Source organism: Muscardinus avellanarius (genome assembly GCF_963383645.1).
Source record: "Muscardinus avellanarius genome assembly, chromosome: 1".
Taxonomy (NCBI): Eukaryota; Metazoa; Chordata; class Mammalia; order Rodentia; family Gliridae; genus Muscardinus; species Muscardinus avellanarius.
Genome location: NC_137786.1, coordinates 221,928,836 through 222,000,924, shown reverse-complemented (window position 1 = coordinate 222,000,924; position 72,089 = coordinate 221,928,836). Strand labels below are relative to the sequence as shown.

At 35.2% G+C, this 72,089-nt stretch overlaps 3 protein-coding genes across 3 annotated transcripts; all 3 read right to left on the bottom strand.

Moving 5' to 3' along the window:
• Positions 1-10,912: 10,912 nt before the first annotated feature.
• On the bottom strand, positions 10,913-11,839 carry LOC308259737 (olfactory receptor 4P4-like; the record flags this gene model as incomplete). The annotated part of the gene is made up of 1 exon (XM_080690972.1): positions 10,913-11,839. One exon carries the CDS (start codon positions 11,837-11,839, stop codon positions 10,913-10,915), a length of 927 nt encoding a protein of 308 aa, XP_080547098.1.
• Positions 11,840-39,039: 27,200 nt separating this feature from the next.
• LOC308265832 (olfactory receptor 4C15-like) lies at positions 39,040-39,972 on the bottom strand (the record flags this gene model as incomplete). Its single annotated transcript, XM_080699763.1, has 1 exon — positions 39,040-39,972. Exon 1 carries the CDS (start codon positions 39,967-39,969, stop codon positions 39,040-39,042), a length of 930 nt encoding a protein of 309 aa, XP_080555889.1. The 5' UTR covers positions 39,970-39,972.
• A 15,951-nt stretch (positions 39,973-55,923) lies between these two features.
• Positions 55,924-56,859, bottom strand: LOC308265498 (olfactory receptor 4C15-like; the record flags this gene model as incomplete). The annotated part of the gene is made up of 1 exon (XM_080699280.1): positions 55,924-56,859. The coding sequence occupies one exon, from the start codon at positions 56,857-56,859 to the stop codon at positions 55,924-55,926; it is 936 nt and encodes a 311-aa protein (XP_080555406.1).
• Between the last annotated feature and the right edge of the window lie 15,230 nt (positions 56,860-72,089).

Sequence of the window (72,089 nt, the reverse complement as noted above, 5' to 3'; positions counted from 1 at the left end):
AGCCTTTTCAATGGTAGCAGACATAGGAAGCAACTTCACTTTCTTTGGAAAGTAAATAAATGAACCAAGGATATAATTTTTATGCAAGCAATTAATATTAATCATATATATAAATTTATACACAATTATCTCTAGAATATATTCTGTAAAAATTTATAATTCAGTACTTCAACATGACAAGTTCAGGATTGCAAAATTTCTTTAGCAAGAAAATATATATTGCATGCACATACATACTTACATAAATGAGTTGTATTTAGAAGACTATTTAAATTTTATACTATTGCATTGTGGTTGTATACAGTAGTGAGATTCAGAGTGATATATTCATATATGCACATGTCATTATTGAGTCTGTCTCTTTCCCCATGCATCCCATTTCCCTCTCCTCCTCCTTCCACAATCTACTTCCATTACTCTGTTAGTTATAAGACTATTTTTATAATAGTATGCTTGTAGTCTCTGAGCAGGTAACTGCATTCTTAGCACCTTAGATATGAGGAAGACCTACATTTGCTATTTATTTATTTAATTATTTATTTATTTATTTATTTAGTGTGTTAATGGGGAAATAATGAACCCAGGGACATCTGCCTCTGAGTTACATACACCCCAAGCCCTATGTTATTTTTTATTTTAAAACAGAGTTTATGTTGCAGAAGGCCTCCATTAGTTGCAAAGGCTGGTCACAAACCTACAGTCCTCCTGTCTCAGCCTCCCAATTACTTGAATTATACTTATTTGCCTCCATGCCCAGCCCAAGACCTACTTATAAAATATTCACTTTGACAGTATTTTTAATTTTTTATCATTTAGCTGCATTAAAAATAAATAGGAAAAATATGTTATTATTCCCAATCTCACAAGCATGTATGGTGAGGGACTAAGGGGACAGTGGGGTGGAGTGGAAAGGGAAGCACACCAAAAGATGTTGTACACAAATATGACTATAATGCATTAATAATTTATAGTTGCTTTAAAAGTTCTCATTTGAGTAAGTAGCTTCCAGATTGTTTTAGGAAAAGAGGGGAAATGAACATTCTAACCTTGGATAGTAGCTTATCCATTCATAATGCATTCATATCACTTTTAAAGCAAAAACATACCCCCAAAAAACTTACCTTAGAAAATTGTTACTCATATTGGCATATCACTGAGCCATCACCACTGTCATGGACAAGGGGTATAGAGGTACTTTTAGGGCAACATTACACTCCAGTAGCCTGTATGAGATGGTGGGTCCTCTAAAGAAGTCATTGTGGAACTCAGTACTCTGTAAATACATCATGTACCATTACACCACCACAACTATGAGTTCATGGTTTATCTTGCTTTTGTACATATTTTCTAAGTGTATTATTTGTATGAGCTCTTCAGCAAACATAAATGAAAAATATTGGCTACTATAAACTAATTTTCTGTGTATCTACATAGAAATCTTTATTTTTCTTTTTATATCTTCAAGGATAGGTAGAAATCCTAATGTAATTGTTTAGCACAGATAGTTTTATAAGTATATATATATATATATATATATATATATATATATATATGTGTGTGTGTGTGTGTGTGTGTGTGTGTGTGTGTGTGTTTGAATTATAGACACATTGAAATAAAGTAGAACCAGGGGGATTGAAAGATTTCCTACAGATGAAAAATCAATAATGCTCCACATGCTTCTGTATTTAATGACCACATCTGCATCCCACTATATGCTCAGCAATCTCATTCATTCCATAGAGCATTTCTTAAAACACTAAAAATAGATGTTATTTTGTTTAATTATCTCTTACAGCCCCATCTATCAATAGCCATACCTGCTGGTGTCCATCTCCATCAAGAATTACTGTTAATGCCTTTTATCTACATCCTTGCACTTCAGGCTACAGAGCACTCCTTGAAAAGACTTTGAACATCCTATCCTTCAGCAAGTACCCAGTATGAGTTGGATACTAGATGTGACATTAATCTAGTTGATTTTCTTCAGTATGACAAACAAAACAGCTGATACAAATCTTATTGGCTTCGATAAGCTATTATCCAAGGTTAGAATGTTCATTTCCCCTCTTTTTCTAAAACAATCTGGAGGCTACTTACTCAAATGAGAACTTTTAAAGCAACTATAAATTAATGTCTGATAATTCTGGAATCAGGATCTCCTTTGTATCACAAAGAAGCTTATGTTTTCAGCAGCAGGCCAGAAAGAAAGCTGAATCGGCTCCAGTTCTAGTCAACACTGGCTTTAATCTGCACAGTATTCTCACTGCCATTTTTTCTCCTTTGCTTCTTCTGAAGGCGAATCTAGTATGAATGATGAAAATATAAGAGTGTTGGGATGTTATTCCCCAGTGAGTCCCTTCCCTCCTGTGAGGAACATAACCAGATGTAATAAAGAACTTAATCTCCAATTTGCTTTTGATTATGGAGAAAAGAAGTGGCCTAATCTAGTAATTAAAGGTAGTAATTTTGGTAATGCATGACAAATTTTTGCTAGCCTGAAAAACAATCATCTAGAACCTGGATTTTTGCTCTCAATATTATTCTTTAATAAAAGGAGTAGGACTTCTTGAAGAAATGTCTATTTCTAGATCTGGGCTGAAAATGTTTTATATAAACTGGATCATGTTATATTGGTAAAAAAAAAATAAGGATATGCACACACACACAACACAAGCAGAGTGATGGGCATATGAGATGGGACACAGAGGTTAACTGAAAGAGCCTACAATGGCCAATGCTATAAAAATGTGAGTGACAAAATGAAGAATACGGTACAGTACATAAATGCAATCTAAAGTATAACATATACGTCAGAGTCCACACAGTTAAAATAATTCTGTAAATGCTAAGTAAATATGGCAGAATAGAGAGACTCCTCAAAAATTCAAATCCAAAGTATTTACATAAGTAATGTGCCCTCACTGAATCAGAGGATAATTATACTTCCTAAGTGTGGGTTGAACACAATGACTTATTCCAAAGTTGCTGAGGCTAGTCGCGAACCTGCGCTCTTCCTGTCTCAGACACCCAAGTACTGGGGCTTTAAGTTTGCACCAGGCCATACACGACTTCTTACCAAAGAGCACAGCACAGTATGAGAGAGAGAGAGAGAGAGAGAGAGAGAGAGAGAGAGAGAGAGAGAGAGAGAGAAAGAGAACTATAGAAGAATTTGTTCTCTAATACTTCAGGCAATAAGAAAAAACATAAAATATGTCATGTTGGTAGTGCATATAACCATTGATATGGCATGATGAAAATAACATTTTATATCTTTGGTATTTCTCCTCAAACCCTAAATCCATTATAATCTTAAATTCTTAAGTAAAATGTCAGACAAACATCACTTGAGGATTTTAGTTCAAACTGTCCTAAATGTATTTCTAAAAATTGCCAAGGTCATAAAACAGTATGAGAAATTGTCATTGTTAAGAATTCCTGAAAGCCAGGAGTGGTGGCACATACTTTTAATCCCAGCATTCGGGAGGCTAAATCAGGATTATCACGGTTCACAGCCAGCCTCAGATATTTAATGATGCCCTTTGCAACTCAGTGAGACCCTTTTTCAAAACAATGAATAAAAAATAGGGCTGGCCACATTTTCCTTTCATTTTTGCTTCCCAACTATGTTTCCAGAAGTGAGGGATTTGAGGGATTAAAATTGGGATATTGTCCTAGACCAACTGGTTGGTGTTAACCATAACACACAACTAAAATGTAAATTCTTACATTTAAAGTTTGAATCATAAAAGAATGAATTATTAAGCAGGATCACTACATTTTATCTTAGAAATTTATCTTAAAGACTCTATATGTGGTAAAGTTTGCTTTTCAGAAAATAGAAGAAAACAGAAATGTTATTAGAGATATTACAAATGACTGAAGATCATGAATTTCTATTCATTAGTGTATGTCAAGTACTAAATATAATATTAATGTTAAACAAGATTATTTAATGGATCAAGTGTTTCTGGCTCCTCTTCTCAAGTTGCCATATCTGGAGGGGAGAGTATAGACAACTGCAACATAGAATAGCTATAAATGATGCACATTTGTATAAATGGCTTAACATGTTTAATGTGTGGTTTAAAATATTTTGTACAATAGACATTTTATACAGTTTAATGAAGTATATGATTTTATATTTATATTATGAAACTCTAAGGGCAATTAAATGTTAACCGTTAAGTGATACACTATCTACATTCAGGCCCCAATATTTCTTTAATATTAAAAAATGAAGGAAATAAAACATGTAATGGGAGCTCTTAATAAGATATTGATTAAAGGGGCTAAAACTTACAAAGGGTTGTATTTGAAACTATGAGGAGCATAGTGTAGGTATGCAGTATTCTCTGCACTTTACAATTCTCATGCAAACTTAAGTCTGCTTTAAAGTATAAAATCTACTTTTAAAATGTTATGCTCACAACAGAAAGCCAAACTTTTCATTATCATTTCTATAATGTGTTACTTGAAATTCTGTACAAACTTCTGGTATGAACAGATATTTTATTAAAACACATATTGAAACCCTCAAGCCCCATAAAATTTACCCATGTGCTACACAAATTTAATTATGCAGTATGATATTTCTGTGTTTCCAATTGTCATAAATATTGAGAAGCACGAAATATTTACAATCATTAATTTGAGTGCTTGTGTAGATCACGAATAATTTCCATTAAGAGAATTTGCTACATTCCACACAAGAATATTTAATTCATTTAAATTTACATGTCCAAAGTGCTCTTACCATATTTGTTTTATTTTTAATAACACCAACTTCATTGACATTTTATTTTTAATAAATACAGAACGATATAATTTTGTACATAGTTTAAATCTTTAAATCTTTAAATCTTTGACCAAGGCCATAAATGCCATTTATGTTATTTTCAGCATTGTTGGTTATATTTTAATTTTCCTTATAATAAAGCATACTTTTATTATAAAATAAAACATTTATTATATACAGGGCGGCTTCACCATTTATTTCTCACAGTTCTGGAGACTAGGCAATTCAGGATAAGGTTCAAAAATATTTGGTTCTTGGTCAGGGCCCTTTTTTAGATTTGCAGGTATCAATGGTCTTGACATATCCTCACAGAGAGCAGAGAGGGAGGGAAATCAAGCTCTTGTGTCTGTGGATTTCATTTTTATGACTCAATTGCTGCCTTAAGCTTCTTCATTCTAAAGACATCACATTGGGGATTTGATTATCAGCATATGAATTGTGGAGGCCTTATGTTTAATCCATAGTAAAATTCTAATGAATAAGGTACATACTATGCAAGAACAGATGGGAAATAGAAGCAAAAAGATAGAAATTTTACCAATTAACACAAAGAAATGGTAGAGATTTTTTAAAAAAACAAACTATAGCCTGCCATGAGGCAAGGCCAGTACTGGGGCCTCTGAGGCCGGGATCAGAGCCTGCAGAGGGGTTAGGCCGGTGCCAGGGCCAGCGAGGCCGAGATCGGAGTCTGCCGTGAGGCAAGGCCAGTGCTGGGGCCTCTGAGGCCGGGATCGGAGCCTGCCATGAGGCAAGGCTGGTGCTGGGGCCTCCGAAGCTGGGATTGGAGCCTGCCAAGGGGTTAAGCCTGTGCCAGAGCCAGCGAGGCCAGGATCAGAGTCTGCCGTGAGGCAAGGCCAGTGCTGGGGCCTCTGAGGCCGGGATCAGAGCCTGCCGAGGGGTGAGGCCAGTGCGGGTTTCAGCAAGGCCAGTATCGGGGCCTGCCATGAGGCAAGGCCGGTGCTGGAGCCAGCAAGGTTGGGATCAGTATCCTTCGGGTGGCTAGGCCAGTGCTGGGACCGTCAAGAGTGTGAGCGAAATTTGCATTGCGGCATACACAGAGAAATATCACAGAAAATAAAAAACCAGATACCTTTCCTAATTTGCAAAAACTAGGAAGAAAGGGGTAATATGAGGAGGTCTAGTTGAATAAAGATCCCTATAGAGGAGCAATTAAGGTGACCAATTAGAGGAGATGGGATAGGGGAGGATGGAATCTCTTTAAAACTCATGATGTATATAAACAAATGTATCAAAGATAATCACCAATCAAGCATGGGATTGAGGGAGGGGGAGGGAATGGGATGAGGATTGGGTAAGGGCTAATTGGATGATGTGTGCTTGTATATTTTCACAAGTCTTGTATTCCAATGTGATGTATGATTACAATGCACCAATAAAAATATATATAAAAATGAGAAAATAAATAAATATTAAAACACAAAAAAATAAAAAAACTGTAAAAGTCTTTGATAGACTTAATAGTACACTAGATTTAGATGAAACTAAATCTCTGTTTTAATATATCTAGGCAGTAAACTCCAAAACTAAAAATCACAGAGAAAACAAAAAACTATAGCAGAATATCCCAAACCTTTTTCAATAACTACAAAAGGCCTAACAAGCATGTGTTAAAAATATAAAAAGGAGTGAGAACCTGAAAATATTTTGAAAGAATAATGACTGAAGTTTTCCAAACTAATTTCAGACACCAAATCATAGATTTAGGAAGTGTCATGATGCATATGCAGGCTGAAAAATAATTTTCAAGACAAGAGTAGCACTACAGACAGATTTATTTAGGGGATAACAGAAAATATATATTCAAAGAATGAATGTGGGACTTCTTTTGAGAGGAAGAGAGAAATATGGCAGCAGAGAGACCAGCAGGGACAGAGAGAAAGTCTGGCAAAATTTGGGGGAGGAAAGAGAGAAGACAATGGCTGTTTGTTTGTTTGTTTGTGGTACTCGGGATTGAACCCATGGTCATTCTACCTCTGAATTACACCTCCAGCCTTATTTTTTTTAAACAAGTTATCACTAAGTTAAGGAGGGCCTTGCTAAGTAGCTGAGGTTGGCCACGAACCTGTGATCCTCCTGTCTCAGCCTCCCAAATACTGGAATTACAAGAGTGCACCACCATGCTGAGCTCAGTGGCTCTGCTTTTATAGGAAACATTGTAAAGGGTGAGCAAATGGGGCAGGGAAATGGTGAGCATGGAGAGAGGATGAGCTTGATTTAATGGTGGATTAGATGGTTGCAGTCTATCTCTGAACACCCCTGTTGCATGGGGCTTTTACAGGGCACTGTTGATGCTGGTGAAGGGTGGAGGATGCTGGTTGCTATGCCTGCTCACTGCCAGCTGGCCTTGGCCTGAGCAAGCAATGCCATCTCTCCATTTATCTTTGTTTATCCCATTTCTTCTCTCCCCATGACAAGTGACACCCAGTTCCCCTTTATCAAAGATAATTAAATAATACAAACAATAGAATACAGGGGGGAAATGCCTTACTAAAACAAAAGCAAAAATAAGAATTACTTTTAAGTTCTCAGAAATCACATAAGCAAAATAAAATAAGAGCAGAGTGAAATAAAACTCTATACCTTGTAAGACTATCCTTCAACATTGAATGAATAAAATAAATGTTCAAACAGAAATAGAAATAATGTGTTGATAACGGAGTAGTCTTACACAATTGCTAAGGATTTTAGAGAAAAGGAAAATGACACACATCAGAAACTGATCTACATAGAGGAATAAGTGAAGATAAAATACAAGAGGAACCATTGACAGTTAAAGTTTAAATGGAATATCCCACCATTTTTTCTCATCCATTTGTTTCTGTTTAAATTTCTTTGTTGGACTCTCAGTATTGGAAGGAAGGGAAATAAGGAAGTGCAGGGAGGGCACCAAGTACTGTGTGAATATATGGCATTGTCAACATGGTCCACATTATGATGGGAGACTATAGTGCACCAATAAAAAATAAATACTTTTATTTATTATATATATACTATAGAAATATATAAAATTATATAAATATAATATATAATATATAAATATAAATACAATATATATAGAAAAAATTCCTTTGTTGGCATCCCTGAATTAATATGAGCAGTATTGGTATCTGTATCTGCCATGTAGTGAGATAGAGATGAGTGTGTGGGCTGAATTGGGCTGGAACGGAAGCAGGGATATCAGACAGAAGGTTAAAAACCTTGCAGGGCCTCACTTGGGTACCCTAACCATGGGAAAGGATAGAGACAACATAGGCTTACTAAGATCTGACACAAAAAGAGATATCCAAATGCATACACATTAGGAGGAAAGCTTTCCAAGCTGAAAAAACTTGCCTCATGAAAAACTCCACACCAATTTCGACTCCAGAAAGCAGACAGTGCCAGTCGTTTTTCTCTAGAACACAACCTGCTCCCTTATTTTTATCAAGGCCTTCTTCACATGGTACCTTCACTTCCCTAAATAAATCTCTTATATTTCCCCATTCATGCTTTCTGCACCAATTCTTCCCATATAGAGGAGCAAGAACTGAGTAGAAATTACCACCAGTAACAGATTCATGGAATTTTACTTGGAGCCCGAACTGAGACAGGTCTTTAGATTAAGTGCCAAGAGCATGAACTGGAGCCCATCAGAGTGGGTCTTAAATCTAAGTTTGTTTGTTTGTTTGTTGTTACTGTTTTGTTCTTTTTTTCTCTCTACTAGAGATGGAAAATAGGGGCATTCTTCCTCTGAGCTACACCCCCAGCTCTATTTTTAATTCTTTATTTTGAAATAGGGTCTCACTGAGCTGCAGAGGGCTTCACTAAGTAGCTGATGCTGCCTGCAAACCTCAATCCTCCTGCCTCAGCCTTCAAAATGCTGGGATTACAAGTGTGCACCACCATGCCTAGCTCTCAATCTAAGTTTTTGAGGGCTTCTAAGTTCTGTGGCCTTGTTCTTGCATCCACTGAGAAGAATCTGCAGCCTCACTCCCCAGGGACTGGCCTGGTATAAATGCAGGCTTGGACACTGAGTCTACAAGGGAGAGAGAGCCTGGGTCCATGGAGGCTGATATGGAGCCTGGGTCTACAGGGGTAATCCTAGAGTTTCAGTCCATGGAAAATATTTTTTCACTTCGGTTGACTAGGGTGGACCTGTAAACTAGCTCTGCTGGAAAAGGTGTGGACCCTGAATAAAAAATCTGGAGCCATGCAAACCATTCATCCTACAGCTTGAACCTGGACTTAACCTGAGATAGGCATGGAGCCTGGGTCTACTACAGCTGGGCTGTAGTCTTAGGACAGAATGATGCTGGCCTGGTTTCTAGAGCTATGTGGTTTGGTCTGGAGTTTGAGTCCACTGTGGCTAGTCTGTATGCTGAGGCTTTGAGTGGTGTCCTAGAAACTAATTCAATGGGAACTGACCTAGAACCTGGGTCCATTAGAGCAGTTCTGGGGCCTGAATTTGTGGGAGCTGGTACAGCATTGAGGTTTATTAAGATAAACCTGGCCTTGTATTTGCTTTTCATGTGGATGCAGGGGGCTGTCCCAGAGGATGAAACTCCAGAGACTTGCCTGATATTATGAAAGTTTACAACTTGTTGCCATGTTGGTTGCCTGGCTCCTGAGGTCAGGAGTGCTGTCCTGAAACAGAGATGGGCCTGAAGCCTGGGGCCAAAGATTCTGCCTGGTATCAGGGAGAGCTTGAAAATGCAGGTTTTGGACACCATCCTGAAGCATGTGTCTGCAGGGTTTGATTGGCCTGATAACTAGGGCTGTGGGAACCAGGCTAGGGACAAAGAAAGTCTATATCCTGGTGCTGTGGAACCAGCTTGGACCTAGAGCTACAAATCCTGACACGGGAGCAGGATTGGAAGCTCCACCAAGAGTGTCAGCCTGGAATTATATCTGAAAGGGTCTGCTTGGAGGCTGATTTTGGGGATGCTAGCCTGATGACTAAGATTTCTGGGACTGTCTATTACTTGGAGACAAGTTCACTCTGATGGTGTTGCTGCTCTAGAACCTGGGATTACTAGATTTGGGCTAGCACCGAGGCAGGACCTCAGAGTGTCCTCCAGGAAGGTTTATATCCTGGGGCTCTGAGGTTCAGTCTGGTGCCATGATAAGCTAGATGCTTAGCCCATAGGTTCTGGGACTAAAATCCAGGGCTATAAGAGACTGCATAGCATGAGCTGTTATGGAGCAGGCCTAGTTTTAGAGTTTAAGATAAAGTACAGTTCTCATTTTCCTCTTCTTCTTCCTCCAATGGGAAACTATCTTCTCCATAAATCAGGTTAGGCTCAGGGTGACATTGTAGAGATTACTGTCCTCCAGCCTCTTTTGAGGCCATCTTTTTTATGACTGCGCTATACCCAGGTGCTAAAAACTCTCATCTGGTTTCCTTAAGTCTTGTTAAGGGATATTTCTATGTGGCAGCTGTTCAAATTGATGTTTCTGTGCAATGAACAATGACAGAAATTTCTATTTTATATGTTTGCTGATGTCATTACCCCAACTTAAAACTTTTGATTACTAGAATGCATCACCTATAGTATACTAAGAATTACTCACAATTACAAGGTAAATAACAATTACAAGGTAAATAACATAATTACAAGGTAAATAACTTAATTACATGGCATTGCATTAATTTAGAAACTTAATTTGTTAAATACTTAAAATATACAATAGGTATATTTTTTCACATTTCTTTATTTTTTATTTGAAATGGAAACCACAAAAAAAAAGTGTTAGGACTTCTCTCTACCTGTGACAATTGTCTCAGTCAAGATAACTGCTTGCTAAGACAGAACACAATGACCAAACTATGGAGTCTTTCTAATTTGCTCTCATAACAGTACCATGATTCCATTATGCCTGGAATCATGAAGAAAATAAATTTTAGAATATCAGAACTGGAAGTGACCTGGATATCATCTGATTTGCTTCTCTTGTGTACATTCTTAGAAAAGTAAAGCAATAAAGAGTGACCAGGGGTCTTCTCTCTTCCAGGCTGTGTCTGTGGATGACAGCATGTCACCTTTCTGCACCTGCTGAACTTGGTGACATTGGCTTGTGGTAGCACAAGATCAGGCAGAGGGCTCCACACCAGAGGCTTCAATTCCCTTTCAACCATTTCTCTTGACACCACACTCTCCTCATGGCATTCTTCATGTCTGTGTTTCTCAGAGTGTAGATGAGGGGGTTGAACAAGGGGGCGATCATGGTGTAAAACAGAGCAAACACTTTGTCATCACTGACAGAATCAGCCATCGGGACATAGGTGAAGATGAGGGGCAAGAAGAACATGAGCACAACAGTCATGTGAGAGCCGCAGGTGGAGAGGGCTTTGTGGCGCCCCTCGGATGAGCGGGACCTCAAGGTGAACAGGATGATGATGTAAGAAATCACCAAGGCCACAAAGGTCAAAATGGACAACACCCCTGTGGTGGTAATGATCGTAATATTCAAGAGCCGTGTGTCAGTGCAGGCCAGCTTCAGCAAGGGAAATACATCACAGAAATAGTGGTCAATCTGGTTGGGGCCACAGAAGGGAAGTTCAATAATAATCAAAACTTGCATGAACGAATGGATAAAGGCTCCAACAACAGAGGCCATCACGAGAATATAGCACACCTGTCTGCTCATAGTGACCATATAATGAAGGGGTCTGCAGATGGCCACATAGCGATCATAGGCCATGACTACCAAGATAAAGATCTCAGTGGCACCAAAAAAGTGGGCATAAAACATCTGGGCCATGCAGCCACTGTAGGAGATCGTGTTCCACTCGGCCAATAGGTCTATGATCAATTTGGGGGCCACTGTGGAAGTAAAGCAAACATCCATGAAGGACAGGTAGCTGAGGAAAAAATACATGGGCTGCTCACTAAGATGGCTACCCCTGATGGTGAGAAGAACCACCAGGTTTCCTGAGATAATTGCAAGATAACAAAGTAAGAATAATACAGAGCAGGTGGTCTTTTCATCCTCGTTATTAAAAAGGCCCAAAAGGACAAATTCTGTGATGTTTTTATAGCCCATTGTTTCTATGAGTTTGATTATTTAGAGGGAGAAGATAATATATCTTAAATCATTGATCTATGTTCAAAATCATTCAAAAAGTATATATTGATCGTTTATTATGGTTCATTCAGTTTAATTAGTACTTTGGGTAGAACAATGGACAAAATACATAAAATACCTACTCACAAATATGGCGTAGTTCATTAAGGAAGACCCACAGTAACAATAATAGCACAAATATTTAATTAGTTATAATTGTGATGAACCCCAAACTCTCACGCTTACCAGCAAAGACAAGGTAAATACTTTAAAAATAAAACATACTTTTTCAGTTCACTTTTGAGATGAAATTTTAGTACTATAGCTTAAGAATACCTTTAATTCTCCAGTATGATTTAAAAGTTCGAAGTTGTTTATTCTTTAAAGGCATGAAGGCCACTATAATTCTCAGCCCTAATGAGAGACTAACATGGCTAAATTTTGAAAGTCTTATAGTATCTAGTGACACAATACTTGAATGAATTCATTATTTCAAATATCCAACCTCTGCATTAAAAATATCAGGAAGTAAATTTAGGACTTTTTCATTAACATTTTTGTTAATGGAGGGAAGAAAAGAACAGCAAGCAAATCTTTGGAGAAGATTGGTCCATTATTCAGGTTTCCAGCATGTCTGTGGCTTTCTAGAATCTACCTTAATTTCCAGTCTAATCCAAGAGTTCTCATCAGTTTCATCTTTTAGTCTTATCTTCTAGTTCTTCCTTTTATGATAGCACATTGGGTCACAGTAGGAACTCTAGGCAAAGAAGAAAACCAGAGATGAGCAAATAAGGCAACCTGACTGCAGGGGATGGGTGGGAAAAGAGGGAAATTCACTAATGTACGTGATGTATATTCATAAACATATAAAAGTCAATCACTAAGCCAAATGTGAGAGGGAGAGAAGGGGAAGATAATGGGGTGGGAACTGGGGAGGGGATAAAGAGTGATGTGTGCATGTATGTGTCTAGTATCTTGTACAAAATTAAGATATATGACTATGATGAACCAATAAAAAAAGACACAATTAAATTCAGATATTTTTCTTTATATCACATACTTGCAGAATCCATTTTTTTCTTACCAGTATCACCATATACTTTATGGAGCCAAGTTCTGAAATATGTCAATAAGGAAAGAAAACATTTATTTGGTATTATATTTTGTCTCTTACTTCTTTCTCAAACTAGCTGTAACCTGACCTGCCCTATGTCAATAAAACTCCTAAACTCAAAACTCAGTTTTATGAGAAATAAATCTTATTCATTAAAGAAAAATTGTCAGCACATTTGTAAAGAATTAGAATAGCAAAGGAACCTTAGACTTTGCACTGTGTGAGTTCCTATTTACAAAGTTTTAGAAAAGATTCATTTGAGACATTAGGAGATTTTGAATAGGATTTTAGAGATTTTATGGACTTGTTATTTGCCTTTCATCCATGAACCTCAAGTTAACATTTTCTGGTCAAATTTTGTTTTCTTTGGCCCTCTCTGGAAGGGTCATATAAGAAAAAGTCTAATTACAATGGATGTAAGAAGTGATGTGAATTTTTAAGTAAAAGCTTAAAAATATTTTAAAAATGAGTCATAAATGAAAATAGGACCTTCTTTCTGAATGTAGAATTTTATTGGAAAATAAAAATTAAAACAAGTAAAGATTATTTTTATGGTTTAAACTAGAGAAAATATAGTAAAAAAATGTTCTTCACACATTAATCAGTATTCAATAATTTAAAAGATTTTGGACACAGAGTTTAGTAAAAATTTAAAAGTGCATTCCAGGATTCAGGAATAATTAATATTCCTTATAGATAAACTTTACAAAGATAACAATCACAGGTTCAAGGCCAGCCTTTTCAACTTAGAAAGACCCTCAGCCACACAGCAAGGTCTTACTTCAAATTAAAATATGGAAAGGTTTTTGATAGTTTGTTTTGCTTTACAGAAGCTCTTCAGTTTAATGTAAAATCTCACATATTGATCCACTTTTTAGTTTCTTGTGCCCTGGGGTCTTGTTGAAAAAGTTTTTATCTGTGCCTATGTGTTGCCCTGTTGGACCTGTTGGACTCTTCGAAGACCCAACAGAATGGGGAAAAAATGTTACTATTTCTCTGATAGAAGACTATCTAGAATATACAGAGAACTCAAGAAACATAGCACTACAAAAACAAATAACCCAATCAAAAAATGGGGAAATGAACTAAATAGACCCTTCACAAAAAAGAAACACAATTACATCATTTACAGGGAAATGAATAGAACTGGAGGACATTTTTCTAAGTGAGATTATTCAGTCACAAAAATAAGAAATTGGATGCTCTCCAATGGAGAAAATGGAATATAGGAGAAATGCTAGATGAAGAAGGAGATACTATAGATGAGAAAATAAGGTGACCTAACTAAGGAGATGGGAGGGTGAAAGAGGAAAATTTTCTGCCAGGCATGGTGGCACAGGCTTATAATCTCAGCATCTGGGGGGCTGAGACTGGAGGATTGAGGTTTGCGGACAGCCTCAGCTATTTTGTGAGGCCCTCCGCAACTCAGTGAGACCCTGTTTCAAAATAAAAAATAAAAAATTGGGCAGGGGTTGTAGCTCATGGTCTATTTAGTTCAGTTCTATTTATTGAAGGACATTATGCAAAGTGAGGTTAGTCAGTCACAAAAAGTAAGAAATTCAATGCTCTTGCTAATATTTGGGTCTATTTAGTTCCTTTCCCCATTTTTTGATTGGGTTATTTGTTTTTGTAGTGCTATGTTTCTTGAGTTCTCTGTATATTCTAGATAGTCTTCTATCAGAGAAATAGTTGTCAACATTTTTTCCCCCATTCTGTTGGGTCTTTGAAGAGTCCAACAGGTCCAACAGGGCAACATGCCTCTAGGTTCCAGCCCCAGACAGACCCGCAAAAAAAAAAATTTCGAATGCACATGATGTATATCAACAAAGATATCAATGTCAATCTGTAAGCCAAACATGAGAAAGAGGGATGCAGAGGGAATGGGGAGGAATTGGGTAAGGGCTAATTGGGTGATGTGTGCATGTATGCCTCTACCGTCTTGTACTCCATTAAGATGTATGACTACAATCCACCAATAACATTTAAAAAATAAATTAAATGGCCAATAAATGCATGAAAAATCTCAACAAAGTACCCTGAGATTTCACCTAACTCCAACTAGAATGGCAATCATTAAAAGCACAAACAACAACAAATGCTGACAAGGATGTGGAGAAGTGGGAATCTAATACACTTTTGGTGGGATTGCAAATTAGTGCAACCACTTTGGAAAACAGCATGGAGTGTCCACAGAGGAATGGGAATGAACCTACCATATGATTCAGCAATACCATTTCTGGGTATCTACCCAAAAGAATGAAAACCAAACTACCAAACTAATGCATGCCTATCTATGTTCATAACTGCACAATTCACAATTGCCAAATTATGGAACCAGTCAAAATGTCCATCAGCAGATGAATGGATTACAAAACTATGGGATACATGCACAATGGAATTTGACTCAGCCATAAAGAAGAACAAAATTATATAATTTACAGGGAAATGGATGGAATTGGAGAACATTATGCAAAGTGAGGTTAGTCAGTCACAAAAAGTAAGAAATTCAATGCTTTTGCTAATATTTGGAAGCAAGAGAGAAATAGGGTCATAAAAGGCCTAAGAGGATATCAAAACACCTACAACCAAGGTATAGTAACAAAAACAGTATGGCATTAGTACAAAAATATAGACACGTGCTAATGGAATAGAATAGAAGAGAAGAGAAACAGATTTTATCTATCACACAGTGATAAACAGATTTTTGTCACTTAGGACCAGTTTATTTTTGACAAAGGAGCAAAAAAAGATATGCTGGAGAAAAGGAAAATAATTTTAAAAAATAGAGATAGAAAAACTGGATATTCATATGTAGAAGAATAAAACTAGACCACAGTCTATTACCCTGTACAAAAGTTATCTTGAAACACATCAAAGACCTAGAAACTAGATGGTCAACTTTACAAGTACTAGAAGAGGCATAAGACCAACTTCCAACATAGTTACAGATAGAAACTTTGTCAATAAAAACCCTAAAGCTCAGGAAATAAAGCAAAATCAATGAGTGGGAAAATATAAAAATGAAAATCTTCTGCACAGCAAAGGAAATCATCAAGAACATGAAGAGGTTATAGAATGAGAGAAAACCTTTGCCAGCTATTCTTCTGATAGAGGACACAATAAACAAATAACCTAATAAAATGGGCATTTGAACTGAATAGATAATTTTGCAAAAGAAGAAATACAAATGGCCAGTAAATATATAAAAATGTTCAATATCATGAGCAGTCAGGGAAATTATAAATTAAAACTACAATGAGATTCCATCTAAATCCAATTAGAATGGCAAGCAATAAGATTGCAAATGATAATAAATGCTAGTTAGGATGAGAGGAACTAGAAACTTATATACTGTTGTTGGGACTAAAAATTAGTAAAAATCACTATCAATATTGAGGTTTCTCAAAAGACTAGGAATGGATGCAGCTGCTATATTACTCCTGGGTATCTTTTCAAAATAATTAAGTCAAAATATTATAGTGATACATGCATACCCATTTTATAACAGCACAATTCCTAATAACCAAATTATGGAACAAGCCTAAGTGTCTATAAAATGATGAATGGATTACAAAAATGTACTCATATACACAATGAAATTTTACTCAGCCATACAGAGCAACAAAATTATGTTATTTTCATAAAAATGGATGGAATGAGAGAATATTATGCTAAGCAAGATCAGTCTATCCCAGAAAGTCAACGGACAAATATTTTCTCTCATTTGTGGAAGCCGGAGAGATAATAGGAATCCAAAGGACTTTAAATAATTGAGAAGAGTAGACCAGCAGTACAGAGGAGGGAGAGTAAGAGAAGTGGATAGGGGGAAAGTAAGAACTGATTTAAAAACAAATCAAATTAGTCTAGATCCATGTATGAATGTGATACATTCGTTATGTAGGAAGATGAGTGCGTAGAGGGGTGTGACCAGAAACACAAGGAGACCCTGTGCATGTTTGTTTGTAGGAATTTGAACCTCACTAAGAAGCCTAACTACAATGCACCAATAGGAGTATAAAAATTTTTGATCAAAATAAAAAAAATCATGCTATTTAAAAAAATACTTCAAAACCAAAAATTTTAAAGAAGACCCTGAAATATAAATCAACACTGATATTTTGAGGAAAATCACTTAAAACATTTAGGAATACCTGGTAATTTTATATTTTTAAGATATAATTTACAATTTTGCATATATGATTCTTTTCACATAAAACTTGCACTATCTGCTTATCTCAAAAAAATCTCAAATTCCTTAGAATCAGAGCACTGTATATTAGTCAACATTGAAAAAATAGTCTTTCTCAGCCTGGCAAAAAATACTTCAAAGCCTGTCCAAATAAAAATTGCTGATGGTCTAGAGAATAAGCAGTTGATCCAGGAAAACCACCACACTATAATATTAATTGCAGCCTTGTTTACATTTAAAAAAGGAAAATGACAAATGCTTTAGAATAGCATGGAGATAAGGTGTGATGTAGTCTTCTTATGGAATAGTAGGCAGAAACATAAATGTCTTAAGTGGATCTAGTTGGCAAATCTAGCTTTGATATGATTCTGATCAGTTTTTCCAATTCAATCATTTTAAATTTAAGAGGATAGGCTGGGCATGGTGGCGCACACTTGTAATCCCTGCACTTGGGAGGCGAATACAGGAAGAGTATGCAGGTTCCAAATAAAAATATAAAAATGGGTCTGAGAGTATAGTCCAGAGGTAGAAGGGTTTCCAGTAACCCCAGTACCACACACACAAAAAAACCTAAGAGGATGGGATCTATCTTAATAATAGCTTTGTTTTTTTTTCAAAACCAATAAATAGTAGGGCCCGTGTTTTGTAGGCTGTCACTCAATGATTAGGATATATTGGACTTCCTTAGAGTTCCATGATTTATATATGAAGTTACACACTATTGTCACACATTAATTTTATATATTTATCAAATGTTATTATGCATATTTATGCAAATATATATTTTATAAATGCACACTGTTGTCTACTCTGCACAATTTTTCCAAGTATTTTAGCTTAAAAAAGAAATATCTACAACTTCAAATAATCCAATTCCACCTTCAAGATTCCTTAAGATATTTATGACTTAACATATACTAATGAAGAGAAATTAATGTTCTTTGGTAGCTGGACATATCATATATATTCCCTTTTCTAATTTTCGTCTTTGATTTCACTAGGAACATTCAGAGTATTCAAAATACCTTGGCTACTTTTAATTAATTAGAAACAGAGCACTCAACATACCTTGGTTACAGTGAAATGAAATAGCAGCGTGGGGGAGTGGCATTGCTATTCTATTGTTTATGTGTCATGATTTGAGTTTTTAGGGTATGAACTTAGAACTGTGGCTGTTTGGGGGGATTTCAGCAGGCAGCTGGCATAGACCATATCATGGCTGTAACTCCCAACAGAGTTTGTTATTATCTAGTTATCTGAAAATGCCATACTCTTGGAACAGAGCAGAAATTCAGAAAAGGGTAGAGACATTTTAGAAACAGGGATAGTATATAGTCAATAACTGATAGATTTCAATTTTAAAAGTAACATCTTTTTTCTGGTCCTTATTTTATCCTTATCATTATAGAATCAACTTAGAAGACTCATATGTGCAAGTAAAAATAAAAACTGTAGTGTAAATTATTTAAATACATTCTGGAAAATATACTTAATTACATTCCGTCCCAGTCACATGCATACCTTCAATACACTATTGAAAGTTGTGAGTACCAAAGCCTGGGCTATGATAGACAAAATAGAGCCAGAATTACCTTTATATGTATTTTTTCCTTTCTCTTGTTAAATATTCTTCCCTTCAATAGACTTGAAATATCCCTTGTCTTCCTCCAAATTCAGAATACTCTTAGAAAAATATCCTATTATTTCACTTTTGATTCTAATCTTTGGCAAGGATCTTTAAAGGAACTAAGCTGATATCCCAACCCCCAACCATTACAACAAGCTCAACTTTCTTTTTTTTTTTTTTTTTTTTTTGGTGGTGGTACTGGGGTTCCTGAAAGCCCTTCTACCTCCGGTCTACACTCCCAGACCTATTTTATACTTTTTTATGTTGAAACAGGGTCTCTTAAGCCAGCACAGCTGGCTTCGAACCTGCGCGATCCTCCTGTCTCCGCCTCCCAAGCGCGGGGATTACAAGCGTGCGCCACCACGCCCAGCTTCAACTTTCCTTTTGTTCATTTGAAATAAGATTCCACCATAAAATTTTTTTTTTACTTGAAAATGTGGTAGGCTTTGGGGACATAATAATTTAAAAGATCTTTTCATCTCCAACTATCCATTATTTATACACTTTTGAGTATATAGATTTTGATTATTTTGCTATCTTATCCAACTATTTACTATGATGATCTTATTTACCTCATACATTTGGACATGAATTTTAAGATAAATGAAGAATCATAAGTACATATGATTTACTTAATTGGATAAATGTAGGTTTTTTATCAAATATTTAATCAGTTTCATCAGTAGCCATCTTTCTTTCTGGACTTTTATTTCTAGCTACTTCAACATTTGAACTTTTAAGACCTACAGGGATTGTTTTTCCTACAGTTTATCTACAAACTGTAGAAAAACTTCCTCTAAGGAACCATCAAGGATTATCTGGTGATAAAACTATCTCTTCTGTTTTCTGAGATTTCTTTATATCTTTTGTTTGTTATCACATATAATTGCTTAATGTAATTATGTGCATACTTATTGTACTTTCTTTACTGAAATAAATGTACTGGAAATACATTTGGTCTTAGTATATTATTCTTCACTGTATCAAACCCATTGTCTTATTTAACATTTTTCAGATTCTTTTATTATTCTTTTGATTGGAAGACACATTACATCATTAATTTTCTATGGCTTCCTGTCCATTATATGTGATACACAAATAAATACTATTATATTTTAAAGGCCTAAGAGCTAAAGAATTTTGTGAATTGGCTCTAATACCATAGGTAGAAGATATGATATTTTGCATGGTACCATGTAGGATAAAAGACACTGAGGCTTTGGCACTCACAAAATAATTATCTTATGAATTTATTGTTTTTTTTACATAGATTCATCACCCTCAATGGAAGGAGGACCTTGACATTTTTCATATACTCTTGCTACTGATGTGTCTTTTTTTTGGTGACTATGTATATGTCGTATGATAATTTTTTAGAAGAAAGTGGTAACACCTTTCCTCAGTTTCTCATAGGAATCAGACACAAAATGGGTTACAAAGGTCTAGAAACAAAACAGCACCAGTGTCTAGTACATCTGCTAGGAACCAATGCACTTGCCTCAATTATCAATTAAGACTAACCAAAATTAGAATGGCCACGTGGTCAAAACAATAGTAAACAGACAATGTGTTGGTGTTAGAGGCAACTAGTGGAGAAGAGACGAAATATAGCATTTAAGAAAAGATGGATAATAGGTGAGAGAGGAAAAAGGAGTATCAAAGAGGACACAGCAATAAGCAACGCTGCCCCTTCAGGAATCTCTCTTAAACATACATTCCTCTCTTAAGCAATTACACTTCACATCTGTCTTTGGCAGAATCTCTATACTTGCTTTTTATGCAGAATTTATCATTCTCTGTGAAATGGAAAACAGATTGTTTTAAGCAACTTTGTCCTCCAAAGTTCAAGTTAATAAGTAATATAATCTAACCTTGAATAGAATAGTGAGGAGCATGAGCTCCTCACTCTGTAACTCAGTCCTATTATTCTTGCTATCTTCCCAAGAGATGCTCTCTGAAGGACTGGAGGTCATCATAAAATTCAATGTCATTGCATATGTTTTACATATCCAGTTGCCTTAACTGCCACTAAATTAGTATTTAACTTATATTTTTCCAAATTTTACTAAACAGAAAATAAGAACATCATAAAAGAGTAAGAGTAAGACAAGATGACAAACCAAATAAGGATTGGCAGGGACAAGTATCGAGAAAAAGAAAGACTTCTACCAAAATATTTTCAGGATTGCTCATACCACATTTATGGTATATTTGCTCTTACCTTGAATAGATGTTTATATTTACAAAATTATTATCATATGTTGCTATATTTAAGCTATTATAATGTATATCATATTTAAACCCCTTATTTTCATGTTTCCTCTGACCAGTCTCAGAAAAGTAGTATTTAGCTTTTCAAAGTAAGTCTCAATTGTGAACTGAATACAAATTGTATTCTCCTATCACTTAAGAAACATGCAGTAGTAACTAATTTTGTGATATACAATATCTTGCTCAAATTTGGGAAGCATAGATGTAAAAGCTCACATCCTCCAGAATACTTGGCAAGGTCAATATTCTTTATTAATTTTTTCTTTGTTTATCAGGCATAATATCTCCTAAGATCCTGGTATTCATTGATCTTAGATGTTTTTCTTGACCAGCTTCCTTCTTTATGAAGATCATTTTGGAATCTCTCTGCACTTTCCTTCTTAAGAAATTGTGATAAAACTTAACACATGGAACACATTCTTCTCTTCCAAACTACACCAGTGGTTTTTCATATTCTTGGTGCTTATAAAGTGTTTGTTGAGATCAAAGGATGGCTTTTATTCCAATACTTATATTTCAGTAATTTTATTTTCTTTCTTAATAGTAAACATTTAAAAGCTTTGAGCTATTCATTTTCCCTCTATCTTTCTCAGAAGATGTGAGAATGACATAGGGCAGGTTAAATGAATTCAAATTGCATTATACCAACCTATAATAATGTCTCTCTGACCTCCAAGGGCAGATATAATTTCTTACTGGTTGGAGAACTCTAAATTAGCATCATCTGCACATCAGCTTTTGAAACAGCCTTTTTAAAGGATACCAAACAAAAAAGGTTTCTTGTGCATTATGGGATAAATTCTTAACACATAATGATGTAAGAGATCATTATCTTAAAACATATTAAAGTTTTCCTTGTTTTGCTAATTTAAAACATTCTTAATGTTTTCATAAATTTGACTTTAGACTTCTCTATTTAGCCTATAAAATTATCAAGTTCACTCTCCTTATACTCAGTATCTGAATGCATAAGTGTTAGGTGCCTCAGCACACTGGAGGTACCAGAAAGAAAGAGGAAAAGAACAGATTACAAAGAGGGTGATAAGGGTCAGGAAGAGTTAAAAAACAGTCTCATAGGTAAAAGAGAACTTAGCCCACTGAGAAGCCACTCTGTTTTAGGAGACAATCTTTTCTATCTCTTGCAACATATTTGAAATATTTTTGACAGAATAAACCAAGAAGGCACTATAGTATCCTGAAACCAGAGATTCTATAGTCTGAGCTATGCAACTATCCTTCCAAACATTCCCAGATTAATATATAACAAGTGGTCTGGAGATTAATGCATATATCAAGCATTCACTGAGTCTCATATTTTCTTCAAATTTATTTTGTTTTATTAAATAATTTTAGTAAATGAACACACACATTTTTTGTAGCACTGGGGATTAAACCCAAAACAGTTCTACCACTAAACTACATCCTTTGTCCTATTTTAAATTTTGAAACAGAGTCTTGCTAAATTACTAAGTACCAACCTTGACTCTATAAACCTTGTCTCAGCCTCCCAAGTACTCTGATTACAGATGTGCACCACTGCATCTCACTGAAAAAAAGATTTTAAGGAGTGTATTTTATTAAACTGACTTACTTCACCAAATAATTATTAGATACCTTTCTGTAATGATTTGTTTTTTATCATTTAGGTTGCACCTTTTAATTTACAAAATTCTTTCATGAGATAGATAGTAACAATAATACTCAAAAATTATTCATAACCCACAGGAGTTAGAAGCTTATTTGGGTTACATGTTTAGTAAGTTCATTACTAAGATCTCCACTAATGAATGTCCTATATTCTGTGTTTTTCCTCTTTCTACATATTTTCCTTGTAACACCCTAAAATGAAAACTAGAAATTTCTAAAAAGTGATGGTGATGATGATGATGATGATGATGGTGATGATGATGATTTCAACAATGTAGTATATTTCTAATAACTAAGTGATGGTTTCTCAGGCTGAGGAGCTTGGAATTAATAGTAAGGATATAAGGACAGATAGAAACTCATGTAGCCATGTGACAAATGTTCAGCAGACCATGAAATTTTTTTTAAAAAGATAGTACTACAAATTTGACTTGGAAATCATTCTTTGTAAAAGATGTTTTAAAACACGAGATCAGGTGAAGTCACTCAAAAGAAACAAAGATTACAGAAGAAAGCAAATAGCAAAACATAGGGTTTCAGCAACATTTAAAATAATTCCTGAAAGAACTCAAGAAACATGTTTAAAGTATCATGCTAAAATCATGGAGGTGTAGCTATGTGGAACCCAAAGAATTAGACTTTGGGGAAGGAATGCTTAAATTTTCTGCACAAGAAATAGTGCCTGAAATTCAAACACATCAAGTACTGAATGAATGATCAATGACAAAAGGAATTTAATAGAAAAATTTTGCATAAGGGTTAGAAACCTACCAAGAATTCTCATCTTATTTCTCAAACTCTTAGCAAGTTCTGTAAGCTGTAAATACTTATGAACTATTTACTCCACCAAATCTTCCATAGTATATATTTATAGATAAAATTTATAGTATGAACTTATATTTATGTAATATAGAGTATGCAACTTATGACATGGATGAAAGAATGAGTGAAAAAATGAAACGAAGTTGAAAAAATAATTAACAATTCATAGTTATTTTATTAAAAGACTGTTTTTGTAATGGAAAATGAAATTTCTTGGATTTCATTTTCATTTACCATTATGGATCACATCTCTTGTGATTCTTTCCAAACTGCACTAAGATTACTAATTTTGAAGGCAGCAGATAATGTGAAGTCAAATATTGGGACATCATAAATACTCTTCTAGAGAACCACGTGTGGCATACATGCCTGAAATCCCAGTATATGGGAGACTGAGACATGAGATTCACAGGTTCGAGTCCTGCCTCAGCAACTTAGCAAAGCCCTTAGCAACTTTGTGAGACTCTGTTTCAAAATAAAAAATAAGGCTGGGGTTTAGATAAGATGTAGAATGCTGCTGGCTTCCACCCCCAGTACCATATATAAATATATATTTTTTTAAGATTCTGTCATAGATTTGATTTATAAGTGCAAATGACCAACAGTGGGAAACATCAGTTGTAATACTGAAAATATTAATTTGTCCCCAAAACAGGGTACAATAGTTTTATGATATAATGTGGAATATAATATCAATAAAGAAGATGCATTTGCATTAGATTCACTCTTGGGAAAACATCTGGTATTTTGTAGTACTGTATCAAAATACTTCTGCAGGTGCATTTGGCCTGATTAATAGTGATTGCTAAATATAAGCTGCTAAAACCTCTCAGTGGGCCCTAAAAGTTTATTTCTACTATCAACAGAAAACTGAACTTTCTCAAAGAAACCCAAACACAACTTGTTCATATTCAGTATGTAAGGTTTGTGTAATATTATCTCCCAAGAATGGAGACCTTACTCTTGCTTTGTTCAGTTTCCCCAAGGCCATAATTCTAGTAGCTAATGAAAGGAAAAAGCAATACTTCTGTTTAGTGTTAAGAAACATTACTAAATTTTTTAATAGAGCTTCTAAGAGGACAGACCAGAGATTCTGACTGTAATTTTACTATAAAGTGAAAAGGCCTGGTCAAAAATGAAGTCAACACAAATAAGAAAAAAAAAAAGATCAGTTCCAAATATAAGATTTCAATTGTAGAACTCACCATTTCCAAACTAGTTTGCCATCTTTATTTTACATTGTTTTTACATGTAATTAATGTAATGAAAAATTGTAAATTTAGTCTTCATCATAAAAACTAAAATATTACCAACAATTGATTCTACTTTTTTTTGCTATCCTCCCCCTGACTAATCCTAAAAGTAATTCATATATTGATTTTAAATGTATAATTATTTTGTTTGTTAAAAATAAGTTATATTTATTGATTTTTAGTTTTGTTGGTTTTTAATGTTAAGTAATTTAGTATGCTATATGCAGATTTTAGAAATTTCTTAACATTTAGTAACTAAGTTTTTTATTAGTTATTGAATGTGGTTCTAGAAGACTTTTCACTATTAATGCCTCACCCCATTTTGTGATCATTTCAAAATACATTGATCCACACAGTGAGAGGAAAGGGTTGATTGGAAGAATGTTCTAGTTTTGTGTTTTTCTTTTAGTAAGGTATGCGGAGAAATGTGTAATCCCAAAAAATGGACCAATATTTTTAATGTTAATTGATATTTGACATAAAATTTGGAATAAAAATACCTCACTAAAATATACTGATATCCTATGAAAAAAGGGATTTTCCTTGAGGCATATGAACTTACTCTAACTTCTTAAATAAGAGTAACCTAGAAAGTTAAAATTGGAGGTACATGATTATTCTTTTTTTTTTGCAGTATTGGGGAATAGAATCCAGTAGCATTCTACCTGCAAGCTACTCACCCAGCCCTATTTTTTTTTATTCTTTATTTTGAAACAGTCTCACTGTTGCAAAGATGAGTTGCAAAGGGCCTCCCTAACTAGCTGAGGCTGGCCATAAACCATGATCCTCCTGTCTCAGCCTCCCGAATGCTGGGGTTACAAGGGTGCACCACCATGCCCAGAATTATTCTTCTATTAATGAGAAGCATGTATATTTAAAGTTTCATTCTACTACTACATATTTACATTCACTAGAGATGACTTACAGAGGTTATCAAAGGCATATCAGTACTAGGAGTGGTGGCACAGGCCTGTAGCCCCGGTACTTGGAAAACTGAAACAGGAGGATCACAGGTCGAAGGACAGCGTTCACATGTAGTAAGACCCTTCTTCCAAGTTAAAATAATATTTATTTTTAATATGGTAGGGGTGTATCTCTGCATTAGAAAGCCTCTGGGTTCAATAACTAGAACTGTAAACATACAAAAAAAGAAACAATAATGAAAACTCTTGGACTACTGCTGTATAAAATCTTACAGTTCTTTCTTTTCTATAATAAAGCCTGGGATCTAAAACGTAGCCAAATAGAATACAGTCTTCTGTTTGGAAAATGATCATGAGATGTGTTTACTTGATTACTGTTTTGATACACAATTAAGAATTAATAGATAAACTTCCAGAACATTGAGCCTTACCTGTATACCTTCTAATGGCAGATTATAATGCAAATACATTTGCCCATAAGAAATTCTTTAAAGTGAAGAGTTCAAAACAGCTGCCCAATCAGACTTTTCCTCATCCTCTTTCCTAATTTAAAAACCCAAGATTATCCATTGGCTGAGATATAGAAATTTGTGGGCAGATGCCAGTGTTTCTCTAGAGTACATTTCTCAGGGCTGAAAACCACACTGAAGCAATAGCAATGATGCTTTCTTTAGGGCCATCCTACTTGCGGTCCCTTGGAGCTCCAGCTCCTGCCTTTGGCTCATGAAGCAGGAAAAAGTTCATTCCCTGAGGCATGAGCAAACTGTGGTCAATATCTTCCTCCAACACAGGCTCTTGGTCTCCAAGGCTGATGCAATGTTTTAATTGTTCAGAGAGTTTGCTGCCAAGACCATTCCACACTAACGGGCACTGGTGTTTATCAACTCCCCAGTGATAACTGTTTCTAACAACCAACAACTTTTGGCAAGAAGCTTCAGAATTGAATTCTATCGAGTTGCTGAAAGTGGCTGCAACTGGCGGGCCCCAATTCCCTGAGCACAGCGAAAGATTCTCTGAAGTCATTACATCAGCCACCTTTCGTGGTATTCTGCCTCCTGTGTCCAGCACTGTCACTAAAACCTCTTTCCCTTATCCTCATCCATAAGTTTCTGTCAATCCTCCTCTGCCTTTGCAGGAGCATCTTCTGAGAAGACTATTCACTCCTTCCTTTCACCCACACTTCATTCTCACTGAAGACTCGCATGTGACAGGCACAGTGGTAAACACCTGCAATCCCAGTAGTTAGGAGGCTGAAATAGGTGGATCATAGTTTTGAAGCCAGCCTCAGGAACCTAGTGAGAGCCTGTTTCAAAGCAAATAAATAAATAAATAAATAAATAAATAAATAAATAAAGCAAGCAAGCAAGCAAGCTTGGGGTGTATCTCAGATGCAGAATCCCTGTGGGTTCAATCCCCAGTACAAAAAAAAGAAAAGAAAGAAAGAGAGAAAGAAAGAAAGAGAGAAAGAAAGAAAGAAAGAAAGAAAGAAAGAAAGAAAGAAAGAAAGAAAGGAAGAGACTTGCATGTCCCGTGGAAGTTTCCAGTGTTTTTACACACATTATCTGAGAGAATCTTTGTAATATGTAGACAGTTGTTTCTTTAGTACTTGTGAGGCTTTTAAATATGTACACCCTGAAGCCCAGCTTGTTCCCTTATTTTAGGCCTATGTATCAGTTTAAACTTCAACATTTGACAAGCTGAAGAGCTAACTGCCTACATGAGTGTCGTTCTGTCCTTCAGTGATATGACTACCTGCATTACCATCAAATTTAATCTGCATAATGGCACTATTATGACTAGTCAGGGAAATCAGACCCATTGTCAATAAATGAATATCCCCTTTCAAATATTGTTGCACATCCTTGAAATAACTGGAAAAGAATATCTCCTTTTTTGTTTTATGTATTTTTTCACATTTTCACTTGGATATTAATCATTAACCTGAATGACATTCTCATAATATGAATAATTATAATACAAACCTATCTCCAAAATGTGAACGGAGGCAGGACAGCAACTGACAATAAATCACTGCAGCACCAAACACAAACAGATAACAATGCAAAATAAAGTGGTGCAACTTTTTCCTTCCTTCACTATTTTGTGACTTAACATCTTGTTTATAAAGCACAGAAGGCTGAGACAGGAAAATCTCAGGTTCAACGATAGCCTCAGCAATGTTGCAAGACTTTCATCAATCTAAGAGACCTAATTTTTTTTAAAAAGAGCAAAAAATAAAAAGACTGAGTGTATAGCTTGGAGGTAGAATGCCCCTGTGTTCAATCACCAGTATCACACACACACACACACACACACACACACACACGCATCCTGTTTATCTTTTTGTAACAAACTAATAAATGATCCAGTAGGTAATTCTGTAGTATCTGTGTGTTGGATTAGGTGTATCTCCCAAAGGCCATGGGCTAAAGGTTTAGCCACTAACCTGTGGCATTTGAGGAAAGTGGTAGAACGTTTAGGAGGTGAGGCTGATGAAAAGAAATGAGGTGAACAGGATCAAGCTCCTGAATGGGAAGATGCTCTTGAATGGTTGCAGCCCTCCCCCCTATTTGCTTTCTAGACACAGTGAGGTAAATAGACCTTTTCTGTCTTGCATTCCCACCATATCCTTCTGTGACACCACAGGTCCAAAGTAACAGGGCCAAGCAAGCATAGATAGAAACCTACAAAACTGCGAGCTTAAATAAACCCTTACTCCTTTTAAATAGATTATTTGTGGCATTTTATCAAAGTAATGCAAAACTAACTTAGAGTATACACATACATAAACACATACAAGCCCGTAAGATATAGAAGGTTTATATTGTAGTAATACTTTTAATTTTTGTTTGGTTTAAACATTTGTGGAAGATTATGACCAGTAAATGATGTCTGGATGAACTATTATCAGATGAATTATTAAGAGATTAACTAGTCAAGCATGGTGGGGGAACAATGCTATAACTTCAATACATGGGAGGTTGAAACAGAAAGATGACAGTTCCAAGACCAGATTCAGCAATTTAGGGAGACTCTAAGCAACTAAGTGAAACACTATTTAAGAAAAAAAATGAAAACGGATGGCGCTTGGGTGTATATCTCTGAAGTAGAATGCCTATGAGTCCAATCCTTAACACTGCAAAAATATGAATTACTATGGATTATTAACAAATTATGAGATGTTGAAGAAATGTTTCCAGAATAAGGAAAAAAGAGGAAGGGAAGAAAGAAAAGTTGAGAAACAAAATACTTCTTTTTCTGTTTTCTCTTGCTTTAGCAAAATGCATGGTTTTAGATACTTTATAAGGAGGTTTGTTTCACTCACATTTATGGAGTCTGAAAGTCCAAGAATGGATGCCTCCAATCATGTTGGCCTCTAGTGAGGCCCTTGTGGCAGATGGTAGGAGTGATAACTTGGTGAAAGGAGATAAAGACATTCATGAATCAGGTTTTCCATTTTCACCAGGTATACTGTGTATATACTTATGTACAAATACTATTTGAATAGTTTCCATTATCAGACCTCCTCTTTCCCCTCCATATCTTCCTACTCTGTTTTCAGATCTTCCTCCCCCATTCCAGTAGAATCTCTTCTCATTTATCTGAGGTTTCTTTGTGTTCCTGTTCCTCTCTAGCTTCCACAATATGGCCCTTCATTTTCTGTAACTGGCTAATCTCAATAAGCCTACGGTACTCAAGTACTGTCCATTTTTCTGCAAATGAAATGCTTATGTTCTTTTTTATGGCTGGGTAGAATTCTATTGTGTGTATATGCCACAATTTCATAATCCATTCACTTGTTAATGGGCACCGAGGCTGGTTCCATCATTCGGCTGTTGTGAATTGTGCTGATATTAACATGGAAATGCATGTAGTCCTATAGTAATCTGATTGCAGTTCTCATGAGAAGGCCCCCAAAAGTGATATGACTAGATCACATGTTGGATCCATATTCAGTCTATAACAAGCTATACAGTGGGTGTACTAATATGCAGTCCCACCAACAGTGTATAAAGTTTCCTATTTCACTACACCTTCGCCAGCATTTATTGATAAATACAAACAACAACTGTGTTAGATAGAACCTTGGTATTTATTTTTTATTTTTGGTGGTACTAGAACCCTTCTACCTCCGGGATACACTCCCAGACCTATTTTATATATATATGTTTTTTATTTGGAAACACTATTATTTTTCTTGACTCAAAATTTCTCATAGTTTTAAAAACATTTCTTTCTCCCTCCATTCTTTCTCTAGATAAATAATTAGATAGATAGATGATAGAAAAATTTTAACAACTGCAAAAAATAAAATTTCCTAATGTTGTGATAAATTCCAGGATACAGATAAACCCTCAGAACAATTTATTTGAATACCTATAGAAATAGCCACAAACCTTAACCTCTATTAGTATAAGACAGCTGACTTCTATAGCTCTGCTCCCCTTTGATTAATGTGCTCTGATGTGATACTTCCAGCAGGTGGCGGGCATGTCAAACTTGAGGCCAAGTTATAGCTCAGGGCCAATTTAAACTCAACTTTAACCTAATTCTGGACAATTTTATAAATTTGTCCTTATCTCCAGAAAATATTTATGGATTGTGTAAAATCCTATTCAAGTTGGGCTCCAGCCTAAGAGTACCATTGGGGAACAAATTTGTCCATCTCACTTTAAATTCATGAGCTGCATGTCAAGTGAGCTTTGAAAGCCACCCGCAGTCCACTTAAACACTCACTTCAGTAAAGGATTGCTTCCTATTATTCCTTGACGATTTGGTCACTAGCCTGTGACACTATGAAGAGGTGGTAGAACCTCAGGAGAGAAGTCAGGTCATGGGGGCATGCTACTTAAGGAGATATTGGCACCCTAGACCTTCTCAGTCTCTCTGTTTTGCTTCCTAGCCACCATTAGATGAGTAGCTCAGGCTCCCACCATGACATACTATTCTGCCACAAAACCCAAACAACAGGGTCAAGTGGCCATGAACCAGAACTTCTGAAACTGTGAGCTAAATAAACTCTTCCTCCTAAGTAAATTTTTCATAGCAATAAAAAGCTAAAATATACCAAACAAACATTTTGAGTACATGATGTATACCAGATGCTATTCTAAGGGTGAATTCAAAGAAAAATAGAACATTGTTTTTTTATCAGAGCCTAGCTTAAACAGGTCTTTTAGTTATTATCATTTGTATAACATCAAGAACTACAGAGCTTAGTCACATCATCCTTGAATATATGCAGTGATAGAGAGATAGATATGTAGATCTAGATATATAAGTAGACTAAATTTGAGAAAGGTGAGCAACTTCTCCAATATCACACAACATAACTCACAGATTATGAATTCACATTCAAGTCTGTATGCTTTTATAGGATATCTCTTTAAATTCCAGGATCTTTATTATCAAAAGAAGAAAACAATCATGAGTGTGATCAGATCTTACATTATACTGTAGATGATCTGAGAATATGTATACACTCCTCATTTTTCAATGGCTTTAAAAATCTAATCTAAGAATAATATTACTTGTTTGGTTAAATATTTAGTACATAAACTTTACTTATTAAATAGAACTATAGCAAAAATACTTTTAAAATATGCCTATTATTAATCAAATTGATCATATTAATTACAGTGAATAAGTATATACATATTAATTACTCTAAAAGCATATCAATAATTCACAAGCAATGCCTGTCTGCATTGCCTTTAGGCATCATTAATTCTCTATGTAATTTAGTTGGAATTCTTTTTTGTTGTTGTTACATAGGTGCATTGTAATAAAAATCTTGATAGGGTTCAAAATGGTAGAGACATACATGCACACATCACCCAGTTAGCTCTTCCCCTCTTCCCACTCCATTTCTTCCTGCCTCCTCTCTCCCTCCCTCCTTCTCATTTAACTTTGATATGTTTGTAAATTTACATCATGTAAATTAGGGAATTTCCCTCTTTTTACCTCCCATCACCCTCAGTTAGGTGGCCTTATTTGCTCATCTAAGGTTTCTTCTTTGTCTAGAATTCCTCCTATGACTCATTTTCACCCTACCTTCTGCATATTAGGGAGAGCATCTGATGTTTTTACTTTTGTGACTGATTCTCACTCAGCATAATGTCTCCTCCATCCATTTCTCTGCAAATGATATAATTTTGTTCTTTATTATGGCTTAGTAAAATTTATATCCCATAGGTTTGAAATCCACTGATCTGTTGATGGACATCTTAGCTGGTTTCATAATTTGGCAATGGTGGATTGTGCAGCTATAAACATAGATATGCATCCATTAATTTGGTAGTTTGGTTTCCATTCTTTGGGGTAGATACTCAAGAATGGTACTGCTGGTTCATAGGTAGGCTCATACCGATTCGTCTCAGGATACTCCAAACTCTTTTCCAAAGTGCTTGCACTAATCTGCAATCACACTGACAATTATTAGAGTTCCCACTTCTACACATCCTCACCAGCATTTGTTGTGTTTCTGTTTTTAATTATTGCCATTCTAGTTAGAGATAGGTGAAATCTCAGGGTATTTTTGATTTGCATCTCTCTGATTGCTAATGATGTTAAACATTTTTATACATTTATTGGTCATTTTAATGTCTTCTTTTGTGAAGTGTCTATTCATTTCACTTGCCCCATATTTTGATTAGGTATTTTCTTAGGGGTGAGTTTCTTGAGTTCTCTATATATTCTAGATATTAGTCCTCTATTGAAGCATTGAGTGCTCACATAAGGAAAACAGAAAATCATCAAATGAACAACCTAATGACACACCACAAAGCCCTTGAAAAACAGGAACAATCTAACTCCAAAGCCAGTAGAAGATAGGAAATTATTAAAATCAGAGCAGAAATCAATGAATTAGAGAATAAAAAAAATAATTACAGAAAATCAACAAACCCCAAAGCTGGTTCCTTGAAAAAATTCTCAAGATTGATAAATTATTGGCCAACTTAACTAAAAAAATGTAAAGAATCAACCCAAATTATGAAGATAAGAGATGAAAATGGAGATAGCATTACTGATGGTGTAGAAATCCAGAGGATTATCAGAAACTACTTTGAAAAACTATACTCCAACAAAATGGAAAATCTGGAGAATATTGACAACTTTCTAGATAAATACAACCTTTCTAAAATGAGTCCAGAAGATATAGAAAATTTAAACCAACCAATAGCAAGCAAAGAGATTGAAATAGCAATAAAGAGATTACCATTAAAGAAAAGTCCAGAACCAAGTGGTTTCCCAAATGAATTCTATAAAACCTTTATAGAAGAGCTAACCCTGATACTCCTCAATCTATTTCATGAAATAGAAAAAAATGGGACTCTCCCAAATACATACTAAGAAGTCAATATCACATTAATACTAAAACCAAATAAAGACAGTTCAAGGAAGGAGAACTATAGGCCAATATCTCTGATGAATTTGGATGAAAAACTACTAAACAAAATACTAGCAACATGCATTCAAAATGACATAAAGAAAATCATACACCATGACCAGATAGGGTAAAGTCCAGGGATGCAAGACTGGTTCAACATACAAAAATCAGTCCTTGTAATTCATCATATAAACAGAACCAAAGACAAAAATCGCGTCATCATTTCAATAGACACTGAGAAAGGATTTGATAAATCCAACATCCATTTATGATAAGGGCACTGCAGAGAATCAGAAGAGCAGGAACATACCTCAACATCATAAAGGCAATATATAATAAACTCACAGCCAACATCATATTAAGTGGGAAAAAACTTTGAGAATTTCCCATAAAAACAGAAACAAGACAAAGCTATCAATTTTCACCACTTCTCTTCAATATAGTACTTGAGACTGTAGCCAGAGCAATAAGGCAAGAAAAGAAAATCAAAGGAGTACAAATAGGAAAAGAACTCAGACTCTCACTATTTGCAGATGACAGAATGTTAAATATAGAAAACCCAAAAAACTTAAACAAAATGCTTAGAGAACACATCAACAAATTCAGCAAAGTGTGTGGATACAAAATCAATCTTAAAAAATCAGAATCTTTTATGAGCCGGGCGTGGTGACACACCACTGTAATTCTAGCATTCAGGAGGCTGAGACCGGAACAATTTCCACTCAGGATTTCCCACAGAAACATAAAATATTTAGGAATAAACTTAACCAAGGAGGTAAAAGACCTCTACAAATAAAATTATATAACATTGAAAAAAGAGTTGAAGAAGACCTCAGAAGATGAAAAGATCTTTCATGTTCATGAATAGGCAGAATAAATATCATCAAAATGGCCATACTTCCAAAAGTGATCTACAATACCCATTATATTACCAAGATCATTCCCCCAAAGACATAGAAGAATCAGTCCTTAAATTCATTTGGAACAACAACAACAAAAAAAAAACAGAATAGCCAACATGGTTAATTCTCAGCAACAAAAACCATGCAGAAGGAATCACAATAAATGGCTTTAAACTATACTAAAAAGCCATTGTGATAAAAACAGCTTGGTACTGGCACAAAAACAGATACATAGGCCAATAGAAGACTCAGAAACAAACCCACATACTTACAGCTAATTGATTTATGACAAAGTGGCCAAAAACATACACTGGAAGAAAGATAGCCTGTTCAACAAATGGTGTTGGCAAAACTGGTTAGCCATATACAGAAAAATGAAAATAATCTCACTTTCTCACCCTGCACAAGAGTCCATTCAACATCGATCAAAGACTTGGAAATTAGACCAGAGACCTCGAGGATCCTTGAAGAGGGCATAGATCTAACACTACAACACATAGGACAGATAAAAACTTTCTCAACAAGACCCCAAAGGCACAATAAACTAAAAGGTGAATCAATATGTGGGGTTGCATGAAAATGAAGAGCTTCTGTTTAGCAAAGGAAACTGTCAAGAACCTCAAGAGAGAGCCAACAGAATAGAAGAAGATTTTTGCCATCTACTCCTCAGATAGAGGACTAATATCTAGAATATACAGAGAACTCAAGAAACTCAACACTAAAAAAAAACAAATAATCCAATCAAAAATAGACAAATGAAATAAATAGACACTTCATGAAATAAGTAATTCAAATGGCCAGTAAATGCATGAAAAATGCTCAACATCATTGGCAATCAGAGAGATGCAAATCAAAACTACCCTGAGATTTCACCTAACTCCAACTAGAATGGCAATTATTCAAACCACAAACAATGACAAATGCTGGCAAGGATGTGGAGAAATGGGAACTCTAAAACATTGTTCGTGGGATTGTAAATTAGTGCACCCACTTTGGAAAGCAGTATGGAGGATCCTCAAAATAATAGGAACAAATTTACCATTTGACCCAGCAATACCACTTCTGGGTATCTACCCAAAAGAAAGAAAGCCAAACTACCAAACTAATGCATGTGTATCTATGTTTATAGCTGCACAATTCACCATAGCCAAACTATGGAGCCAGCCAAGATGTCCATCAATAGATGAATGGATTACAAAACTGTGGGACATGTACACAATGGAATTTTACTCAGCCATCAAAAAAAACCTCAGTTACACCATTTTCAGGGAAATGAATGGAACTGGAGGACATTATGCTAAGTGAGATTAGTCATTCACAAATAAAGAAGAAATTGAATGCTTTCCCTAATATGCAAAAGCTAAGGAGAAATGGTTAACAAGAGGAACTCTAGATAAAGAAAGAGATCTTATAGAGGAGCAAATAAGGCAACTTAGCTGAGGAGATGGAAGGGTGGAAGAATGAAACTCTCCAAAGTACATGATGTACTTAAACATATCAAAGTCAATCACTAAGCCAAGCCTGAGGAGAGGGGATGAGGAGGGAATGGGGTGGAGATTGGGTAAGGGCTATACGGGTAATGTGTGCATGTATGTCTACACAAGTCTTGTATCCCACTAAGATGTATGACTACAATGAACCAATAAAATAAAATATATATATATTAGATCAGAGAGTGATGAGTACTCTCAAAAAATAGAGTTGATGAGGAGGATACTTAATTAAAGTCAAGGTGAAGAGCTTTATTTTTTAAAGCATAAGCAATGTAGCCAGGTGTGGTGATGCCCATCTGTAATCTCAGTACTTGAGAGGCTGAGACAGGAAGGTCACAGGTTTGATGCTAGTATTAGAGATTTATCAATGTCCTTCAGCAACTTAGAGACACTGTTTCAAGATGAAAAAATAGAATGGGGCTAGGGTTTATTTCATAGGTACAGTGTTTCTGGGTTCAAACTTAAGTACAAGGAAGAAGGATGAGGAGGAGAAGAGGAGAACTGGAAGGAGCAGGGGAAGAGGAGAAGGAAGAGGAGAAAATACAGGCAATATAGAATGGATGCCGTGAGAGTAAGAGTAGAGAGCAAGTCATGACAGAGATGGAAGGATGAAGGGTTCAAGATAAGAGAGATGCGTAAGTCTGTGAGCTCTGCAGATGTTTCAGTGTTTACAAAGAAAGAGAACCCAGTGGGATTGGAGAAGAGTGAATGAATAAGTGAATGAGAAGCATTCAGGGAGGTTATAGTGACCCAAATTGTAGAGTCTTGGAGCTCATTGTAAGGACTGCACCTTTTTCTCTGGTGAAATTGAAAACAACCGCGATTATGAGCAAAGTTGTGTTTTCATAATATTTATGAATTATTTGTTTATTAGTGTGTTGCAATTATACAAGAGAGGTTCAATGTGACAAAAGCATACATGCACATACCTCTATTTTTTCCTTTGTGTGTTTTAACACAGTATCATTCCTGACTCATTTTATTATAGTGGAAATCCACTCACTTACCTTCTTTCCAATATCTAGAAACATTCTTTAATTACCACATTTTACATTGGCAAAGTATTGCTAAATAAAAATTCTTTGAATAACTTTACTAACTACAACAAAAACTCCATGTGACTATACAATGCTAAACCTAAGAACAATGAAATGAGCTTCACCACACCTAATCAAAATGGACACACAAAAAAACCAAAGTGGACAGCTAAAGCACAACTGTTGTTCAGAGAATTCTGCAAAATTGTGTTGATTCAACTGGTATAAATGAAAAATATCAAGTAGGTGAGTTTTAGTATTTGTTTATTCCTAAGATGAATCTTATGATCTATTTTCTTCTTGTATGTAATAACCAGAGTTCACAATGAGAGGTTGGAAATTCAATAATAAGTTTTTTGGTGGTACTGGGGTTCCTGGAAGCCCTTTTACCTCCGGGCTACACTCCCAGACCTATTTTATATTTTTATTTGGAAACAGGATCTCCTAAGCCAATGCACAGTGGCTGGCTTTGAACCTGCGCGATCCTCCTGTCTCCACCTCCCAAGCACAGGGATTACAAGAGTGCGCCACCATGCCCGGTAATAATAAAAATATCTTTAAATCTGGGTGTATGATGAAACAAACATAAATCTGTAGAGGTCAGTACAGACTGACCAGAAAAATGTTTTATTTAATGATGTTTCAAATCTTGTATTAAAAGATACACAAAGTAATTGAGTTGATGAGCCTAATTTCTCTAGCTAATTGTTAGAGCTAAATCAACTACTTAATTGTAAGAAAAATCACCATGGAGGTTAAGATGCAATCCTACAATGATGACAAATAACAGAGCAACAAAGTAAAGCTTCCCACTATGTCTTTGTCTTTGTCTTTGTTATACACTTTGTCTTATGAAATACACATTACAGGGCTGGGGCACATACCTGTAATCCCAGTACTTGGGGGTCTGGCACAAAAAGATCATAGGTTTGAGACCAGCCTCAGCAACGTAGTGAGACACACAGAAACTTAACAAGACCCTGTTTTGAGAGAGAGAGAGAGAGAGAGAGAGAGAGAGAGAGAGAAGATAGATAGGTGATAGATAGGTAGATAGGTAGATACTAGGGCCGCCAGAGCAGTATATCAGAGATTGAATGATGGCGGGTTCAACCCCCAGTACTAATATTTTTTAAAATGCATATACTTGTTTTAAGACACTAATCCTAGTCTCTCATGGACTCCCCCAAAAGAGATCAATTAAATTTCATCTATCCTTTGTCATGTCGATGCTAAGGAAGAAAACTAATAAAATGTGATCTTTATTTTGCAACTGGCATAAAAGGTTAGTAAGAAATAGAATGATTGTTACATATTTTTGTCTACAATACACAATTAATTGAACTGCATTATTTGATATGCTAAGAAAAAATGAAATATTTTATTGTAAATAAGTTTAGTGCAGAAGCCACATGGTAACCTGAGATTAATACACCTTGACTATGGGAATGACATATAAAATGTGTCCATATTTAATTAGATACTTATTGATAGTTCTAACACTATAATTATTTTCACTTTGGTAGTCTATGTCCAGAAACTTTAAATAATCACATAAATTGAAATGTCACCCTATTTTTAAATCTAGTTTTTAATTTCTAGTGCCTTAGATACTATTTCTTCTGTATGGGGAAAGTCAGATCACTACATATGCACTTTAAATGTGGTGAATGCTCTGGGGTTCAATCTCCAGCACCACACACACAGCAAAGGGGGGGGGGGGAGATAGATTGATAGAAGTAAACACTCACTAGGGATTACATTATGGAATCTGTCCCCACTATCATCCTGTAGCTGACTGGCACGGATGTAGCAGTTTCCTGACACAGAGGAGCCAAAGACAGAACTGGGCCAATCAGATCTCATGTCTCAATAAATGCAAGAGAAATTCAAATTCCGCAAAACAACAACAATAAAAAATCAAAAGGCTGAGGGTATAGCTTGGAGGAAGTAGAATGCCCCTGGGTTCAATCCCAACACCACACCTGCAAACAAACAAATTCTGTAGTTAAGGGTAATAGGCTCACACTGAATGATGACTCAGTTGATTCTGAAAGACTTCCAGCTGATGTTCTACACGCATGCCCTACTGTCTTGAGTTCTGGTTGTTTTTCAGTAGTCCTTAAGTTCACTGTCATAAATATAAACTTTCCAAATTGAAATAGTTTGAGCAAATTTCTGTTTCTAGTAGTTAAATATTTATATTTTCACAAAGATTTTTCAAAGCATAAAATAGATGGAAAGTCACTAAAATTTTGTCTTTCCATTCTTTTTTATATAAAAAATAAATATTAAATTCAATTACTTTTCATTTACATATGAAAATATTTTGTTGCTAACTCAAAACTGGTGCCTAATGTGAAAACAAAAAATGTAATTTTATCGCCCCACATGAATGATTTTTCCTATAAACATACATGTCCCACCCTATACAAAGTAAATCTCAAGAAAGTTTTTATGTAAAATGATTTGACTTATTTATTAATTTCAATTTTTAAAAATGCTTGTTTAGTTTTAACCAGAAACCACCACCAACCTCTTCCACACTTTCCTTATTGCATCTTTCACGTCCTTATTCCTGAAAGTATAAATCAAAGGATTGAACAAGGGGGTTAAGATGGTGTAAAATATCGCCACCAGTTTGTCAAAGGAGAAGGCAGATGGAGGCCGTGCATATGTAAATATGCATGGAACAAAAAACAAAACCACAACAGCAATGTGAGATCCACAGGTGGACAGAGCTTTCCACCGCCCTTCAGAGCTGTGGGTTCTCAGGGATTGCAGGATGACACCATAGGAGACCAGCAACAAGGAGAAGATTATGATGCAGATAGACCCACTGTTGGCCATCACCAACAGGCCAAAGATGTGTGTGTCCATGCAGGCAAGCTTCAGTAGTGGGTACAAGTCACACATGAAATGATCCATGACATTAGGGCCACAAAAGGGCAGCTGGTAAGTAAAGAGAATTTGTATGGTGGAGTGCAGGAGGCCCCCTGCCCAGGCCACCCCCACCAGAATGCCACAGAGCCTCTGGTTCATGATGGTCGAGTAGTGCAAGGGCTTGCAGATGGCCACGTAGCGGTCATAGGCCATGGCCGTGAGGATAATCACCTCCACCCCAGCAAGGAAGTGCTCAGCAAAGATCTGCAACATGCAGCCTTCAAAGGAGATGGTCTTCCTCTCAGACAGGGAATCTGCGATCATCTTTGGTGTGATGACAGAAGAGAAGCATGCATCCAGGAAGGACAGGAAGGCCAAGAAGAAGTACATGGGGGAGCCCAGCAGAGCAGGGCTGTAGACAATGGTCACCACAATGAGCATGTTACCTCCAACAGTTGCAATGTAGACAAGCAGAAATACAACAAATACTATTTTCTGAACTTTGGGATTCTGTGAAAGCCCCAGGAGGATGAACTCAGTTACAGTGCTCTGGTTTTGCATACTTTCCAAGAAAATAGAAAAAATAAAATAGCAATCATATAAATCTCCTGTTTTGATAAAAACAGTTGTTTCAAACAAGTTTAGGATGTTATAGTCATCAACAAGTTAATGCATCCTTATGCAAACTTCTCTCTAGCATTTGTTATCAATTGAGAATAAAAACCTCTGTTGAAGATAGTTGTTGAAGATCAGGCAGAATTGAGATGGAAATAAATTATTGAATAATTTAAAACAGGTAGATTTTAAATTATTAGAGAGTATTCACATGATAAGAAAGAAAACTATTAATGGCAAGTGTCATATTTGATCACTATGTAGTGGCTTTTCAAAGTGAATTATTGAATGGCATTCTGAAGACACATTTGTGCCACTGGCTTGAAGTGAGGCAGGATCGACTAGTACTCCATTCCTAATCAGAAGACTGGCTCATCAATATTAAAAGGAAGAAAAGAAGAAGTAGCTTAGAAGGCACTTGAAAAATCATAACTTCTTCAAAGATTCTCCAAAACTTTGAAATAAGTGGTGCCTTTTAATGAATTGTTTTATTCTTCATAAAACAGAAACATCTATGTTCTATACTTGATGCATAAGTGTACACAAAGTGTTGAGGTTGTACTTGCAATTCTCCATTATCAAATGTAAAGAGAGGTTCATAAAACAAAGCCAGTCATCACAATGACAAAAGTGGAATAGGAGATGAGATGAAAGCAATGCTCAGGATCCACAGTCTGTTGCAGGTGTTATTGTCTGATTTTATTTATGGTGAATCTGTAATTAAAGATAAGTTGAAATAAACAATAGATGCTTAATCTGGGATTTTAAAGCAGAATCTCTGGCTCCCACACCCATGTCCTTTCCACAGAATCAACAGGAATCGGAGTAGGGGTTTTTCTTTTCCAGCAGGAAGTTCAGAGTAGGGGATTCTTTCTATATTCTCCACCCATTTACAAACTTAAAGTGTCCTTTCTTTGTTCATGTTTGAATGAAACACCCTACTAAAGAAAACAGAGTAAACAATAAAGAATAAGGTAGTGACAGCCCAACTTCCTGCACAGGCAAGCTGGAAATCACCCCAGGGGTAAGGAAGAGAAACAACAGGTTAAATATAATTTAGAGTATTGATATTTCATTATTTATCCATTACTTATGAAATACATTTCTGTGTAAACCAACATAATTCTTTTAGATACATGTTTTTAAATATACATGACTTATGTAAAACAGAGTTGCTCCTGAACAGCTTATCTACTCATTTTCCAAGATTATGCTGAGGGCCAAATTTTAAAATGAAAAGTGTTACTCAAGATAAAATGTCTCTTCAAGCCTAGTTATAATTTACTCACTTATAAACACATCAGCCTTATCCACAGAAAGCTTTTCCATGAGTACTTCAGATAAATACTCTAACCCTCAAGTTCATTTTTCACAATTAGACTCAGTTTCAAAAGGTGATTATATCCTCACCTGTACAGATCATTGGAATGTATCCCTCCAAGAGCACATGTATGAGAGCCTTTGTAATGTGATGTCATTTAAGAGTAATATATCCATTTATATTTCATGTAACCATGGGAAAACTAAATGTAATGTATAGGAATCCTCTATACTATCTTGTTGCTATTCATTGAAAAATATTCCAAATGAAACATTAAGGAAAAAGAAAAAAATGTTCATTTTCTGCTATCAAAACCCTTGCAATCAGCTACACGTTTAACAGCTCTGTATCACTGAACAAATTAGCAAGCCTTAAGCTTTCTGAAGAAGGCCACATAGTTACTATCAAGATATTCTGCAGAGTATAAATTGAAAGATGTTAATATTCATGTCACCATTATTTTAAGCAGCATCTACTTGCATAAAGAGAGGTGAAGAGTTGAGTTAGTAATTCCAGTACTTGGGAAGCTGAGACAGGATGATCACAGATTAGAACCCAGCCTCAGAAATTTAATGAGATTCTCAGCAACCTAGCAAGATCCTCTTTTAAAACAAACAAACAAACAAACCATATATATATACTGGGATTTAACTAAAACGTGGAGTGCCACTTAGTTCAACCCACAGTATCATAAAAAATGAAGCTTTAAAAAATTATACCCATTCTATAACGACAATGAAATTGGTCCATTTCTGAAATATTTTTGGAAAATACACTAGCAAATAATTCTAGGAACATAACCTTGTTTATATTTTATACTAGTAACTCTAAAAGTAGAAATTTACTGTAAACATTAAAATGGGGAAATTTTATATTTGAAGATGATGCAGTATTAGTAATATTGAAAAATTATAACTGCCTAATATACTTAATAATTACATATAAATAAGACTATTATAAATTATTATCATATATCATACTAAAAATAAAATGGAGATATAAAAGTTGAAACTTTTTTTTTTTGGTGGTACTGGGGTTGCTGGTGGAAGCCCTTCTACCTCCGGGCTACACTCCCAGACCTATTTCATATTTTTATTTGGAAACAGGGTCTCTTAAACCAGCGCGGCTGGCTTCAAACCTGCGCGATCCTCCTGTCTCTGCATCCCAAGCGCGGGGATTACAAGCATGCGTCACCATGCCCAGCAAGTTGAAACATTTTTATAAGTGAGAAATACAGAAGAAAAATAAATGTCCATGTATACATATTATAAATATAATTTTATAATCTGGAAATGAACATATTAATGATTGAGGTTTTTTACAACATATATCTTGATACGATTGTGAGATAGTTTAAAATTAAACATTAAGATTAAACTCACAATATTAATTTTCCTTCATCTAAGTTTCAGGAAAAAGATGTGAAGCTTCGGAATAATTTGTTTGCAAAAGTGGAACTATCAGGCTGACATAAATTTGCATCTTTTACTAAGATTTTAAATCATTGTAAACTTTCCATAAATTACCATAACATAGGCTTAACCATCCCCACCTTCAAAACCATGTTTGACAATCGATTTCAAATCCATATTTTGATAGAGGTAGTAGCTTAGTGTGTCAATATTTCTGCTAGAACAATACTTGGTATTTCCTTTCATGATGGCCATGTCCTTGAATATGCTGGAGCTGTACCTGGGATTCACCAGGGCCCCAAGATGCATGAACTCTGGAGTCTGGGCCATCTCCTCAGGTAGCAATTTTGGGAATTTTGCTGCCCTGTTCTCCACTATCCACATTGCAAACTATTTTCTTTCTATTAGTTTTAGCAACATAAATAGTTTCAACATAAACTGTTCTGTTTGTTACAGACTTTATGCTTCAAATTTTAAATGTATGCATACATACAGACACACACACACACACACACACACACACACACTCACACATTTAAAACTGTAAAAGTGATTAGTAGTTAAGTTGCCATTGTATAGAGTTCTTTATAGTTATAGGGTAAGAAATTAATTTCAGACAATTTAAATGTACATATATATGTGCATATTAGTCGCATTTGTACATATTTTATCAAATAAATATTGTTATTAAAATTAAAAGTAAAGTTTTATTTGTAGTTAAATTCCTTTTAATTTTCTTAAATATGCCATATATTTGATCCAGTTTTTTACTCACCATTGAAAGATATTCTTTGTCTAACTAGGAACATTCTCCTCTTCTCTCCTCTCTCCTCTCTCCTCTCTCCTCTCTCCTCTCTCCTCTCCCCTCTCCCCTCTCCCCTCCCCCTCCCTCCTCTCCTCTCCCCTCTCTCTCTCTCTCTCTCTCTCTCTCTCTCTCTCTCTCTCTCTCTCTCTCTCTCTCTCTCCATATGACTATCTGTAAAACATGTTCTTTTCAGATTGCTGGTCCTTTTTTCTTACCTCAACATGGCTGATACTCCTAAATGTCTCAACCTTTAGTCTCTTCCTAGTTCTAAAATGTGGCTGGACAATGCCCTTCTCCGTTTCCACTTGTATCCTTCCTGATGGATGCCTGAATTATTTTTTACTGTTTGACTTACCTGATTCAAGGGTTGAGAACAAACTACAGCAATTATCACTAAAACAGTTCTGAACATCATCCTTTTAGGTTTTTCTGAACAATTTTGAGACAGGAACCTAAAGGTATTTATGACATCAAACACACTTCAAAAATCAAGTGAACCCAGTTAAATCTGAAGACCACTTGGCAGTGTGAGCTTCTCTTTCTTGTTTTAATGTCCTTCCCTATGCCATTTGCAGAAATAGTAAATTTTATATTCTCTATCAATAACTATGTAGAATACAGCAGTGCTTGAAGTTATCGTGCTCCTAAATCAGTATTCTTGATTGACTTCAAAATATTATACTTTTAAAACATCAAAAGCATCAAGATGTGGACAGCATTATAGAACAAATGAGAATATATTTAGGAAGAATAAATAAAATGTTATTGGCGAGTTACTAGAAAATTTTGCACCTGCTGCACTTTTATTTATATGCAATTTAATTTTAAATTAATTTTATTATTTTAAATTACTAAAATATTACATTATTATTAAATTACTTGTATTATATGCTATTTAATTTTGAATTAAAGATGGAAAGCTGAAGAGAGGTGTAATTTTTTTGGATTTGAAGACTAGGTTCTTCTCAGGAAAGAAGCAAGGAAAAAAGAAAGAAAAAAGTAAAGGCATAAAGGAGTAGAAAAGGAAAAGACCTGCATTTTGCAACAGCAACTGTCGTAGGGCATTTATTATGTGTCCAGTGCTGTCTTCTGGGCTCCACGTTACTTTATTCACTCCACATTCCTTGATCTTGGCAATGCAATCCACATCATAAATGAGGAAGCCGAGGAGCAGAAAGGCCAGGCACTAGCTCAAGTGCACAGAGGCATTAAGTAAAGGGACAGTGCATAGCATTAGACTTGTTTCCTGACCACCACACATACACTTTTAGCTATGACATCACAATTTAAAATCCTCCCCAGAAATGTGAATTAGCAATCTCTCACCATGCTACCCATTCCTTGAACATTCTGGTGCCTGCCATCTCCTATTCTCCATGGAGAAAAGTCCATTCAGTGGTAGCCAAACTGTGATGCCTGTGTCCAACTCTTTCTTCTGCATCTAAGAGAGAGGACGGGACTCTCAGGCAGCGGAGGCGGACAAGACTCCCACAGCCTCTCAAGTGTTGTCTTCAACATGCTCTCGGGAAGAAAGAGGACTAAAGCAAAAGTTCTCTCGCTGAGCACTGACAGAAATTTAAAGAGGCTTCCCCAGGAGGCGAGGAACCTGTGGAATCGCTTCTGGATTCTCCCCTGGGCCTGACAATTTTCCATCAGCATGATTTTGCAAGATGATTGTGTGTGTTTTTACTTTGCTCAACTATTTGCAAAACTTTTATGTTCCTGAAAAATAGAAGTTTTTTTTCTCTTTTTTCCACTTTTTAGCATTGCATATCTTGAATTAAAGAAAGATGTTTTAGTCACATCTTGTCCAGGTATAGAGCACTATGTATGTGAGAAGAAAAGGTAATATAACTTTGCAATATCCAGGTAAAATGCTTGTGCATTTTAATAATTTTAATAGTGAAGTTTTATAATGAGGAATTCATGCATTAATCCATAAGAAAAAATATATTTTTGGAGACCAGAGTAGCAAGATATATTTATTAAGTGAATATATTTTATGTAAAAATACACAAGGCATATACATAAATTGAAATGTATTTCATCTGAAGAATTGAACTTGAGACTCCATGATCTTAAAACTAAAAACACAACTTCTGGATAAAAGTAACTTTTCTTTTTTCATTTTACCTGGATGATGATATGATAGATCTGTTTAATATAAGAAACATAGTATTATGACTAATGCTTAAGGAAAACTTCAACAAGCCCTGAGGTCCCTTTAGGATCATACACAACAATCAATTTCCTGCTTTATAATATCGTTAAACATTTATTCTACCTATTTTTATGTTTATTCATACTTCAGAGAGAAATTAAGAACTGAAGCAATTAGTAAAAAAAAAAAAAAGTCAAAGCCAAGAAGCACTATCCTATCAACACTGTACAGAATTAAGAAGTGTGCTTTCTTTTGAGATTTTGAATATGTGTCCTGACACAGAAAAATCACCTGCCATAGATCACACTCCAGATCATTGTGAGCTTTCTGAAATATCATTCAGCAATGAGATAGTAGTGATAAATCTGTATCCCTGGCTCTCTCTCAAACCACACTTAGCATCTTCTACTTTATTCCATGTTTTGTTTAGATTAATCTTTATTATTTGTTTCTATCCTAAAAATATCATTGATTAGCATGAAAATTGTATGGTGCAAATAATAGAATAAATATATTTTGTGTGCAAAATTGTAAAATGTAGGATAATTTTCTTAAAGTTCAAATCGGAAAATAAAATCAGACAAAGGAATCCACAGCCAAAGATATATGAGTCGTGGGGGTGTGCGATACCAATTTTCCCTTCTAGAATTTGTTCAGTATTCCTTTCTTTATCACTTTTTAACAATTCCATCTGGCCCAACATGGTGGCACATTGCTGTAATCCCAGTACTTTGGAGACTGAGACATGAGAATGGTCCAGGCCACCTTCAGCAATTTATTGAGACATCAGCAACTTAGTGAGACCCTGTTTAAAAATAAAAATCAAAAGAACCAAGGGTAGATCTCAGAGGTAGAATAACCCTGGTTTCAATTACCAGTACCAAAATAAAGATAAATAATTTTTTTAATTATGCTTTCATCACTTATTAAATCATAAAATCCATCAGAGGATTTCATAGTGTTCAAGTCAATTCCTGGGGAATTTCTTCTGTTCTTTAGAATTATTTAATACTCTATAGCAAAACTTAAATAAACCAATTTACCATATAGTTTGAGACCTAATCAATCCATTTTTTCATTTGTTCTCACATGTTGTATTACTAAGGCTGCTTTTCAAAGACAGAAACACATTCCTATAAACCTTAGAATTGACCTATACATTTCTGCAAAAAAAAATTGGTCATTATGAGGGGAAGAGGTGAGTGACTACCAATTAATCAAAAAACGTATTGCCAAGCCAAATAGTTTTACAAGAACTCTATTTACATAGTGTTATGAAAAATTAAATAAAAAGTAATCTAACTCTATTTATTGCAGAGTTCCTGAAACACTGTCAAACCTGATTTATTTATTGTGTTAGTCTGCTTTTCACCTCTTTGAAAAAGTAACCTGAGAAAATCAACTTACGAGAGGAAAGATATATTTTGGCTCTTGGTTTCAGAGATTTCACTCCATACTCCCTTGGCCCCATCTCTGTGGTCTTGTGGTGACGCAGAGCATCATGGCAGGAGGAAGCAGGAGAGCAAAGCTACTTACTTCATGGTGGCAGAGAAGCAGAGGTAGGTGATAAAAAATAATTAGACTGGTGCTAAGACATACCATTCCAGGGCATTCTCCAAGTGGCCAATTCCTGCCAGCTACGCCTACCTCCTAAACAATCTATCTTCCAATAATACCAACAAATTATGAATTTATCAATCTCATTCCTAAATAACATCTTTAAGTTATAAAACTCATTCTCATTTTCTTCTTTCAGGTATCTAGAGCCATTCTCTTAGAATTTTATAGATGCAATCTGATTATACATAATAGTGATCTGGAGTGTGATCTATATCAGGTGATTTTTTTCTGTCAGGACACATAATCAAAATTTCAATTAAAATAAATCACACTTCTTAATTCTGTACAGTGTTTAATAACCTCAGGAAATACTTAGGAATAAATCTAGCCAAGGATATTAAAATAAACTCTCCAACGAAAATTATAGAGCACTGAATAAAGAAATTGAAGAAGATCCTATAAGATGGAAAGTTCTCCAATGTTCTTAGATATACAGAATAAAATTTTTTCAAAAAATGCCGGGCGTGGTGGCGAACACCTGTAATCCCCTTGCTTGGGAGGCAGAGACAGGAGTATCCGGCAGGTTTAAAGCCAGCCGCGCTGGCTTAAGAGACCCTGTTTCCAAATTTAAAAAGCATAAAAATAGGTCTGGGAGTGTAGCCCGGAGGTAGAAGGGTTTCCAGGAACCCCAGTACCACCAAAAAAAAAATTAAAAATGACTATATTACCAAATGTTATTTACAGATTGAAACTCTTATAAAAATAAAAGGACAATTCCTTGTAGATCTAGAAATAAATGATCTTAATATTTATATGGAAGGATAAAAGACCCAGAATAGCCAAACAATTCTGAGTAAAAAGAATCATACTGAAGGCCAGGCGTGGTGAGGCACGCTAGTAATCCCTGCGCTTGGGAGGCGGAGACAGGAGGATCGTGCAGGTTCGAAGCCAGCCGCTCTGGCTTAAGAGACCCTGTTTCCAAATAAAAATATGAAATAGGGCTGGGAGTGTAGCCCTGAGGTAGAAGGGTTTCCAGGAACCCCAGTACCACCAAAAAAAGAAAGAGAGAAAGAAAGAAAAAGAAAGAAAGAAAGAAAGAAAGAAAGAAAGAAAGAAAGAAAGAAAGAAAGAAAGAAAGAAAGAAAGAAAGAATCATACTGGAGGCATCACAATACCTGATTTAAAACTATACTAAAGAGCAATAGTAACAGAACAGCATAGTATTATCATAAAAATAATAGATCAATGAAAAGAACAAAAGAAAAAGAAGCAATTTCTTATACTTATGGTCAGATCACTTTTAATAAATGAGCAAAAAATATAGGTCAGAGAAAAGATAGCCTTTTCAAAAAATGTGTTGGAACAGGATATCCATGTTTAGAAGACTAAAACTAGATGCCTGTCTCCGCCTTGCACAAATGTCAGCTCAAAATGGATCAAAAACCTAGAAATTGGGCCAGAAACTTTGCAGATTTAAGAAGAAAAGGTAGGATAAACTATCCAACATATACGCAAAGGCAGTGACTTTCTCAACAAGACCCTGGGAAATGAAATGAAGCATCAATAAATGAAATGACATGTGAAGAGGGAGTTCACAAAATGAGAAAAATATTCTCCAGACCTTTTTTATTCATACATTTGTATGAACAATGTGATTCTAAAAATTCTTTGAAAGCTATAGTAATTAAAAGAAACTAACTCAGCCGGGCGTGGTGGTGCACGCTTGTAATCCCCGCGCTTGAGAGGCAGAGACAGGAGGATCGCGCAGGTTCGAAGCCAGCCGCGCGTGCTGGTTTAGGAGATCCTGTTTCCAAATAAAAATGTAAAAAATAGGTCTGGGAGTGTAGCCCGGAAGTAGAAGGGCTTCCTAAAAGGAGCTGTAAACATTGGAAAGAGCTTCAAAATCAGCATAGAAAACAAAATCAAAAGCCAAAGCAGCAACTGCTGTTGAAAACATTTCATCACATTCTGTTCCTTAAGCTAGTGAGAATAAAAAGTCTCCGGTAGACTTCATCCAGTATTTATGTATTCCCTCACTTGGATATTATGTTTTATTTTATTCTGTATACCATTATCAAGTTCAAAGTAAGAGACTGGCAGTTAAAGTATTTTTTTTTTTTTTTTTTTGCGGGTCTGGGGGTGGAACCCAGGGACATTCGGCCTCCAAGCTACACCCCCTGACCTATTTTTTATTCTTTATTTTGAAACCGGGTCTCACTGAGTTGCAGAGGGCCTCACTAGGTAGCTGAGGCTGTCCGCGAACCATGATCCTCTGGTCTCAACCTCCCGAATGCTGGGATTATAAGTGTGAGCCACCACGCCCGGCTAGTTAAAGTAATTTAAAAATGTGTTTCAACCAGTCTCTGATGGAAAAATATATAAACTAGTGTTGGTCAGTACAATGTGGTCATATAATATTATAAAGCTTTATTTCAAATCTTTAATTCACAAATGTATAAAGTGGTTGGGCCAATTATAGCAGATCTTCAATTCTTGACCTAACTTCTTACAGATAAATGATTCACTTAAAATGTGAACTTCTAGTCAGGTAAGGTGGCACATGCTTGTAATCCCAGCATTTGGGAGGCTGAGACAGGAGAATCACAGGTTCTTGGCCATCCTAAGCTACTTAGTGAGGCCCTCCACAACTTAGTGAGACCCTGTTTCAAAATAAAGAATAAAAAATAGGGCTGGGGGTGTAGCTCACAGGTAGAATGCCCCTGAGTTCAATCTCCAGCACTGCACACACAAAGAAATGTGAACATCTACATGAAGAATAAGGGCTTGAAGTAGTTACCCCTGCTATGAAGACAGACAGATGATGGGGAAAAGAAGGAAAGGAGAAAAGCAAGCACCCTGGCACATCTACACCTGTACCACAACCACAGTTTTCTACAGTGCACCTGCATTGTCTAGATGATGCTTCAGAACCAAAATTTAATCTATTATTGACTTCCCCAGGAGAGACCAATGAGCTCCTACACTTCAACTTCTTGTCTATTATGAGAAGGAAAACCAGAATCGTGTAGTTTTCTACTTTGGGGACGACATGTTAAATTAAGGAGAGAAAAAAAATATCATTTCTATTTTTTTACCACAGTAAACCAATCGAATTATTGTTAGTATTGATTTTCTAGAGTGAATTTAAATATTATAATTTAAATAAGTCCATTGGGTGTGACATTCAGTAACCTGAATTTAATAAAACATAACTAAAGAAATGACATCAAATATATGTCTAAATTTGAATTATTTCTTTATTGGTTATTATTTGAATATTATTTCCACTTGAAAACACAAGGGCAAGAAAATTAAAATCACCAAGAAAAGTGTAATTAATGCTCTTTTATTTTTTAATTTTTACTGGTGCATTTTAGTCATACATCTTAATGGAGTACAAGGAGGCAAAGGGCCTCACTAAGTAGCTAAGGCTGCCCACAAACCTGAGTCTTCATGTCTCAGTCTCCCAAATGCTGGAATTACAAGCACGCGCTTCCCTGCTGGGCTCAGGACTGACTTTTCAACGTCTTTGAGGAATGACCTTGTTAGTTTAATGGCTATTGAGTTTAATCTGTAGATCACTTTTGGAAGAATAGCCGTTTTGATGCTATTTATTCTGCCTATCCAAGAACATGAAAGATCTTTCCATCACCTAAGGTCTTCTTTGATTTCTTTTCTTCAGTGCTTTATAATTTTCTTTGTAGAGGTCTTTTACCTTCTTGGTTAGCTTTATTTCTAAGTATTTTTTTTGTGAGATATCTTCAGTGGCCTTGAATATATGGAACCTAGAATGAGAAGAAAAGAAAAATAAGTCTTTGGTTGAGAACAAAGTGGGGATCTTGTGGATACAGCAATAAGTACATACCATCTGCTCAGACAGTGTTCCTAATTACTGAAATTAAATAATGTTTCTCCTAATAGCTTTTCACTATTAAAATGCATGTACATGTGATCTGTTTGTTTATTGAATCATTTAATATTTTAAGTGTATCATCGCATTTTTGTTTCAACATCTTTTCTTCTCTTTTTTTTTTTACCATATTTATTATTTATTGGGGGGAAATATAAGCCAATTTAATTCCCTTTACTATGGGTAGGAACAGATTTAAGGAAAGCCTTAAGAGTTTTGTTTTGGGAAGATTAAATTTGATATCCACATAAAGCTATTTATTACTTAAGTAAGTTTAATACTTTTATTGGTGTATTGTAATTATATACCATAGTGAGTTTCAAAGACACACAAAGAAACATGTACACAGGTCTTGGTGGGCTTCTCTTTAGAGCCCACCCCACTTCCTATCCCTCCTGTACACGATTGTAAAATGGGTAGTAGTATCTTCATATACAAACCCAGCATAATTTCAACTACTTCTTTCATCAGTTTTTCCTTTCCCCCTCCCTTTATCCCTTTATCTCCTTCCACTTTTCTAATGGTCACTTTCTTCAATTTACCATATCCTGAAAGGCAAGTTGGTTTTGTTTCAATTTGTGAACTTCTGGCTGTGAAATAAAGTTTAGCTGAGAGCAATTGGACAGATATGTAGGACCAGAAGTCTGGCTTCATTGTGGTAGAAATCTCTCTCTTATACTCTATATAAAGCCTCAGTTTCTCACCAGATGCATCCAGACAGCATACACCCATGAAATCACAAACAGGCAATGAAGGACACCACTTACATGTTTAGACTCTTTCCTACCAAGTGGATGTAATATTCAGAAGTGCTCAGAGAGAAAATTAATGTTATGAACACATTTGAGAAATAATAGTGAGGAAGAGGTGGGAAGGTTAGGAATGACGGGAAGAGTCAGAGTGAAATGGAAAGAAAAAATGCAAACAGAAGCAAAAGAAAGAGTAAGGACAATCAACAAACGAGATAAAGAAAAACTCGTAATACAGGATGAGCAAATCCAAGGTAAGAATATAGAGTAGTTAGGGAGGGAGAATCATTTCAAGTTTGATTTTATCTGCCTTATTATGTAATACAATTAAATCAATGTATCATTCAAACCTTAAGTTAAAATTAAGCTCTCTGTTGTCTTGCTTCAGATATGTGGACCCAGTTTTGGTAATTTGACTTTTTATATTTTCTTTTTTTTTCCTGTAATGTCTTGGGATAACTAATTACAATAAGCTGTTAAACAGGGCAACAGTTAAATGACAGAGAAGTAAACATGTCAGAGTGAACTTAAGCATATATTGACAAAATGAACATGCAAAGGTGAAATGACAACCTTTGAGAGAATTCTTCCAAATTCTGCTTATTATATTACTGAGAATGAAAAATGCTGGGTAGGTGTCTTTTAGTATCTGTTTCTTCCTCTGTTAAATATCGCATTGCCTTTGCTTATAGTAGTACCTTTAGCTGTGTATACACTGAGAGTTTGAGAGTTAAAATGAGAATTGTTTTTGAATTCAAGTATATGATTGATCAGACATGAATCTGTAGCAATCATGCAATCACAACAATCTAGCCAGAATTATAGTCATTTAAATTTGGAATTAACAGATTCATGGAGCAATTGAGTCAATGATAACAATTCTTTTTTCAAATAATTTTTATTAGTGCACTGTATTCATACATCATAATGAGATAAAAAAAAATACTCTTGTAGACTTACATGCACATATCGCCCAGTTAGCCCCTACCCGATCCCACCCCATTCCCTCCCCACCCCTCCTTCCCATGCTTGGCTTAGTGGTTGACATCTAGTATTATAGCAATTTATCCAAAATTAACAATGATAATCTCACATAACAGTTTCATTTGTCTGATACCAAGCTTTTGATGACTTAAAGATAACATTTCAATATTTCGTTTTGCTTTCTTTCTTACCAGAGAATATTTTTTTCTTTTCTTTTCTTAGGTGAAACTATCATACATTTATTTATTTATTTTTCAGAAAAAAACTATGCTAATATGGAATATGAACTCTAGATACCCAAAACAATCTCGAAAAAGAACAATGCTAGAAGATGTATATTTTCTGATTTCAAACCATATAAAGCTACAATAATTGAAACAGTGTAGTACTGTTATAAAGGCAGATATATAAACCATTGGAGTTAAATAAAAGCCTAGAGATAAATTCTTCCATACACTGTCAAGTTATTTTTGACAAGGTTTCCACGAACATTTGGTGAAGGAAATAATAATCTTTTAACTAAATATTGTTGAAAAATAATAATTACATGAAAAAGAATAAAATTGGATCCGGCCTGTGGATCTGTACTGACTCAAGGAAGACTTAGATATGAGGTAAGTCCCTTCTGATAAGATACCAGCATGACTCTGAAAAGCTAACTCTTAAAACAGACTTAATGTTTTGTTTGGGAGAATCCAGGGCTTGTTCCTGAATGCTTAAGTTGACTGGTTTCACTGATTTGCTAGTAAATCAATAATTTTTGTCTTCTTCCTTTTTTCGTGGGTCTGGAGATAAAACTCAGGGGCATTTGACCTCTGAGCTACACCCTCTGCCCTATTTTTTTGTATTTTTGTTTTGAAACAGGGTCTTATTAAGTCGCAGAGGGCCTCACTATGTAGCTGAGGCTGTCCGCGAACCACGATCCTCCTGTCTCAGCCTCCCAAATGCTGGGATTCCAAGCGTATGTCACCACGCCTGGCTGTCTTTCTGTTAAAAGGATTTTTCCAATTATTTGATTTGGCTAATTGGGACAGGTACCAAGATTAAGATACAGGGCTAGAAATCAGCTCACTACCTCTGCACTTGATCCTGAACTAATTGGCAAATGTCTCAAAAATTCTCTTTGTTTATATGTGAATTGCAAATTTAATCTATTATAAATTTTCCCAACAGACACCGATAAACTCATATATTTCCACTTCATGTCTATTATGTGAAGGAAAATTAATACCAATTGGTATATTAGTTTTGATTTTCTATAAAAAAACTAAAATATTATAGTGTAAATAAATCCAATTCACATTTCACTTGACAACCTCACACTAACAAAACATAAATACAGAAGTGAGAGTAAAAGTTTCTGAAGTCGAATGATCTCTTTAATGTTATCATTTAAATAGAATTATTTCCATTTGAGTACACAAATTTAAGAAAATAAAAATCAACTAGTAGACTGTAAATAATCTTCCTTTAAAATCTGCTTTTGATTCCCTGTTTCCTATGGGTTCTATTCTCTCTATAACTTTGGGAAAAGTGAGCTTACTACACCTGCAACTTTAGCCTGGTGTTATTAGTGATGCGTGTCTCAAGAGCTTCCTCTAGTGGTGATAAAATAAGAGATGACCATTCCTGATCTCCTCGTCAATGTGTCCCATCTCTTCTTCTGCAGCAGCTTGGAATGAGATGGTCACAGGACCCAGGAGGAACTCATCCAGTGGCAGTTCTGGACTAATCCATAAGATGAGTATCTCTCAAAATAAGATTGTATCTCTCAAAATTCAAGAAGAAATTCAAATTCTGGAGCAGATAATAATACATTTACCTGTAAAATGAAGTGAAAGGATATAGAAACAACTGCAATTGAAGTTCTATGAATGCTTTTCTTTCTACCTTTCCAAAGTCTTGAAGTTTTACATCAGAGTCATTGATTTCAGTATTATATAGAGACTTTTTTCACTTGGAATAGCTTAAGCCTCCTTTCCTATTTCTTTTTTAAAATTTTCTATTGGTGCATTATAGTCATACATCTTTGGAGTACAACATGGTAGAGTCATAAACACACACATCACCCAGTTAGCACTTACTCAATTACTGCCCCATTTTTCCCCCTCCCTCCTTCTCATGTTTGGCTTAGTGATTGACTTTGATATGTTTGTTAATGTACATCATGTACATTAGGGAATTTCCCTTTCATCCCCCCAACTTAGGTCATTTATTTGATCATCTATAGTATCTCCTAATCTAGAGTTCCTCCTATGACCCATTTTCTCCCTAGCTTCTGTACATTAGGGAGATTATCTGATTTCTTATTTTTTTGTGACTGACTGATCTCACTTAGCATAATGTTCTCTAGTTCCACCAATTTTTCTGAAAATGATGTAATTTGTATTTTTCTTTATGGCTGAGTAAAATTCCATTATACATATCCCATAGTTTTGCAATCCATTCATCTGTTGATGAACATCTTGGCTGTTTCCATAGTTTGGCAATGGTGAATCATGTAGCTATGAACATAGTATGCTTGCATTAGTTTGGCAGTTTGATTTTCATTCTTTTGGGTAGATGCACAGAAGTGGTATTGCTGGATCATATGGTAAGATCATTCCCATTCTTCTGAGGATCTTCCATCCTGTTTTCCATTGCCTTTAAAACAGATTCTTACAAAAGCAAGAATTCTCCTTTCCTATTTATAATCATATTTTTGTTTTCATATGTGAAGGTTTTGCAAAGTGTAGTATGAATAGAAAACATTGTGATAGGTAAAATCCATAAGAGTTTTATTAAAATTAATAAGTATAAAATTGAACTGACTTTATGTATGATAACACTGAGTTGTTATCGCAGAATGAAAGTGTGATCTCAAATTGAAAACCTAATTTTAGCTCCCACATTAATGATTTATCCATAAAAGTGTTTCTGTACAAGAGACATATCATAAAGTGTTAGCTAAAAATACCTACTTCTTTCATCTTTACATTAAATTTTTAAGTCTAACATTTTATCTTTCATAAAACACCACCACTATTCTCTTCCACACTTTCCTCATGGCATTTTTCACTTCCTTGTTCCTGAAAGTATAAATCAAAGGATTGAGCAAAGGGGTTAAGATGGTATAAAACATTTCTACCATTTTGTCAAAGGAGAAAGTGGAAGGAGGTCGTGCATATATAAATATGCATGGCACGAATAAAAGAACCACAACAGTAATGTGGGATCCACAGGTAGAGAGAGCCTTCTGCCGCCCTTCAGAACTGTGGGTCCTCAGAGTGAACAAGATGACCCCGTAAGAGACAAGCAGTAAGGAGAAGTTCATGATGCAAATGCACCCACTGTTAGCGACAACCAAAAGCCCAAGAATGTGTGTGTCTGTGCAGGCAAGCTTCAGTAAGGGATACAAGTCACACATGAAGTGATCAATGACATTGGAATCACAGAAAGGGAGCCGGAAAGTGAAGAGAATCTGTATGATGGAATGCAAGAAGCCCCCTGCCAAGGCCACTCCTACCAGAATGCCACAGAGCCTCCAGCTCATGATGGTAGAGTAGTGCAATGGCTTGCAGATGGCCACATAGCGGTCGTAAGCCATGGCTGTGAGGATAGTCATCTCTGCCCCACCAAAGAAATGTTCTGCAAAGATCTGAATCATGCAGCCTTCAAAGGAGATGGTTTTCCTCTCAGACAGGGCGTCCACAATCATCTTCGGTGTGATGATAGAAGAGAAGCATGCATCGAGGAAGGACAGGACGGCCAAGAAGAAGTACATGGGGCAGCCTAGCAGAGCAGGGCTGCGGATGATGGTCACTACAATGAGCATGTTCCCCACAAGAGTTGCAATGTAAACAAACAAAAATACGACAAATACTACTTTCTGCACATTTGGATCCTGTGACAGTCCTAGGAGGATAAATTCGGTTACAAAGCTTCGGTTTTGCATGATTCCCAAAGAAAAATTGATCATATAAATCTGCAACTTGATAAAGAAATATTTGTGTTAGACAAGTTAATAATATTATAGTTTTCAAAAAGCTGGCACATCCTTATGAATACTTTAGAATTATTATTGAATAATATTTCCTGAGTTACTCTCATTGAGAGTACAAAATTAGAAAATTGTTGAAGGCTGTAGTTAGGGATCAAATAAAATCAGGGCAGACATATTTCTGAATACTTTAAAGAGATGTAGCTTTAATAAAGGGAAAGATCCACATGTGATTAAGAAGAGGAATTGTTTTTTTTATTTATTTCAAGTATCAACTTGCTCATTTAAGAGTGGTTTCCACGAGGGAAATATTGAGAAGAATTCTGTAACCAAAATCAAGTTATGAGCAAAGAAAGACTACAACTTATTAATTATACCTACCATTAGCAAGAAACAATAGGGACTACCATGCCATAGTATCTGGAAATAGATTTTTCTACAAAAAAAAAAAACAGAAAAAATATAGCTTAAAGGGTACTCAAAAGTCATGACTACTCTTCCAGTATTACTTTAAAAGTTCTAAGTGAACCCAGTCTTTAAATTAATTAGTTCCTTCTCTTTTAAAGAGACAGATTCGTGGAAAAAATATCTATCTCTATGCTAGTAATTTAACTAGGATTGGTTGCATTTGAGGTGTTATTTTTAATTTTTCATTTAAAAATAAAAAAGACACTTATAAAAATTATAATGTCTACTTTGTAGTGTTGTCATGGTCATTAAGTATAGTAATGCAAGATAAAGTACTTTTCACAGCTGATTGCTTAAGAAGCAGATTGTGTTCAGTCTTATAATGTCTATTTCACTAACAAGGATACTTGATCTGGGTAAATGGACAGATGTTATCTGGAACTTACGTCCATATACTCAAATCCTCCCCACTGGATCAACAGGGAAATAGATGGAGAGTTTTCGTTTCCAGAAAGGAGTTCAGAGCAGAGTGAACATTCTAGAATTTCTTTCTACCTATAAACCTTCAAGCCTCTGAATCTTTATTCATCCTTGATTGAGGCATCTTGGTGAATAAACATCAAATGATGAGGAATCATAATATAATGCCCCAATAACTTATGTATGCAAATTGGCAATACCACATAGGTAAGAAACAGAAGCAAGATGTTGCATATTAACTAGGGTCTTGAGACTTTATTAAACATTTTTCCAAAGATTTATATAATATGACCCACTCTGAGCAAATCTTTTAGTTAAGGTAAATATGTTTTAGCTTTATATGCCTTTCTTGTAATGCAGAGGTTCATGTCTATAGCTCGCCTGCTCATCTCTCAGGATCATGATAAGGGTCAAACCGAAAATGTCTTTTATGGTAATGACCCTTACCTTTATGGTAGTCATGTGCTCTGTAAAAAGCCAGTCTTCTTACCCACAGAAGGCCATTTCATGATATCATTTCCTGATAATTACTTGAAATCTTGATGCCATTTTCCACAGGAACTCACAGAGTCAAAGGATGATTGTTTCTTAACCTGCACATGTAAAGGGAATGCATCAGTGAAATCGCACATATGTGTGTGCCTGTAAAATTTTCTACATACATATGTAAATGTGTTCATTTAAAATAGACAAATACAAATTTGTCAATGTCAATCACAATGGAGAAGACGAGAGAGCTGTGTGGGCGCTGCAAGAGTTCATCGAGTGTTGTGTCCATGTATGCCTTTGTCACTCTGAACTTCATCATAAAGTATGATTATAGCACACTAATGACAAAGTTCTCATCTGAAAAACTAGATTAATAATATACTAGAGTTTATTATGAAAATTTTAAATAAACTTTTTATTACTCCTCTTTCAAATAAACAGAAACAATCAACAAATACATATTTGTGTGCATTAGTATCAGTTCATTTGTTTACTTTAAAACTGCCATTTCCTTTTCATTCTTAGATTCTTCCTAACCAAGGTCTATGGTTTAAAATAAATTCTATCACTCTGAATTATATTATGATGTGAGACAACAATGCACCAATACAAGCATATTAAAAATTAAATAAATTTTTTAAGGTCATTGGGTTTGTCAGTAACCATTTATTATGGAATAAAGAATAGCAATATAGCATCCAGCACTGTTCATCTTAGCCTAGGACCAAGCAGGAAAGATTCTTTATCATGAATTTGAAATGAGTAAGAACATCAATCGTAGACTTCTGCATACTGGGGCTCAATTTCAGGCTTTTTTTTTACTTGTTCTGTGGCACAGATCACACTACTTAAAATTCTATGAGCCCTGGGTTACACTTTTGCTCCTGGGTTTAATAAAGTGTCTATCAATATATTTCTCTTTATAAGAATTATATAAGACCATAAATATAAAATATTGATGTCATTAGAAACGCAAAAGAAGATGACAAGGTGTAAGAAAAAGATCTCTCAACAAGTGACACAGACCAGGAGTGATATTTGCATTCCTAATCCCTGCTTCACCAGGGCCAAAGCTGATAAATGTTTTATTATTCATCTTCAAAGGCATTTAATAATGTATACTATTTTAGCAAACCATTCCCAATGAACAAATTATATTTTTAAGTGCATAACACTTTTAAATGTCCGTGGTAGACCTGGAGTACCTTATTGTGGCCTCAGGCCCACCTGCCTCCAATCCTCTTTCAGAAGACTTTCTAATACAAAGGAAACCTTGTGGAGTGTGGAGTTGAAATATTTAAAGAGCCCTAATTAATCTAATAATTCAATAAGTAGTTTCTCTCCATGATGCACTAAGAGCAATGTCATTGTATAATTAAAATATTTTGCATACAAAGAAGCCACACCTTATTTTTTCAAATACTGACATTTTTTAGAATTGGTGTTAGAAATCTGACAACGGAGAATATAGTGTACTCATTCTTTCTGACCACAAAGTTTAGGCTTTTCTATCATATAAATGGTAATTATCCTAAATATAACATGCTGTCTTGGATTGACTTTTACAATAGAAAAAGGACAGTAGTGGGAAAAGTAGTGACATAGGAATGAAATCTTGTGTTCCCTTAGAATAATGTCTCAGTGTTCATTTTATAACCTTGACAAATGTATTCATAATAATGTAAGCTAATAACGTTAAAATTAATTAGGTCAAAGGTGTATTTCTAAAAAATTTGGGTACTCTAAAATTACTCCAAGTGAAAAGTTGAATAGAAAGAAAATATTGCCATTGTAATTTAAAAGAATAAAGTGCTATCTCTAAATAATCTCACTGTTATTTCAGAAAAGCCACTATATTTTTAAACTAGAGTTATTATTCAGTAATAAAGGAATAATTCATTTTCTGTCTAGTAGAGCATTTACTTTCCTTGAAATTTGCAAATATATTTCCCTCAAATATCAGATCCTTTTGATGCTCTGGGTTGCTCTGCTGATTTTCCAAACTGTCTCAAGTGTGTGTGTGCGTGTGTGTGTGTGTGTGTGTGTGTGTGTGTGTGTGGTGTTTTCATATTATTATATACTATACTGCTTTTATAAAAATACAATTTTCATATATATACAAATATATATGGAATTTGGAAAAATAGACCTTCTCATTTTTCCACTAGTGCCCCTTGCTGATGGATGTCTGAACCTTCTTTTATCTGCCTTAATGATTTATCTCATTTTAAGGCATAAAGCCACAGCAACAATCACTAAAGCAGTTCATCACTTGGCCATTTAAATTTTCCTGAACAGTTCTGAGGCAAAAACCTAAAGCTATATTTAATACATCAATTGCACATAGGGGAAATTAAGCAGATATAGTTAAAATCAGACAACTCCATTTTGTGGTTTGTTTCACTCTATATTTGCTTTAGTGTCTTTTCCTCTGCCTTTTAGTAACAGGTTGTAGAAATAATAAAGGCTGTATCAATAAATCTGGACTAGTCCTGCAAAACTTAACTACCATGTTAATGTATCACTATTTTATACAGCCTCAGAAAATGCCTCTTTCTAATCTAAAACATCAGAATGTATGGAACATTAGGAAATAATAAAGGAGAAAATGCTTAGAAAAAACAATGAAATACTTTTAGCAAGGATAGCAAAATGCACTTGAGGCAAATCATGATCAAATAAATAACACAGGTCACTTATATAGAGAAACTAAAAGAGTAGATGTCATAAAAGCATAACCAGCATACTGGTTACCAGAGACAGAAAAATGTTGGGTGTGGAGATAAAGAGGGTTAACTGCAACAGGAGTTCCTTTGGGTAGGAAGAGTAACTTAATGGTTTATAGCATGGTAAGGTAACTATAGTTGAAAACTATCAATTGCATATTTTTAATAAGCTAATAGAGACTATTTCAAATTTTCCCAAATCAAAGAAATGATAACTACCTTACATGATGAATATTCCAATTATCTTGATTTGATGAGTATACATTATATCCTTAATACTTAAATATCACACTGTGCCCCATAAATATTTATTTTATATGTCAATTAAAATAGACAATAAAAACCGGGCATGTGGCGCACCCTTATAATCCTTGCACTTGGGAGGCGGAGACAGGAGGATCACGCTGGTTCGGAGCCAGTCTCGGTGGCTTAAGAGACCCTATTTCCAAATAAAAAATATATACAAAATAGGTCTTGGAGTGTAGCCTGGAGGTAGAAGGATTTCCAGGAACCCCAGTACCACCAAAAAAAAAAAAAATAGACAATGAAAAACTTAACTGAGAAGTATGAATAAAGATCTATGAATTGGGAAGAATATCCCATATTCATTGTTTGAGGGACTCAAAACATTTTATTTCTTTTTACACACAATAAAAAAATTATACTTTTTTATTTCTGTTATTTGTATTTACCTTGAAGAGAAAAAGACAGAAAATGGATCTAATTTCATTAGCTTTGAAGCAATCAGTGAACCAATGCACTCCCGTCAAAACTAAAAGACAGTCTAGCAGATGATGTTTATTGGACACTTCTTATGTGCCAATTGCTGAGTGTGCCCTCCACATGTATTATCTTAGTCACTTCCACAACTCTCAACCTTGCTAAAATTATAACTCTCATTACAGATGAGAAGTCTCAAAGTCAAAAGAGTTATATAATTATCCCAAATTTACACAGTTGTTGATAGACCCATGCACCACATTAAACTTGGTAGGCTGGCCACAACATCTACACTTTTAAACATCACATCACAATTTAAAATCCTCTAAAAATGCAAAAATGTGAATTAGAAATCTCACCATGCACACATTTGTTGATCATTCCAGCAATGGTCATGTCCTGTTTTCTAGGAGGAAAAAGAGTGTTGGTTCTGTTCAGTGGTGGACAAAAGGTGATGCTCACATCAATTTCTTAGATACTTTCCTCTGCATCCAAGCATAAAATGAAAGGCCTCTCTGGCAGTCAAGTGAGACAATGTCCCCACTACTTTTTGAGTGCTATCTATCCATGGTTTCAGAAAGAAAGAATAATGAAGGAACAAAGTTTTTTTTATTGATTTCTAACTGTAATTTAAATGGGTTTTCCTAAGAGGTCATGAACCTATAAAACTGCATTTATTCCCTAGGGTTTGGAAATTTTCCATCAGCATGACTTTCCATGACACACTCTTATGTGATTTTTCACTTGCTCAACTATTTACAAAACTTATGTCCCCAAACAATTAGGATGTTTTGTTTTGTTTTGGTTTGTGGGGAAGGGAGTTGATGGGGATTGAAGCTAGAGAGATTTTACCCCTGAGCTATACCCTAAGCCCTTACATATTTTATCTTGAAACAAGGTCTTATTAAATTACAGCATGTTAGGTGAAAGAAAGAAAGAAAGAAAGAAAGAAAGAAAGAAAGAAAGAAAGAAAGAAAGAAAGAAAGAAGAAAGAGAGAGAAAGGAGAAAGAAAAGGATATTTATTTTAAGATTTGCAGAGAATTATATATTAATCAAAATGTTAGTTTTTCTCTCATAAACTGATCTTGAGAGTTCATGACTTGAAATATAAAAACATTTTAAAAACGTGCTAGAAATTTTATAATTTAATAAATGATGGAATTTTTAACCAGTTGGAAAGTGAGATTCTTGGACAAATTATGGACAGGACATAATTCTATTCCAGTCAAACTGATTAGAATTGTAAAGCACAAGTATAGAAGTATATATGTGCCAATCATATCTTCCACGGAATTTGTTCAATCATAGCCACTGCAGTCCCAAAATGTGAGGTCCATTGAAATTGTGTGCTTCCTGCCTTGCACATACTGCTGCCAACAGGAAGAACGGATTATTTGAGAAAGAACATAAAATTACATAAAGCAATGTATTATAACTTTAACCAAAGACAGAATCAACTTTAGGCTTAATGACACAAGCAAAACCAGAGTTCGACTGTGCACTGGTCAGAGATAGAGAACAGTACACAATCTGAAGCCATGTTTCCTGATCTCTAGTCCCAACCCACTGCTGGACAGTGGTCTGACATTTAACAAGTTCCTTGATATTCACATATGAAACATAAATAAGAATTTTAAAAATATTTCTTTTAGGATTACTTATGAACATTGATATTTCAACATGTACAAAACAGCCAGATAGTATGACTATGCATAATATGCAATTGGAATAATTACTCCCAATATGATTATGAATACTGGCTTGCCAAGAGATTATTTTATTTCAAAATATTAATTCTGATTTCTTACCTAGCCATAATACAAATGCACAGCTATTTTCAAACATGAAATTTATTTGCTGATTGGTTGAATTATATAAAAACTGTGGATCATATTAGTGTATTACAGTGATCAGAATCTAAGTGTAAAATAAGAGTTTCAAATATCTTTAATAAGTATAAAAACAAAGGAATAAAAAGTGTACTATAACATAATATATTGGGTTCCCAAATGAGAGGAAAAGAAAAAAAAGTTTTTGGTAGTGAGCAAAGTTGGGATGCAGAGGTATGACAATTAGAGAAGCACAGGTATTTGGGATGAGAGAAATAAAACCAAAATGCTAATGGAAATTAAAAGAATTTTTTTCTCAAACAAAAGGAAGATTAATATTAAAATATCTTGTTAGGCAGACTTAATAATAAAAGTAGAAAAGCTTAGAAAAGTTGTTTTCCTAACCAAATGTCATGATAGACGAGTTATAACATTTGGACATATTTTCATTTGCAAAGTTAACCATTCTTTTCACTTGTCCATTCTCTCCCCTTTTTTGCCTTCTTTGTATTTGCTTTCAAAGGAAAAGTGAACACTTAGAAAATGTGATAATTGATGATGGACATGGTGGCACTGACCTGTAAATCCAGTATTGGGGGATTACAGGTTCAAGGCCAGCCTCAACAAGGTATTAAGATCCTATTTCAAAATAAAAAAGGAATGCTGGTATATCTCAGAGGCATAATGCCCCTGAGTTCAATACCTAATACCTATACATATATGTGTGTGATTTATAAAAGTCATGATTTACAAATATATATAGGAGATTTATGTATCATTATTTATAAATACAGTGTAATTATTACTTAGGGTACAAATACCATGGTTGGGATACTCACCAAGGATCTTTAATGCCTCTGAGCTGGTCTACCATCCTGCTTTAGACTTGCCCTCCTAGACTTCTGCTCACCACTCCAGCCACACCTGGCATATTCTGTTCCTCAAATATATACCTAGAAAGTTTCATTCCCTGAATATTCCATATCTCAGATTAATTTGGCTATCTTTCCATTGCTGTGATCCTTTGCTATAATCTCCACTTTCTATTTTTACCTGTGGACAAAGAAATAAGTACAAATACCAACTTCTCAGCTAGTGTTTCTAATTACCACAGTCAAATAATATTCTTACTAATAGCTTCTTATTGTTAAAATGTATTTGTATGTTATTTATTTATTTATTGAACCATGTAAACTTTTAAGTATATTCTCCTCTCATTTTTACTTCAACATCTGTCATTTTTAACCATATCTTTTGTTTTGGGAAGAATATGATCAAATTTAATTCCCTTTACTAGAGATGGAGCAAATTTAGGGACACCTGGAAAGTTTTGTTATGGACAAATCAAATTTGACATCCACATAAAGCTATTTGTTATTTGGGCAATTTTAATACTTTTATTGGTACATTTTAATTATACATCTTAGTGAGGTTCAAAGTCATACAAACAGACATGTATACGTGTTCTGGTATATTTCCCTTCAGTTCCCATCCCACTACCCAGCCCTCCATGTAAGTAATAATGAGATTGACAGTGATGCCTTTATACAAGGGAATAGCATAATTTGAATCTCTCCCCAACAGCCTCCTTCTTCTTCCACTTCTCGACTAGTCACTCTCCACAAAATACCATACTTTGTAAGTCAAGTTGTTTTTGTATTGACCTGATTCCTAGCCCTAAATGTGGACTAAAACCCAGAAATACCAGAAAGGGCTAATTAGATTAAAAGATTATACTTCAATTTACATGCTGATTTAATGTTCTTGACTTTGTGTTTTAATCAGTATGTGATGTCTGAAGAATTCCTTTTCTATTTGCACAAGAGATACTCACTTCCAACTCCCTCATGGAATCTGCCTCCCACTCCTCTCCCAAAACTGATTGGTATGAAGATATTAAATGGCCCAAAAAGTATTCATTGATATGCAAGACTGGGCCAGTTTGGTTTTATCTTCCAAGAAATTCAAGAAGTGACTCAAATTCTGAAAGAAATGGTAATGGACATATATTAAATGGTGGAGTCATGTGATCAGAAACACCTATAGTTAAGGTCCTATGAATACTGTTTTCTCTGCCCTTTCTAAGTTCTAATGTGTTTTTTTTTTGCCTCATAGTCACTGAGTTCACTATTATAAATCAAAATTTTTTCACTTCAAAGACTTTTAATACTATTCTGTAGTTAATGTCTAAAGTATTTTTGTCCTCCATAGTTTTAAGAAAGCATAGAGTGAATAAAAAACAGTGTGAAAAGTAATTCACCCATCCATTATTTTATTAAGAGATTCTACTTAAGTATAAATTTCAAATCTATTTATTTTTATGTCTGATAATTGAGTTTCCAATTCAGAGTAGATGCCTGATGTGAAGTAAAAATTATTATCTCTGATCCTCAACATGATGACATTTCTATAGAATTATAGTCCCTCTTAAAAAATAAAAAACCTGAAAAGTTTTGTGTAAGACCACTGTGGCTGCTTTTTTCTTACATTATTTTTACAAAGTCTAATATTTTGTCATTCATCAAAAGCCACCAAAATTCTCTTCCACACTTTTCTCACAGAATTTTTGATTTCCTATTCCTGAAAGCATAAATCAGAGGATTCAGCAATGGAGTTAGGATGGTATAAAATATTGCCACCAACTCATTGACAGGGAAGGAAGATAGAGGTCATACATATACAAATTTTCATAGGAAAAAGAACAAAATTACATGGGTGAATAGATTTTTGCTGCCTTTCAGAGCTATGGGCTCTCAGAGTGAACAAAATGACACCACAAGAGACCAACAGCATTGAGAAGATTAGAATGCAGATCAACTCACTAGTGACAACCATGAAAAAGACAAAGATATATGAGTGTCCATGCAGGTAGGCTTCAATAATGGGTACAAATCACACATAAAATGACTAATGACATTGGGGCCACAGAAAGACAGATGAAAAAAAAGATAATCTGTATGATGGAATTCAAGAAGGCCCCTGGCCAAGAAGATCCACCAAAATACCACAGAGCCTGTGGTTCATAATAGATTAGTGCTTTCAGATGGACACAGCAATCATAGGTCATAAGTGTGAGGACAATCATCTCTGTCCTGCTAAAAAAAAAATGTTCAACAAAAAGCTGCATCATGCATTCTTCAAAGGAGATCATTTTCCTCTCAGATAGGAAGTTTACAATCATCTTTGGTGTGATGAAAGACGAGAAACATACCTCAAAGAAAGATAGAAATGCCAAGAAGTACCTGGTGGGGCAGCAGAGCAGGGCTGCAGACAGTGGTCACCACAACTAGTGTGTTGCCTCCAGTAGTAGAAATGAAGACCAACGGACATGCAACAAATACAAATTTATGAACAGCTGGATTCTGTGAAAGACCCAGGAGGATGAATTCAGTTATGAAGCTTTGATTTTTGCATAATTTCCAAAGAAAATGTGAAAGTTAAATAGTGATTAGAGAAATTGGTGATTATAAAAAGAACAATTTGCTTCAGACCAGTTTATAATTTTATAATCATCTGTAGTTCTATGCACTCAAATGAAAAATTATCTTTATTGCTTATTTTGTCATTGAGAAAACAATTGAAAACTTGAAGGGTAGGATTGGAGATTTGGTATAGTTGAATAGCTAGAGTTTCTCTAAAAGGAATGGAATAATTAACATGTGTTAGAAAAGATAAATAATTTTGATAATTTATTAGTGACTTTCTGAAGTGAATGATTGAGAAGCATTCTGAATCCTCATACATGTTATAAGGAAACAGGGACTGGAATTGTGTTAGCCATGGCTTCCATTGCCATGGAAAGGGACAGGGTCAGTAATTAGCAAGCCATATTTGATCTGAAGATTCTCAAACTCACAAATAGAAGAAAAATGAGTATTCAATTAAAGCAGCACTTGAAAATCATTTTACATATTACTCTTTCTGTTAAATTTCTTAAATCTACCAATATTTTTGTTTGTTTGTTTTTGTGGTACTGGGGGTGGAACCCAGGGGCATTCTACCTTTGAGCTACACCCCCAGGCCTATTTTTTACTTTGGAACAGTCTCACTGATTTGCAAAGGGCCTCACTAAGTAGTAGCTGAGGATGTCTTCAAACTGATTCTCAGAAGAATGGGAACAAACCTCCCATATGATCCAGCAATACCACTTCTGGGTATCTACCAAAAAGAATTAAAACCAAATTACCAAACTAATGTATGCATATCTATTTGTATAGCCTCACATGTTTAAATTGCCAAACTATGGAACCAGTCAAGATGTCCATCAACAGATGAATGGATTACAAAACTGTGGGATATATACTGAATGGAATTTAACTCAGCTATACAAAACAAAATTATGTCATTTTCAGGGAAATGGATGGAACTGGAGAACATTATGATAAGTGAGGTTAGTCAATCACAAAAAGTAAATAATTGGATGTTCTATCTATTATGCAGACGCTAGGGAAAAAGAGTCACAAGAGAAACTCTAGACAAAGAAGGAGAAACTATAGATGCCCAAATAAGGCAACCTAACTGAGAGGGATGGGAGGGGAGAAGAGGGAAATTCCCTAAGGTACATGATGTATATTCACAAACATTAAAGTCAGTCACTAAGCCAAACATGAGAAGGAGGGAGGGGAAAGGGAATGAACTGGGAATTGGGAAGGGCTAAATGTGTGATGTGTGCATATATGCCTCTGCCATCTTGTGCCCCATTAAGATGTATGACTACAATGCACCAATAAAAATTTTTTAAAATAAATATTTGAATCTTTAAAACAACTATTTTTGATGAGTACCTAGTTTTTATATAGTGCTGTTATGGATTGCACATTAATTATTTTGTTCATGTTCATATTTGTTGAGCTTGGTACTCTAATGCCTATAAAATTATGGAATCTGAGAACCAGAAGGCTAAGTAATTAATCCAAATTATACTGTTTTAAAATCTTTTAAATCTCATGCACTGCATTAAACCTTTTAAGGAAAAAAAAGAAAAGAAAAGAAAAGAAAAGTTGCTTTGGCTATTCTAGGTCTTTTCTTTCTCTATATGAAGTTCATGATTGATTTTTCTAGGTCTCTAAAGAATGTCACTGGTATTTTAATGGGAATTGCATTGAACCTATAGATCAGTTTTGGCAGAACGGCCATTTTGATGATATTTATTCTGCCTATCCATGAGCACGGGAGAACTTTCCATCTTCCAAGGTCTTCTTCAATTTCTTTCTTTAATGTTTTATAGTTTTTGTTGTAGAGGTCTTTTACGTCTTGGGTTAGGTTTATTCCAAGGTATTTTATTGGTTTTGAGGTTATAGTGAATGGAATTGTTTTCTTTGTTTCTTTCATTGTGGATTTGTTGGCATAAAGAAAAGCCACTGATTTCTTTAGGTTGATTTTGTAACCTGCGACTTTGCTGAATTTGTCAATCAGCTCCAGAAGTCTTTTGGTTGAGTTCTTTGGGTCTTCCAGATAAAGGATCATGTCATCTGCGAATAAGGATAATTTTAATTCCTCTCTTCCTATGTGAATTCCTTTGATTTCCTTCTCTTGTCTGATTGCTGCAGCAAGAGTGCTATACCACTCCTGGGTATCTTCCCAAAGGGGTTGAATTCAGAGAAATACAGCAACATATACATACCTATGTTCATAGCAGCAAAATTTGTAATAGCCAAAATATGGAACCAACCCAGACCACCATCAACAGACGAATGGATAGCAAAACTGTGGGAAATACACACAATGGAATTCTATTCAGCCATAAAGAAGAACAAAATTATATCATTTGCAAGAAGATGGAAAGCCCTGGAGAACATTGTTAAGTGAGATCAGCCAAGCACAGAAGAAGAAGGTACATATGTTTCCTCTAATATGCCCAAACTAGGAAACACAAAGGATACCAGTGGGACTCCAGATAATGGAGGGGAAATACCAGCAAAGTTTGAATGGAAAGATAGGAGAGGAGGAAGGCTGATCTTGATTAATGAGGGTCTACATCTGAACATGTGTAAAAATTATGAATAAGACATGGTTAACCTGAACAACCATTGGTGGGAGGGGGGAAGGGAAAACGGGGGCGGGGGGTAGAGGGCACCAAATATAGTTTAAATGTATACTATTTATGTTCAGTAAAAAAAAATTGTTAAAAGAAAAAAAATAAATAAAAAATAAAAAAGGAAAGTGAAGAATTAGTTTCCTTCTTGTTTTTTTGTTTTGTTTTGGTTTTGTTTTCTTTTTTTTTTTCTTTTTGGTGGTACTGGGGTTCCTGGAAACCCTTATACCTCTGGGCTACACTCCCAGACCTATTTTATATTTTATTTGGAAACAGGATCTCTTAAGTCAGCAAGGCTGGCTCCGAACCTGCGTGATCCTCCTGTCTCCACCTCCCAAGCACGTGGATTACAAGCGTGCGCCAAAACACCCAGTGTTCCTTCTTGTTTTTTAACTGGAATTTAAGTCGAATTCTCTAAGAGGTCATAAACCAGCAGAACTTCTCCATTTACCCCAAAGCTTAGAAAGTTTCCATTAGCATAATTTCCAAAAAAAGTTTTGTGTGTTTTTTTTTCACATGCACAAGCATTTATTAAAACTTAAAAGCAACAGTTTGAGAGCTTTTTAAAATCTCTGGGTATTTACTAAGTGTAAGAATTTAGTGCTGAAATAGGCAGCATCCATCTATGAGGATAGCACATGCTCTTTTCAGATGGGAACAATAATAATCCTCCTTAAAGAAAAGATTTTTTATTCATTGGCCTTTTTATTTCTTCTTTTGTGAAATATCTAGTTGAATTGTCCATTTTTAATTAGATTGTTTTTAATAAGCTTTTTAAAAAGTTTTTTATATATTCAAGATGTTAGTTCTCTATTAGAAGAATAACGGAAAATGTTTTCTCCCATTCTGTAGTCTCCTGTGAGACTCTATCATTTCTTTTGCTGCATAGAAACTTTTCAATTTGATGTCATTACATTTTTCTTTTCTTTTATCTTTGGGGTGTGTGTGTGTGTGTGTCTGTGTGTGTGTGTGTGTGTGTGTGTGTGTGTGTGTGTGTATTTATATGCATGTTACTAGGGCTTGAACCACCCAGGGACATTCTGCCTCTGTGGTATACCCTAAGCCTATTTTATTTATTTATTTGTTTATTTATTTATTATATTTCTTAACAGGGTCTCACTAAGTTGCTGAGGGCCTTGCTAAATTGCTGTGACTGCCCTTTTCCTGCAATCCTCCGTTCTCAGCTTCCCAAATTATGGGATCATAGGCATGCATCATGCCTGGCTTGTGCCATCCCACTTATGTATTTTGTTTCATTTCCTGAACTTTAGGGGACTTATTGAGGAAATGTCTATCAATGTCTCTATCTTAGAGAGTTGGTCCATGACCCTTCTAGTAATATCAAAGTTCCTGCTCTAATTCTCAAGTCTTTGATCTTCAGTTAACGCTTGTGCAACATGAGAGGCTGAAATCTAAGTCTGTTCTTCTAAATACAGATATGTAGTTTTTCTAGCACTAATTGTTGTAAAGGCTGCCTTTTCTCCAATATATATTTTATCTTTTGTTGAATGTCAACTGAATAAAAGTATAAGGATTTGTTTCTGTTTCTTCTATGTTATCCCATTAGTTTATGTGTCTGTTTTTGTACCAATACCATGCTGTTTTGTTTTGTTTATCATAGCTCTGTAATACAATTTGTAGTCAGTTATTGTGATGCCTCCAGCATGGCTTTTATTGTTCAAAATTGCTTTTGCTATTCTGAGTGTTCTTTGACCACACCCACGTATGAATTTCAGGCCTACTTTCTCTAATACTTGTGTATTTTAATAGATATTATATTGAATCTGTAAGTCACTTTAATAGTACAGTTATTTGGATATTTATTATGCCTGTCCAAAAACATGGGAGGTATTTTCATGTTCCAAGTTCTTTTCTATTTTCTTTAATTAGTGCTCTTTAACTTTTATAGTAGAGATATTTTACATCCATGGTTATATTTATTCCTAAGTATTTGGGAGAGGGAGCTATTGTGAATGGGATTGTGTTCTGGACTTCTTTTTGAGTGGATTAACAGTTGGTGTATAGAAAAACTAATTTTTTGTGTGGTACTGGGGTTCCTGGAAACCCTTCTACCTCCGGGCTACACATCCCAGACCTATTGTTTATATTTTTATTTGGAAACAGGGTCTCTTAAGCCAGCTAAGGCTGGCTTCAAACCTCCTCGATCCTCCTTTCTCCGCCTCCCAAACATGGGGATTACAAGTGTGCGCCACCATGCCTGGCTTAATGGGCTATTTTTTAAGTTTATTTTTGTATCTGGCTAGATTGCTGAATTTGTTCACCAGTTCTAGAAGGCTTCTGATTAGGGCTTTTTGATATTTTAAGTATGGAATCATGTCATCTACAAAGAGATTAATTTCAGTTTTGCTTTCCCAATTTGTATTCTTTTAGTTTCCTTATCTTGCCTTATTACTCCGGCTAAAACATAAACTACTGTATTACAAAAAATGGTGATATTGGGCATCCTTATCTTAGTCTTGAATTTTTAAAAATCTTTA